This window comes from Scardinius erythrophthalmus, assembly GCF_964197995.2.
Source record: "Scardinius erythrophthalmus genome assembly, chromosome: 22".
In the NCBI taxonomy this organism is placed as follows: Eukaryota; Metazoa; Chordata; class Actinopteri; order Cypriniformes; family Leuciscidae; genus Scardinius; species Scardinius erythrophthalmus.
The window spans coordinates 18,249,724-18,321,812 of NC_138242.1; the positions used below are offsets into that span (position 1 = coordinate 18,249,724).

A 72,089-nucleotide genomic window follows, 5' to 3' on the forward strand; every position below is an offset into this window, starting at 1 on the left:
ATTAGGAAACCAGTCCCCTCTAGGCAGGCACACTGTGAGCCGCCCTTCTGATGAAACTGAGACAGTGTCACCATCTCAGCATGCTGAATGAGAATTAGTGAAGCACAGCCTGAAGGATTGATTGAACTGTAACCTCTGGAGGACGATTTGCAAGAAAAACAGAGTACAGTGATCCAATGAAGGGAATTAAGTGATCAGAGTCTATTTGTAAGAGCTGCTATGCTATTGTTATCATCAAATTATTCAGAAGTCAGTTTTTTTATCGCTTCACTTGAAATACTTAAATTAACGTGTTATAATGGTGGATCTATGAGGCAGCAATTTCGAACTCTGGTGCGGTACGAATGAAATATAAATGCAACACGGACCAAAGACAGGACATGATGTCACAAGATATGATCTTAAAAAGGACATACAGTAATGCTTGAGCATGCCTGTTTTTTCATGTCATAGTTGCGATGTTGCCAATCAGAGTTTGATACAGGCATCAGTACCGCGTCTCCTCATTGCAGATCTTCATTTGTGTGTGTGTGACAGAGGGATTTGTGCCACTGTTCCTCCTTTAAACATTTTATAATCTCTTCACAAGTGAAGTGAAGAAAACTAAATGTTTTGTTTTCTTTTTTTGGTCCGGACCAAAAGAACCAAGGGAACCGAACTACAACTGCACATCCTTAACGAGCAGACTCATTATTTAAAAATCATTTTGAAAATTATTTTTCTATCTTCTTGGTACAAGGAGTTAGTCTGCTCGTAATGATGTCAGACTAGAGGAAAGTCATCTTATTTAGCCAAACTTCTAACCCTGAGAGTACATGACTGTTTTACAGACTAGCTGGATCACTGACTGCAGGCACCTCTGTCAAGTTATAAGCCAAACTTCACAGAAAGCCCTTCCAAGGTGCTGGTACCTCTTGTACTTGCACCGTTAAAGGCTAACTAAAGATAATTGCATCTGTATACTGCGAAAGTTTTCCATTTATCACTGAAACGAATGTGGTCTTGATTGCTAGGCTAATCTGCTGTAGTATCACAACATTCCTTGGCATCAATATGTAGGTCAGGCTAAATGCATTACAGAATCATTTGGGCGATATGGAAATGAGATACCGCACAAAGTTGTGCTGTAGTACAAATTCAGTCAAATTATGAGAAAATACTTCCGTTTTTGTGTGAAATAAGAGGAGAATTAATAAATAAAAAAAGTGCTTGTGTTGCTTTAATATTTACTGTGCGAATGTACCATTCCTTATCTGATGGGATGAGAGAAAGGGAGGTACCGGAGGAGGAAATAGAGTGGCCCGTCATGCCACCCTCCCAAAAAAGACCCCCCACCTACATCCCCCACCCTCAATAAATAAAAACAGACTAAACCGCATTTGCGGCATAATAAGATGCAGTAATTAATGCCATCGATTCACATCCGTAAGGATCCCAACGCGGGGAATCCGATTACTTTTTATCACATTTCAAAACTCCAAGTTAGTTTCAGGAGCCTGTAACTTGGTTAGTGTTGGGCTGGAGCGGGAATGAGACGGCTGCTGAGCTTGATTGATGAGAATGCAGCAGGCAAGCTATTAAAAAACCAGTAGCTTTCATATCCCAGACAATGGCTATAAACATATTCTGAGAGCTGCATCCAAAATGACTCCTTTAGAGATAGAAAACACTTCATCGCCGTAAACCCGCGGTTTATAGGATGTTCAATACATGAGTTCACAATATACCCGTCTTTGCTGTCACTCATGTCAATGACAAATAGATATGGTGTACATATAAAGTAATCCTGTTGGCTTCTATTATTATTTAAAGATTGGATATACTGAGTTCAACGTAAAAGAAGCATTATGAAGAGGCTAGTGATATTTTAATTATTCAGCAATCAAATAAGATTCACATTTAGCCACTTGACGATGATATAGGTTTGTTAGAAGCATTATGGGCTTTTTGTAAACAGTGTGATTGCATAATTATTGGGATGATGTGTAAACTTTAGATGTAATGTACCGTGGACATAATTGTAAACTCTTGGACAGAATGAAAAGGTGCATGGAAAAACATGTTAATGAGAGAGATGATGAAGCAATGAAATAAAAAAAATGGAAGGGGAAGATAGAATAGCTCAGTTATTGTTTTTATTCCAGATGTTATTCCAAGCCCACATGTTCTGTTTGAGGTCTACAAGAACCCAAGTCCCTTTTTTAACAAATTTGACTTGGTCAGAGGAACATTAAAAAGAATTTGAGGAGAAAAAAGGTACATTTTAAAGTCAGTCTCAGTAAAACCTGAGGTTTAAAGGTGAGGTCACATTAGTGAAATTTTACAGATAAAATTTGTCCATTGTCTATTGTCAATAGTTTGGCGATGTAAGAAGTATCGTGTGAAGCCACTTTCAAACCAAGCAGCTTTCATTTGGTCAACGTGGCGAATACCTGTGACCAACTTTGCGAAATCTGCGAAATCACCCTCACGTGAAATTCCCGATCGCATGGATTCATATTGAAACAACACAATGGTATTACGGCAGTCACCACACCATACGTAGCCAAAATATATTACATTGATTTTACTGAAGAAGAAAAAAATGTCACTTGTTCTGTCAGTTTTGACCAAGAACAACACAAGTGTGACTCCCAAATTATCAATACCAGAGGGTTAAATAATATACATTGCATAAACTCAATGTAACTAAACATAAATATATATATAGCCTACTGCATAAAACGACCAAAAATGGAGGTCACACATAAGAAACTCTGAAGTTGTTCCTAAACCAGGTTTTTCTTACTCTAATACACTAGTAAAAAAGTCAAGTCATCTTCATTTATATAGCGCTTTTAACAATGTAGATTGTTTCAAAGCAGCTTTACAGAGATAAACGTATAATTTATGGTAACAGAGATTGTTTTGGCTTTATAGCGGTTCTTTAGTAAAGTTATTTTCCAGCTAAGGTTAGTTATGATTGATTCGCTTCCGTCGCAACAATCATTTGTTATTAAATTAGGGGCCGCTAAGACGACCCAATTCTCTCTACATAGACTTTAAACGCGAACCTGTGAGAAACGCTGATGGCGTTCACATGCGCATTAAGAATTGGTTCTATAGTTATGTGCGTTTGAATATATGTACGCAGGTTTGTAATTCCCTACAAACCAAGCCTAAACAAAGTACTGGTGTTTCCTTGTAATTTTTGATACAGAATTTTTTTTATTTTATCAATTTGGGTTAGATAAGCGAATTGAGTTTCCCGACAACGCTTTATCTGTAGAGTGGTAAAGGGATCCTCCATAGGGAGAGACTAGTTGGCACTTCAGCACTGCGTTGTCATCGGGTCCAGGCGCAGGTCCTTCATCAGATCTGGATACGGCCTGGATCCGGCAGGCTGCGGGAAAACCTCGGGATAAACAAAGACACTAAAATTAGCGTAGATGCCATTCTTCTTATGATGTAACGAGTACATCAGGATTTATGGGAAGTGTTCCCGGTTCCAGCTGACCTAATCTATGCAGCCTAATATTGAATCTAAAGTCTATAATATATTATGTGAAAGCTAGGTCAAAGAGATGTGTTTTTAGTCTAGCTTTGAACTGACAGAGTGTGTCTGCTTCCCGGACAATGGTAGGAAGGCTGTTCCAAAGTTTTGGTGCTAAATAGGAGAAGGATCTACCGCCAGCAGTCGATTTTGATATTCTAGGTATTATCAACTGGCCGGAATTTTGAGATCGCAATAGACGGGAAGGACTATAATGTGTTAAGAGCTCGCTCAAGTACTGCGGAGCTAAACCATTTAGTGCTTTGTACATGATCAGCAATATTTTAAAATTGATACGATGTTTAATAGGGAGCCAGTACAGTTTTGACAGAACCGGGCTAATATGGTCATACTTCCTGGTTCTGGTAAGAACTCGAGCTGCTGCGTTTTGAACCAGCTGTAGTTTGTTTATTAAGCGTGCAGGGCAACCACCCAGTAGAGCATTACAATAATCTAGCCTTGAGGTCATGAACGCATGAACTAATTGTTCCGCATTTGTCAATGAGAGCATATGACGTAATTTAGATATATTTTTAAGATGGAAAAATGCAGTTTTACAGATACTAGACACGTGACTTTCAAATGAAAAATTGGTATCAAAGAGCACACCCAGGTTCCTAACCGACGATGAAGACTTAACAGAGCAGCCATCAAGTGTTAGACAGTATTCTAGGTTATTACGTGAGGAAGTTTTTTGTCCAATAATTAGAAACTCTGTTTTTTCAGAATTTAGAAGTAGGAAATTACGAGTCATCCAATTTTTTATATCCGCTATGCATTCCGTTAATTTTGTGAATTGGTAAGTTTCGTTAGGTTTTGAAGAAATATAGAGCTGAGTATCGTCGGCATAACAGTGAAAGCTAATTCCATGTTTCCTAATGATATCTCCTAATGGTAGCATGTACAGAGTGAACAGCAGCGGTCCTAGTACTGAGCCTTGTGGTACGCCATACTGAACTTGTGATCGATGAGACATCTCTTCATTTACTGCTACAAACTGATACCGGTCAGATAAGTATGATTTAAACCATGCTAGTGCAATTCCACTAATGCCAACATAATTTTCGAGTCGAAAAGAATAGTATGGATATGTAGTCATATTTTATGAAACTTAAGCTGGACGGGGAGCACGCGGTGCATAAATGAAGGTCAGAAACAGAAGCGAGACACTGCCATCCATTGCCCCAGACATTCCAGAGTTTAACATACTTAAACTCTTTCTCGTGCTGAATAACATTAAGTGCTGTCTATTTCTGTTTTAGAATTTCAGACTTTCTAAGGATTCTACTCCCCTCTTCTTTATTGACACGTTTTGACAGTGAACAACTAAAGATCCTCCCTACTGTCCTGCTTCCTGGAACTTCCTCCACAAAATATTATCCCAGCCTCTCCAGGGAGGCGTGCAGAAAACGTGCTTCGGAAAATAGTGAATACTCATCCAGCAACAGCAGCTGTTTGCAAATGATCAAGTCCTAGGGAAAGGATGGGTATACTATTTAATGGGTCGAATGGGATTGTTGGCTCTTACCTCTCCCTACTCCTTTATTTCATTAGCTTCCTTCAAGCTTCTTTTCAATTCTACCCCCTTCTGTATCTTCCTATGTTCCTTCTTGTTAGTCCATCGAAATAGTTCCAGAAGAGTTAATACACTGAGTTTATTCAGCACTAAAAACATTTAGAAAGATGTGCCAGATTTTCCACACGGTGTGCAATGCAACAGTTTAATTAAGCTGAAAGCTATGTCATTTTTCAAGTATATGCAAATACATAAAGCATGTTGTTACAAACTCTCCATTTAGAGGAATATATTCTAGGTGATAAATCATGTGAGTGATGTTGAAATGCTGAGGGAGCAAGTCTATAAAAGACGTCCACAAATATGCTTTTTTGTCAAAACTATTATGTTATACAGTATAAACTGTTTTCAAAAAAAAAAAAAAAAAAAATATATATATATATGTATATATATATATATGAAAAAAATAGCATAACAAGTAACTACTTTTCCCACCTCAGAGGTCAACATCCAGCAATTAAAATCATTCAAGAATGTTTTAATTTGGACATAATCTGTTATTATTCCATTCATAGCAGTAAAAACTATTATTATTAACTATTTTTTATGACCATGTAATGTTCAGCTGTGTTCAACTATAAGTTTATGAATTTCTGCATTTGGTCCCTCACTGACTGAGTAAATTTGAGTAAACACCATTCTGGTAGATGTTTATATCATAAACATTTTATTGAATTTGTATGCATATTTAATGGTTATTGCTAGAAAATATCACAGAAACACACATTTTGGTTACAGTGCTGCAAAAGTTGCATAAAAATTAATATAAAATAAAACATTTCATGTAATATTTAGGAGTTTGAGCTCCTGAGGTCGGCAATAAAAACTTTCACAATTTAAAAAAAAACAAAAAAAAAAACTCACTATTGAAAGAGTTTTTTTTTTAAAAAGAGTTAGGCACTATTTCCTACCGTATTTGTGGGAAATGCTGTAAGGTCAACATTACTGGAATGGCTTTCTTCAAGTATGAAACTGCATACTGTGTATCTGAACTATTTACCAGGTCATGCTAACCTGGTTTGATATTTTGATACACAATAACACTGTGCCAAACTCTCCAGTCCCCCCAAACCAAAATACATTATATATGATATTCATTGTCTGTGTCAGTTAAGGTTATTAGTGAAATTGTGTCTTTTGGTGTGATCTTATCGGCAAATATGTCATGTGCTATTGTGAAAATCACTTGTGATCCCCAGTGTTTAGTGGAGATATTGTTCTCGTAATGCAATGCAATAGGAAGCCGCTGTTTGTGGAGTCAAATTATAAAGGAGCGTCAATCTTTTCAAAGTTAATATACGACAAAGTGTGTTCCTCAAACTTTTGAAAGACCTCTCTGCCTGCAAGAGAACTTCTGATTAAATTAGACACTGTTGATAGAAAAAGTGAGACCAGGGTGACTCTTTTTGTAGAGTCTCCTGAGATTTTCGTTTTCAGCTATCAACACTGTGTCAGTGGACCTTATGTGATGATTGTGCCACAAAATCATTTATTTTAGGTTGAGGGGATCAACTATGGCAGCATTAAGAGTGTGTTTTTCAGGTGTGCATTGAAGACAAGGCACAAGCAGATGGCACCTGTGAATATGCCCTGGACTTGGCAAACAGAGCCACCTTCAGAGTGCGCACTGCCAGACACTGGTTCCAAGTATTAATTTAAGCTATGGCTGTTAAATGATTATTATATTCACATATACATACATTTACATCTACTATATATTTTAGTGCTGGGCAACGAACAATTGCTTCCAAAATAAAAGTTTGTGTTTACATAATTTATGTGTGTGTACTGTGTATAATTATTTTGTATATACAGTATAAATACACACATATGCATGTTTATAATTAAGAAATATTTGCATGTATACACTGTATATAATATTTATACATTAAAATATAAAATATATATATATACTGTATATATATATATAAATATACAGTATATACTGTATATATATATATATATATATATATATATATATATATATATGCATTTGTGTGTATTTATATATACAAAGTAATTATACACATTGCACACATATACTATGTAAACTAAACGTTTATTTTGGATGCGATTAATCGTTGCCCAGTACTAACACACACACACACACACACACACACATATATATATATTGATAGGATAAATGGCAGCAACAATGAAACAATGAACGTCTCTGAAAGGATACAATTTAACTAAGACCATAAATTTATGAAGTATGAAGGATTTTTGGAGGTGATTTCTCATCTCTTAACCCACTACATGTTTAGTGACCTGGCAACTTGTCGTGTTATGTCAGGTCTTCCTTCTCAAGAGGGTTTGCTGAAAAGAAAGGTCAGGAAAAGAGAGATGTGGACAGCTTCTAGCCTTCGGCTTGGCTTTAATTCCCACCAAACACACAGTCAGAGTCAGACAACACTTCTGATTTACTTCAGCAAGACTGAGCACTAGGTCTGAGTAAGATCTACGTGATTTGCTCAGTGGAGGGCTCTGACTAACCCAAGACCTGAACAGTGCCTCGGGTAAGCTCACAGGCTCTGCTCGTGCACGGAACTGTAGATCCTTCATTTGTATGCGTTTAAAGTTCACATGACAACACTTTTAAGTCTTGCTAGTTTTCTCTTTTTACTCCATTCCATAATATGAATGTGTCTGTGCATTATTCAAACATCACTTATCAACCCTCATATAGTGCCAACCTTATGATAAAGGGTCTAAAGTGCAAAGATCTTTAAAGTACTACTGACCCCAATTTTCGAAATAAAATGACTTTGAAAGAATCTCACAATATGGTCTTTTATACAGCACATGTAATATGTAATCTTTTTTGATTCAAAATTGGTTGAAGTAATTATTCAGAGGAGTCTTAACAATGAAAATAATTAGTTTAAGCTATAAATAGAGTCTCTGATTGCAAACAGAATGGAGATGAAATTCTTGTCTGATTTTCTGAAATCTTGAGCTGCTTAATTAACAAACAGACTTAAATGTACATTTGCCAACTATTTTTCTGCCATCACTGGGTTTCTGCGTATCACGGTTATCTTAATTAACCGGATAGATAACACTCTATTATGAAAACATGCATCCACTTCTCATCTTCTTTACGTTTCGCAATAACACGACCTACTCGACGTCCAGTAAGCGTTCATGTTTTGACCTGCAAATAGCCCCCATTTCATCTTTAGATCAGCCCTTCTCCTTTCTTATCCGTAAAGGTCTCACAGGTAATTACGCCTCCCTTTCCAAATAGCCCTGTTAATACTTATTTAGCACACATATTCTGTAATTAACAACACCCCCGCCTACTCAGTATCTTACTCAATTTGCAATCAAAGGCTGCCGTCTGCAAAGTTTTTAATTGTGCCCATGGCGATGATTTACGGTTGGTAATTACATTCCGCTTTACCCTCTATAATACCGCCAATATTCCCAGGTGCGCTCGAAGTTAGCGGTGCAAGTTAATTCGCCTCGTCCCATATATGAAATGAACAACACCCCGATAGCCCATGTGCACGTTTCTCCTGCACGACAGCGGGCTGGCTAATATGCTCACCAATTATTTCCACTTTGAGCTTTTATAGCCCTCCAGTGGGGAGTTGGAAGACAGAATGTGTGCCTTGCTATTGTAATACAGTACAATCAGATTACGTGGAACATCCTTAACACAGGGAAACACTGAAAGTATCTCATAACCAATAAATTGCTTCATTTTGAGATGAAGCCGCACAGATGCTGACTGGAGGTACTTGCCTCGACACCGGTGATGTTAGCCACGCTAATGCCTCAGCGGAAAAGGCTTATATATGCTATGACTAATAAGCATTATAGACGAAATGGCTTTGGATCTATGAATCAGTCCTCAACTGCCAATTTAATATTCAGAAGACAGGAAGGCAAATTATAGGTGACTTAGTGTTCTCTCTTTTGGAGACCTGCCAGAGCATGTACTTAACTGACAACCATAAATAGAGGCAGTGGGATTTTTTTTAGTCGCTATTAAGTGTGAGTCTTCCACTAACGCAGCACAGCAGTGAGTGGCGCTGATTTCTTTTATTTTTTTTGGATGCTTCACTTTGTAGAAGGCTTTGAAAAATGTCTTTAATATATCCCCAGCACACTGTTTGATACCTCTTCCAACCAAATATGAAAGAAAGAAAAAAATCCCACATATAAATAAATCTTATATCTAGGTCACCTTTATGTTTTTTGTATGGAAATGAGGCTGAGTTGCTGCAATATGAGCGTATTTTGGCCCACTCTAACCAATTAGGAAGAGCTCCGAGGAGAAGTGCGCTCATGCTCCTGATACCTAATATCAGCTTTTGGAACAGAGTTTGTGAGACACTGTGTAACTGTTAGAAAGCACAAGCCAAAGTAACAACTGTGCTCTATGATCTCACAAAGAAGAAATAGGCCTAATTAAAAAATATAGGTATATATATATATGTATATATTTACATTTTCTTATTTTATTTTGAATCTCATGTTCAGATTGATTCTCATGTTTCAGAGACCCCAGTGATGCATGCGTACAATAATAATAGTAACTTTATGACTAAATTAGGGTTGCAACTAATGATTATTTTGATAATCGTTTAATCTATCGTTTTTTTTTCTTCGATTAGTCGATTAATCTATAAATTTTTTATTCAGATTTTACTTCAGCGATTATTACGATTATTCTATTGCTTGTTTTCTAATTAGTCAATTAATCCTTAAGTTAACTATTTACTGTAGCTTTATGTATGTATCAACCTGATACTTCAACCTTCCTATAAAGGGGTTTTTAGGGGCTCTCAGACCCCAAACAGAGCAGTTGACTTTGATTTAAGACTAGATGTTTGAGGCACGAAAGACGCGGCAGCATTTTACTTACAAAAGGGGTAAAATCCTTCCAAAAAGCATTGCACTTGTAAAAGAGCAGGCAAGGCAGCCTCATCATTTTTCCTTTTTTTTTTGTTTAACACACCATCGCTATTGTTGTCATTAAATCGCTGATCGTTTATCATAATAAAAAAAGAGTATGAGATGAAGAAAAAGGGAGAGAGAGAAACTCGGAAGAGAATGCGTGGAATGAGCAGATTAGCAGAGATATTTTTCAAGATTACGTGCCCCTTCTGTGGAGCTCTCAGATTTGTCAGCAGAAGAACAGATACAGCTCTATCAATAATCCATGGCATTGTGTATTTCCCAACTGATGCTATTATACCGCTCTGGATGACAGCCTGCCTCAACTCCATCTTCCTCTCCACCGGGACCAGAATCTCATAAACTGCTTTCAACACAGACATCTCATATAAAGGGTAATAACTCTAGCCAGTTAATACCACAGAATTATCCGAAAGTAGAGCAATGAACCTGCTATAGATGCCGGGTAGGAGGTGTTCTCGCAGAATGCGGTAGGCAACTAAAAAGAAACTAGGAGAAAGGACCCCTGACAAATAATGCAGTTTGGATCGATTTAGAGTTTCTAAGGTTTCCTGTGCAGCGGGACACTGCATGTCAGAAGAAAAGATACTTTTTCTAGGATTTCCTTTAACAGCAATAGATTTTTTTGAAACATAACTGACATTAAGGCATAAATAACACTACATTTGCTTCATTGTTCTATTTTTTTTTACAACAACCAAGTGCCAGAATAACCATTTGATGCATTATTTGCATTTCAAAATAAAAGAAACAATTGAGCTTACAGAGATAGTCCACCATAAAATGAAATATCTGGTATCATGTAATCACCCCCATGCCATATCAAACCAGTATGCATGTCTTTCTTCTGCTGAACACAAAATAAGATATTTTGAAGAATGTTGACACAGTCACAGTTTCGGTTCCCATTGACTTCCATTGTACAACCAAACAACCAAAATTGTTAAGTTTTTTGTTTTGTTTATTATACAATTAAATAGATAGTCCACCCAATAATGAAAATCCCTCATTTCGTTCCAAACCTGTATGACATACTTTCTTCTGTGAATCACAAAAGAAGATATTTTGATAACTAAACAGTTTTGGTTCCACAATGACTTCAATTGTAGACAAAACATACAATGAAAACACAAAATCTTCTTTTGTGTTCCACAGATGAAAGAAAGCCATACAGATTTGGAACAAATTCAGTGTGCATAAATGATGAAAGAATTTACATTTTTGGGTGAACTATCTTAACTATCTTAACCTATTATGCACCATTTTACAAGATGTACAGTAATAGAAGTCTTTGGTGTCCCCAGAATGTGTCTTTGAAGTTTCAGCTCAAAATACACCAAAAATCTATTATTATACCATGGCCTAAATGCCCCTTTTTGGGTGGAAGCAAAAACACGCTGTTTTCGTGTCTGTATCTTTAAATTAAAATGAGCTGCTGCTCCCCACCCCCCTTTCCAGAAGAGGGCTGTGCCTTTACAGCTCGTACCTCAGAGATCAACAACAAAACAGAAACAGTATGCTTTTCCATTATTTTCTAAGTAAACGTGCTAGACAGACCTTGCGTCATTTACTCGCAAAGTCGCGGGTAGTGGAAACCGCAAGGTAAACATAATTCATGTTTACATGAATACTTGCCAAGACTGGCGTTTTGACATTATTTTCCATGTACTTGACTGTTTAAACGAGCCCGATCTCATGAAAGTGCGTGTCTATAGCACGAATGATATTTCTCGTATCATTTATACGCCAAAACGAGTTTTTGCGTACATATGATACGCAGTTTTCGCGTGCATATGATACGCACATTATGGCCTCCTCACCCCTAATCCTACCCAAGGGCGTATCATTTGAACGCAAAAACTCGTTTTGGCGTATAAATGATACGAGAAATATCATTTGTGCTATAGATACGCACTTTCATGAGATCGTGTTGGTTTAAACACAATAAGCAGTGTAAAAAAGTTCAATATAGTACTGAGAGGCAGCTTTATGTGCGCGCGAAAAATCTGCGAAAATTAGTACAATTGTGCGTATTTCGCGCAAACCCATGCCGAAATTCAATTAAAATCTGCTTAAACACCAACAATATTCATCCAAAGCAAATGAAACGAGTGAGTGAGGGGAGGTGGGTTTGTTTATCAACTCGCTGTCAGAGAGATTAGAGCGAGAAAGCGCAGCTGCTATCTTGTGTGGAAAATTTGTATTGGAACCATTTCAAATATTTCAGTATCGATATGTATCGAAAACCTATATTTTTGACAACACTAAATTGCACAGTTTATTACTTCAGATGCCTGCTAGTTGGAGTGACTGCGTTACACGCCACTGCTGAAATTCACCGGCATTTTGTGGGTTGGTGGATGTGGAATGGAAGAACGTTTTCTGTGCGCATAGATACAGAACATTGTTTATCATGTAGCTGAGACATTCTTGTGTTTCCACTAGCTGCTCTAGCGAGGAGATAAACATGGTGGGCTGTGTACAGCTCACTCAGGGGAGGAGCTAAGCAACAGTGCAGAGTCTCCAGTCGTGGGCGGGGCCTGTTACATTGTGACATCACAATGTATAGAAAACACGAACGACTCATTTTGAGACACTGTTTATGATTTATCTGGAATATAAAAAAGGAGAGGGTGGATTTTTACCATTATAGGGTGGTTGTGTACACACACTGCCGAGTGCCGACACACATTTATGTTCAAACACCATGTAGAAGTGAATTTAATTGCAGTATCATAAACATGCACAATCAGTTTGAGATAAATTAATCAGAATTTCCCTACACAAAATTACTCTGGTCAATGGGCAAAGAAAGAATGTACTTAATAACCTTCCATCTTTTGCTCTTGGTCGTCACTGTTAAATTCTTGCGGCAGGTGTTTGCCGATAGCGGATCATAACTGGGGAAGGCCGAATGATGAACCCATCCTGTAAAGATATTCAGTGTTTGCATTTCAGGGCACAATAAGAAAGACCATCTGTTCATGTCATTTGTGCTTTATTGTCTTCCTGCGTCTGCAGTGGAGTGTGCGTTCAGAGCGTTGTGTGCTTTGATGGCGGTAGGATTGGGGCTCATTACGGGTCTCAGCCTTCAGCACATCACAGCGGTGAGCAGAAATGAGAGTAAAGGAGGTTTTGCGATAACTACAGGTCTGAGACCGCAGTGATGGCCACAGATGGAGGATGGAGGAGAGGAGAGCGGGGATGAAGTTTCCACGGATGGGGCCCAGGGAGCAAACATGCATGTTGGCAGAGAAAGAGAGGAGCTCCCTGGAGCCGGATCTGCCAAGTCTCTTACATGGGAATGGGCCTGGCAGCAGAAAGCCTCTGAGGAAGGGCCTATGAGCGCTGAGCGAGCCAGTCTGTGTCATACGCTTTCTATTAGCATTGGAGGGACCGAAGACATTTACACGATTGATATAAAGAATGCACTAAAGAGAATATGAAAAGTAATATGTGTGCTGGATGGAACTGATTTGGGACCTTCTTCCACATACAACATAAAACAGTGTTTCAGTACACACTTTTCAACCTTGAAGTAGTATTAAATTGACACGGCATCTAAAAAAACAGCATCTAAATTGATTGATTTATTTATTTTACGCAACACCCTGTAAAGTAGCAAGATGTAATGGAAATAAATGGAAATGGAAATACAACAAACTAAATATATATTTTCAAACTGTTTTTTCTTTCTTTTTTAAATTTTTTAATTTATTTATTTTTTTGACAAAAATAATATCAAGTAATGTTGTATAATGAGTGTCATGCGAATATTGCTGTACTTTGCTGCCATAAAATGTCTCTTTATTATAAACCTCCATCATTTATAAATATTTCAGAACCTTATTAAATATCTGAGAGACTAATGCAGAATTATTAGTGGTGCTTTGAGGGAACCTGTAACTTATTTTCAAATAATGCTCCATTTAATCCAGCCTCCCTAGTGCAAATTTAAATTCAAATTATGTAAAGGAAATAAATCTCAGCCAAATGACAACAGTTACTTGTTAAGATTACACACTAATATTTCAGCTCATCCAATGAAATGAATGAAGTTTGTCTTTGGCCAACCATTGTTGTAAGATAGACTTAAACTCTTGAGAAATTAAACAAATTGCTCCTTTAATGCTGAATAAAACAAACTAAAGCTGCAGTGCAATAAAATACCCATGGGTTCTAATTATGGAGAACTATAGATATTGTATTCGTTACAATGTGCTGCAGGCTACAAAGGGAATTTAAGAATAAGAACAAGACAACAGCAAAAGGAAAAATGCAATCTAAAGACAAAAATAAATTTGACAGTGTGCAGTAAATAACTATATTCACACTACGCTAATGGCCATTAAATTTATCTTAAAAGGTCAGCATTTCATGTCTTATCCTAAATGGTATGTGAAAAGAAAATGTCCTTGCTCAGAAAGAGTGCATTTATTTATCTGAAGCAAAATGGCATTTTAATGTGTTAAAGCCATTAATCATGACCCAAGCTTTATGGCATGAAGAAGAAAAAAAAGAGAGAGAGAAAGCAGTAAGTTGTTTTCCTTTCCTGTTGTCTTTGTCATCTAATAGCATCATGTTTGTAGTTGTTAAATTTCAGAAGATTTGTATGGAAGCTTGTTTCCGCCACAGAATAAAATTTTTTAAAAGATAATTGCGACTTTTTATCTCACAATTGCGAGTTTACATCTCGCAATTCTGACTTTATTCTGACAGAATTGCAAGATATAAAGTCACAATTGCGTGTTATAAAGTCAGAATTGCGAGATATAAAGTCAGAATTGCGTGAAATAAAGTCGCAATTGCGTGTTATAAAGTCAGAATTGCGAGATATAAAGTCAGAATTGCGTGTTATAAAGTCAGAATTCTGACTTTTTTTCTTGCAATTGAGACTTTATATCACGCAATTCTGACATCTTTTCTCGGAATTGTGAGATATAAAGTCAAATTCTAAGGAAAAAAAAGACAGACTTTTTTTTTTTTACCACAGAATAGTTTATATCTCACAATTCTGACTTTATAACACGCAATTGCGACTTTATATCGTGCAATTCTGACTTTATATCTCCCAATTGCGACTATTTCTCAGAATTGCGACTATATATCTCGCAATTGCGACTTTATTTCTCCGAATTGCGACTTTATATCTCGCAATTGCGACTTTATCTCTCAGAATTGTGACTATATCCCGCAATTGCGACTTTATTTCTCAGAATTGCGACTTTATATCTCGCAATTTCGACTTTATTTCTCAAAATTGCGACTTTATTTCTCACAATTCTGACTTCATATCTCGCAATTCTGAGAAAAAAAGTCACAATTCTGACTTGATATATCGCAATTGTGAGAAAAAAAGTCAGAATTGTGAGATAAAAAGTCGCAATTATTATTATTTATTTATTATTCAGTGGCGGAAACAAGCTTCCATAGATTTGAGACCATGCAAATGTGTTGATTAATTACTTCTGGAAATAAAATGGACATACGAGAGAAGAAAATTCCTGGCAGCATTATGTTCCTCTTCAAAATCTAGCTTTGAGATGCTCTGCTCTCGGTCACTGAATTCTCTCTTGGAGTACAATCACAGGTTAAATACGTCCCAAGATGCTGTAGCTCAAGAAGTCGATCTTTCAGCTGAATTTACGAGTTAACAAGTGTTGTGTGTGGAAAATGTTGTTCTGCTTCACTGCCAGAGGTTGGTGGGCCAATTAGCATTGACAAAGACTCCCATGTGAATAGTCTTGTGTACAGACTGTCTGGATCTCACAGACTCTGCCTTTAAGATGTACTAATGTGCTTTCGTTGCATGATAGTTTCAACACATACTGTAACAAAACGAGGACCTCAAGACGGTTTCTATGCATACAGCACCCTACCATATATTATAGAGTGTACACTACGAGAGAGAGAGAGGAGAATTAATGAGAGACAACAAGAAAGAGAGAGACGGGGGTGGGGCTGTCATATAGCTCCCTAAGCAACATTTATTGAGGTTAATTATGCATTAATTTGAACTTTACTTTACTTTTATTTTTAATTCAATTATTACTGCTCAGAATTATGTATTGTTGTAGGGTATTGTTTTTGGTATCCTTAACTGTGACAATAAATAAATAAATAAATAAATAAATAAATAAATAAATAAATAAATAAATAAATAAATATGTATTTATTTATTTATTTATTTATTTATTTATTTATTTATTTATTTATTTATTTATTTATTTATTTATTTATTTATTTTCAGCCCTAATCTCTATGGTGCATTATTGCAACTGTGTGTTCATAATGTCACTGTACTTCACTTCATTTTTATACAGTTATTGCTGAATTATGCTATAGAATTATAATAAAATATTTGCAGGGTATTATTTATTTTATATAGGCCCTACTTCTATAATATACTATAATCTACTTTAATGGTGACAATAAATTTTTTATTATTTTATTCGCCTGCCTCAATATTGTCTTTAAATTATCTCTTTTTGGTGACTTTTTCATAACAAATTTGGACATATGTGATTATTTCGTGTGTATTTTATTTTATTATTTTATTATATTTTGTAATATTTTTATTTAGATTTTTCTCATTTAATTTAATTTCTTCATTATTTCATTTGATTTTATTTTCAATTTCATTTCATTTCTTTTCGCCCTAATATCAATGGTGCATTATGGCAAAGTGTTTCAAAAGAATGTCACCGTACTTCACTGCCACAAAACATCTCTGTTTTCTAACATGGACAAAGTCCATCCATTATAAATACCCATGTACGGTAGTATTTGGTGGGATTTGGTGTCCAGCTCTTATTCTGTTGTCATGTACAAGTTCAGGCAGTTCATAGTTGCTGGTGTAGTTGTTTGAAAGCTTTGAATCTTTCTGGACAGTGTAGCCAATTATTCTCCATCACACGGCCATCTCTCCATAGGACCAGGATGATTAGTGAGATATAGTTCTAGATCGTACAGAGTATTTCTTTTAAATCATGAAAGACAATTATTATTTAAAAAAAAAAGAATGAATGCATTTGATCTCATTTTATTAAAATTCTCCCTAGCGCCTTTTGATTAACATATTTTTTAAAGAAAGGTAACCCCAAGGCTGTGATGAGCTGTCATCTCCTCCCCAGAGGCAAAGGAGGCTCTGAACTCCCCCTAATGATGTGGCTGTCTTCTGCTCACATCAGCCCTGCCAGGCCCCATCAGTTTGCTTAACCAAGTACAGAAGAGCACCTGAGTCACAAACTTCAGAGCATATCCAAATGCTTTAAAATCCGCATTCCCTGATCTTTTCAAGATCTCTCTTGCACTGGGGTTCTCAGCTGGTTATAGGAACCGCATTTTAAAGTGGATGTTCGAGTGGAGCCCCAACATAGAACCATGTTTATTTTATGTCTCCTATACTGTTCTTAACTTTTTACATATCTCTTTTGGGAGAATTTTTCTAACTTACCAGAGATACTTACACTCAGAGAGACATATTTTGTTTCCATGCTTTATGGGGACTTTCCATAGACATAATGATGTTCACATTGTACAAACTGTACATTATAGGCTATATCCCCTTACACTAACCCTACCCATCACAGAAAACGTTCTGCATTTTTACATTTCCCAAAAAATATCACTTAGAATGATTTATAAGCTGTTTTCCGCATGCACTAAAAAAATGATTTGTTGAATTTAATAAAACATTTTAGCGTAAGTGGTTACACACAATTGATTTTAGCTACATTTAAACAAATGCATTAAGTTGAACTTAATCAATTTTAGTTCAACTTAATGCATTTGTTTAAATATAGCTAAAATCAATTGTGTGCAACCACTTACGATAATTTTTTTTTATTAAATTCAACAAATCATTTTTTTTTTCAGTGTGGACCAATACATTTCCCCACAATGACAAGGATTTCGGATATCGCCATCTTTGTGGGGACATTTTGTCACACACACACATACACACACACACACACACACACACACACACAGAGAGAGAGAGAGAGAGAGAGAGAGAGAGAGAGAGAGAGAGAGAGAGAGAGAGAGAGAGAGAGAGAGAGAGAGAGAGAGAGAGAGAGAGAGAGAGAGAGAGAGAGAGAGAGAGAGAGAGAGAGAGAGAGAGAGAGAGAGAGAGAGAGAGAGAGAGAGAGAGAGAGAGAGAAAGAAAGAAAGAAAAAAAATCTCTTTTTATCACTTCATAAATCAGGAAATACTGTCAACAGCCAAAATATTTTTTGGAATAAAAATAAGGAATAAAAGCAAATTATATATGATATGAAATTATTCGATATGAAATGGAGATTTCTGACTCAGTGCAGGAAAAAAAAAACTAATTTCTAGAAAATGTTTTTTAAAGATATGTGTAATTGAAATCTACAGACACAAGTAGATAAAGTGCTATAATTCTCTTCCACAAGTGATTGACTGACTACATTTAAATGAGCTTTCTCTGATCAATTTAAATGATCTATTGTTAACCACCTGTTGTTTTCTTGTTTTTTATGACAATCACTCAACTGTACATTGTCCTTGAGTGTTTTGAAAGGTGCCTTTGAATAAAACGTATTATTATTTATTATTATAAAAGATATACTTAAAAGTGTATTTCTTTCAAGTCTAACTTGCACTAACGCACTAACAATTTTAAGTCAAGGCTGACTAATGACACATGCCTGAAGAATATGTTGAGGGAGGGATAAGAAAAAAGAAAGAGAGACATTAAAGAGTAGTTCACCCAAAAATAAAAACTCCATTTACTCATGTCATTCCAAACCTGTATGACTTTCTTTTTTTCTTCTGCGGAACACAAAATATATTTTGAAAAATTAAAAAAAATGTGTCCATACAATGAAAGTCCACTGTTGTTTTGTGCCCCATTGACCTTTACTCCATGGACAAAACCAGTTGAAACCTTCTTCAGAATATTGTCTTTCATGTTCTGCAGAAGATAGAAAGTCATACAGGTTTGGAACAACACGAGGGTGAGTAAATGATAACAAAATTAAAAATTTGGGTGAAATATCCCTTTAAAAATTGCCGGCAAAAAAATCAAATAAATCATGAATCAGCAATACTGGTTTCTCACCTGGGGGAATATGCTCTAAACTTGGATTGACAAAACCATTCTACATAGCATTAATATTTCATTAAGTTATTTCTTAAACAGATTGTGGATGTTACGCAAATAATTGATTTAATGCAGTCGCCCGAACACACATCATGCACAAATTGATTTCTTAGCCCCGGGCAGGAGTTTGCTTGTACCTACATTTTGTTGGTTGTCAGTCACTTGGTTAGCACTGCGACACAGTGCAATGTCTCACATAACCATACGCAGCCTTGGTTTCTTCCTTTTCCAAATATCCCAAGGCATCACTGCCTGCAATTTTCAGCACAGATTGATTTTAGCACTCCTCCAAGCCAATTTGGGAATGTTTGTGTGTTCTTATATTCTACTGATTTGATCCACGAGGGAGAGTTGTTGGGAGGTAAGGAGCCAAACGCAGAGGGGGATACGGATTAAATTCCATATTAAAAAGAATGGTAATAGCTATAAAATAGCAGCTGCCTGAGGCTGTTTGGAGCAACGATGAGGCCTGTCTTTCTTGTCCTTTTTACATTATTCATTTACTTTTGAAATGGAACACCTGGGACACTACCGGAGTGAAAGAAAAAACAAGAATGAAGAAGATCTTCGAAATATGTAAATGTTTGAACAGGGCTGCTCATATTCGTTTTTATGGAAACTAAGCTCTCTTAACTTGTGGTGCGAGATCTTCCGGTTTAAAAACAGTAGGAAGTTAAACGCATGGGGACGGAAGGGGTACATGCAGGGCAGCGAATGTATTGACAGGCAGGGACTCTGGGAGGTTGCATAGACGCTAGTGAAGCGAAACACAGAAGAACTGGAAATTGCTTCAACACATGCTCTCTCCTGTTCACTTTGCAAGCAGATGAAAGTGCTGAGAAAAATCTCCCCACTTTCCCTAAACTTCTCTGAAGTGAAGTCAGGAAAAAAAAAACAGGGCGGGAGAAAAACGAGGGGAAAAAAAGGGAAGTTAAAACAATCGTTGAGAGAGACAGAAACATAGAGTGGATGCTGCCATTCTCTCAGTGGGGAGAAATACTCCACCACGCCAGCTTTTTGCTCTTTAAAAAAAGTCTTCGGCTTTGTGATTTAAAAGAGGGAGTTGCAAACAGCGAACACAAAAGAATATTCAAAAATGCTCGAGCAAAACAACCCTCTGTCTCTTCTCGCCCGCTCCGTCAGGGGAGATCTGCGTGGGGTGGTGGAGGGGGGGATTGAACATCTGAGAGGAGTGTCAGGAGTTGCTGACAGAACGCATGCAGACAGCCACTCTTATTCCGCAGAGGGCGTTGAGGTGAACTTCTCCAACATCTCTGCTCTCTGAGACACATTTACACAAGGTAAATTATTTGCTCGAGGTTTCCAGCACAAAAAGGATTCCAGGGATTCCGACCTTGGGAAAAGTGTGTCCTCATTGGATAATCGTGTCATTGGCTTGCGCGGGCTTTGCGTGGTTTGGCTTTCAAATGCTTTGAACGGATGACCTAAACATATTTTGGAGCAGAATATGACAATGAACCCTCATATTGACATTCTTTTGCTATTTTAGATAAAGGAAACAGTTTGTATGCCATTATAGTACAATTTTTTTATTTTTAAGTACAATCCACTTAGTGGTTTAAGTCAGTTAAACTTAAATTACATTAAACTGACTTAAACAAATAAGGTGGATCTTGTATAACTTACAAAAAAAGTTGCAAATTGCTTAACTTATTTTGATGAGTTAAAGCAGTGTAAAAACATATGTTGTCAATAAGCATGAGTTTGTACATTTAAAAAGAGAAATGAATGCTTTAATTTAGCTAGGGTGCATTCATTTGATTAAAAGTGACAGTAAACTAAAGAGATTTACAGGCATGATGTTACAAAAGATTTCAAATAAATTCTTTTGAACTTTCTGTTGTGACAAGTTTCCACACAAAAATATTAAGCAGCACAACAGTTATTGATAATACAAAGAAATGTTTCTTGAGCAGAACTAACATAAAAATGTTAGTTAAAATGTAATAACGATATTACAGTTTTTACTGTATTTTGATTGAATAAATGCAGCCTTGGTGAGCAAAAGAGACTTGTTTCATCAGAACATCCCAAAATGAGAATGTATTTATTTCAACAGCATTTTCAGACAATCTTTTAGTACCCACAAAAGTTATAAAAGTCCACCCATCTGATTGCACTTCATCAGAGAACACTAAATAGACACTTCTTTTTGCCTGGGGCGGTAACCATAGCAACAGTACATTGCTCGAGCTGTTTGCTTTAGGATAAGCATCGCACAGTATAGCAACAAAACAACACACAAGTCCTGTCTCAATACAGATTACCGACATATCACAAGTAAATAACAAAAATAACTAAAAGACAGTCAGTTAGCTAGCGTGTGGCAATTTGGTTATTCATAGAAAAACTGTAAAGAGGCTGTTATTTTGTTTTGGAGTACAAAACCTTTTTCAGTCACACTTTAGATTATGGTTCAATTCTCACGATTAACTAACAATTAACTATGAATTTTGTCTCAGTAAACTCCTAATTACCGCTTATTAGTTAGCAAGGGTGTTAAGTTTAGGTATTGGGTAGGATTAAGTGATGTAGAATATGGTCATGCATTAATATGTGCTTTACAAGTACCAATTAACCGCCAATATTCTAGTAATATGCATGCTAATAAGAAACTAGTTAATAGTGAGTACTGGACCCTAAACTAAAGTGTTACCAAGAAAGTAATTGCCGTCAAATTTGATTTCATGCGGCATCCCTGAGTAATTCATGGTTAAATAACTTTTAAATAACCAACAAACGAATTCAACAGTTCCTCTTTTTGTTGTAAATCTTCATTGAACACAGAAGGCCACATTCTCTCAGACATGACGCTGATCTATTGATATTCAGAACTGTGATCCCGCCTAAGTTTTATATCGTGCTTTAAAGTAGAAAACTCTGAAACATCAAGCAGTGGCGCGCTGCTAAGATGAGAGCGGAACAAAAACAACTGAATTTCATCAAAACAGATTGTCAAACCAGATGGGAAGCTCCGGAGAACTGGGCCAGGATGTGTGTGGTGCAGACTTTGAATAGGCAAACATTGTAGGATTCACAAATAGTGAACAGAGCTGCCGAAAGACAGTTAGCTCAATACTCTCTGTAATCAGATTATCATTAAACCACACCTAAAATGGCTTCAGATCGCACCAATTATCCTCGCTGACATGTATCACAATAGCAATTAAAAACCAATGTGGTGGGCTGAAGTACAATTTAGATTATGTGTCAAACTGTATTTTTCTCCACAGGTCGAGAAAGTGGGTGATCTTTAAGTGGACTGGGTAAAACTTACACAAACAGCTACTGTATAATTGGCCTCTGGTCTCACAGCCAAAAGAGATCTGATGTTTTACGCTACGCTGTAAAAAAAAAAAAAAAAAAGGCCAGGCAAAGTTCTCATTTTTAATACATGACAGACAACTCAAGCATCTTTTTTCTATTGCTTACCATACCAACAACCCGATGCTGACGAAAAGGCAACTTTATTCAAAGGTTGAGACGTGGATCAATGAACTTCAACATGTCTAATGAATTCCAGTCACCATTTTAGGCTGTATAGTAATTTAGGATTTAAAGGAATACTTCAGTTAAGCTCAATTGCCTGCACTTGTTTCATAATGTTGATTGGCACGAAAAAATTTATTCCCACTTATCTTAAAAAAACAACACACTAAAATGCACACCATTTCAATAGTATAGCCACAAAAATGTAAATAATATGCCTGTTACCATGATTTTAGTGTGAACAAAGTCTTACTAACCTTTTCTGTGTAAAAGTACATCCAATTTTGTGTTGTTGTTATGACAACATAATGCCTAAAACCCTAAAATATCCAGAAAAATTATGAGAATAACTTTATAGAATACAAGTTTGATCAAGAAAAAAGTTATGTTGTTTATAAATATAATGCTTTTTTAAAATCACATTTCTGTATTTAATCCTCAAAAAATTAGCCCCATTTCCATTGTTAGTGTTTCACTGGCACCGCAACCTCGATTTTAGCTGCTGCTTTGCTTCTTTTAAAAAGAAAGAAAGAAAGAAAGAAAGAAAGAAAGAAAGAAAGAAAGAAAGAAAGAAAGAAAGAAAGAAAGAAAGAAAGAAAGAAAGAAAGAAAGAAAGAAAGATTTGTATGCACTGGGAACGTCTCGCTTGCGAATGCAACCCTCATTCACTGAAGGAAGGAACAGAGACGTAGTCAACGTCGACTGAATTGGATCACGCTGGAGTGGAATTGGAATTGTGTGATTGTCACACAATTGGAATTGTGTGATTCGCATCACACACTCCGCCCCCGCGGCGCGGGTATAAATACGGAAGTGGATGCACACACTAGTTGCTTTTCACTGAGGAGCCGAGAGTAACTCAGAGTCAGCGGTTGTCCATCTATAGGAGGGTTGCATACGCAACCGAGACGTTCCCATTCAGTCATTCAGTCGACCTCAACTACGTCAAACGTGAATGACTGAATGGGAACGTCTCGGTTGCGTATGCAACCCTCCTATAGATGGACAACCGCTGACTCAGAGTTACTCTCGGATCTAATGGAAAGCGCCACTAGAGCTGCCACCTTCCAGTGCCTGGACGAAAGCCTCCTGACCCCCCGCAATTTTGAGGCAAGGCTTAGGCCAGGGAAGTCAACTGCTGTTCCACAGGACCACTGGGAAGCGTACCCTATCAAGGAAGGAAGGGACGCTGCGGAAACCACATGCGGTAACATGTGGAGAATACACATATGGACTGGGCGGATGACCGGGCAGTACAACATATGGAATGTCACTGGGATGACTCCAGCCTAACCAGAGGGGAGGATCAACCGAGGGAAGACATGGGCTCGCCGCAGGGATCCGTACCGTGGAAGAATACACATATGGGATCGCCGTAGGGATCACAACATATGGACCCAGCCTAACACAGGTTCCACCAGTGCAGACGAGTGATAGGCCTGGCTTCGGACGTTCTGCCACGTCCGTTGCTGAAGGGTATGGAGGAACTCGACAGGGTTTGGCTAATAAGGGGAACTCTACTGGAGCAAGAATTGCGCACGTATCCAGTTCATAGGAGGGGAATGGCGCAGCAAGCCGACACTTCGAACCATGCTTACAGTGAAACTGGCTTCATGTGAAGGGAGCCCATGGAAAGCAGCGGTTTCGACACATAGGCTAGTTCTCTAGCGAACGTGTATAGGTGTCGCCCAGCCCCCAACTCTATTTAATATCTGTTCAGCGAGGCACTCTGTGTCAACCGCCCAGGTGGGTATGTGCATCTTGGGAAATTTTCTCATCAAGATGAAGGCAACCACATGTAGTGGGCCAACCTCTGCTTGGAAACAGCCTTCCCTTCTGCTGGTTTCCGTAACAAAGAGCTGGTCTAAGGTGTAGGCTTTGCCTTCTGTATCACGTATAACCGCACTGGAGCGGACAGACAGAGAAAAGCCAGGGCTGGGTCTGCCTCCTCCAGGGCAGCGCTTGCAGGCTCACCGCCTGGTCCCGACTTAAGGGAGAGGTAGGAACCTTGGGCACATATCCAGGCGGGGGTCTCAGGAGTCATGAGAGTTAGCCGGCCCAAATTCCAGGCACGATTCGTTGACTGAAAGAGGGGAGGAGAGGAGCTGAAAACAGTGAAGCACTCACTTTTCCACCATCAACCAACCGTCAACACACAGACAAAAAGAGAAATTTGTTTGCTGTTAAAACAGCAGTTAAGAGCTCAAAGCTTGCGACCACCACTGCACTGCGCTGTAGAAATCACCAGCAACTGGGAGAGTCTTTTCAGAAGAACACCGACATACTCGCTCGTTGTATACAACAATACTCTTCAGAGACATCAATGACGAACGGCTCCGAAGCAAAAAGCAACTAGTGCGTGCATCCACTTCCGTATTCATACCCATGTCGCGGGGGCGGAGTGTATGATGCGAATCACGCACACCAGTTCTATTGGCTCGTTCAATAGTATTCGAAGAAGACAGGCTCCCTAGCGTGATCCCATTCAGTCGACGTCAACTACATCGAACGTGAACGACTGAAAGGGAACATGTTTACGGTATGTTTACTATATACTGCATACCACAATATATACTGTAAAAAATTATAATTAATAAGTTATGACAACATATGTTTTTACATTGCTTTAACTCATCAAAACTTTAAGTATAAAGTAATATTCTTTATAAAGTAACTTTTTTTATAAAGTTCTAAAAGATTCAAATCATATTTTAATTCAGTTTAAAGTAATTTAAGCTGAAATGACTTAAACATCCAAGTTGATTGTACTTTCAAATTTAAGGCAGCAACTTCTTTTTTTTTTACTGTGGTGTGTGTGTGTGTGTGTGTGTGTGTGTGATCTGTGATGTGACAAAATGTCCCCACAAAGATGGCGAAATCCTTGTAAACAGCTTATAAATCACACTAAGTGATATTTTTTGGGAAATGTAAAAATGCAGAAAGTTTTCTGTGATGGGTAGGGTTAGTTTAAGGGGATAGAATATACAGATTGTACAGTATAAAAATCACAATATGTGCGAGTGTGTGTGTGTGTGTGTGTGTGTGTGTGTGTGTGTGTGTGTGTGTGTGTGTGTGTGTGTGTGTGTGTGTGTGTGTGTGTGTGTGTGTGTGTGTGTGTGTGTGTGTGTGTTTGTGTGTTAAAGTACTTCCCATGTCCTTTAAAGAGACTCGGATCACATGACTAACAAACACTAAAACTTGAAAATGTCAAGCACTCGAGTCTCCTGTTTCAGCAGGGCTTGTGTTAATGTTTAAGTGGTGTTTCATTAGTGTTCATTGAGGCCCTGAAGAGCAGACAGACTCAGCATAGGCTTACTATTAATACATTGCCTCTGGCTACACATGATTTATGCTTATTCGCATTCAACTGCTTATTTGTTAGGACATAAAAAAGTGTCCTAATGCATTCCTGAATAAAGTGAATGTATACGTGGTACAACTGAGTAGACCAACGTGCTGAAACTGCAGGTGAATCGCCTGTGTACTATGCCGAATTGATTGCGGTTGAACTTTAATTCTCCTCTGAAGATTTTGATTTTGTTCTTTTGCCTTTAAACACGCCTGAAGCCCTCCTTACGTTCCTTCTTTTCGCTGCAGGCGAGAATGACTTCAGTGGCTCGTGGCCTGATTTAATGTTTCCACTCTACCTTTTATCTGCAGGTCTATGATGAGATGAACAAGTTCTTATTTATTGAGAGTGACCACTGTGATCCCACACTAGCTTTCCAGTTTGGTCTGTCTGTCCCTTTCAGCATTTTTCTCTCATGGTGCAGAACCAAGAGATGCATCACACGATCTTTAATTGGGTCTTATGTGAAGGTGATGGTTTGTTGCCGTCAGAGGTATCTGCGGTTGATCTCTTTAGCATTTATATATTCTCTGCGCATATAAAAACTCCTCATCTAGTCAGCACATCCCTGAGCTAATTAGGGACAGCATCTCACATGTCTTATCAAATCAAATAGTTTGCACAATTTTTATTCCATCTCAAATGAATTTCGATACTTTCAGCAATAACTGTACTGTAAGACAGGGGTTCCCAAGCATTTTTATCAGCCAAACCCCTTAGTCGTAAAATATTTACTTGAAGTTCCACCTGAGATTTTAAGTTAATATTTCAGTAATTTAACGACACATTTGCATATTTACATTTCTCAGATGTCTCTGATGAATGGTCATATAATATGCAAGAAAACAGATAAAATATCAAATAGTTTTTGATTGCTTTTATTTTATTATACAATAATTCATTATTAAATTGTATATAATTATACAATACAATTATATATATATATAATTTAGTTGACGTAATGTAATTTACTCCAGGCAACTAGACTGTAAAAAAAGTATATGATCAATAAGTAAACAACCTTTGTTTTTACTTTGCTTTAACTCATCAAAATAAGTTAAGCAATTTTTTGTTATACAAGATTAAACTCATTTTTTAAAGGAACATGGCAACTTTTTGGGACTTTAGCTTATTCACCGTATCCCCCAGAGTTAGATAAATCCATACATACCCTTTTCATCTCTATATTAACTATATTCTCAGAAGGCGAAGCACTATACTTCTGTGGAGTGATTTGCTCCAGCTCTGAGCGAACTCTCTGCTCCTCACCACGGGGCTTCTCAGGTGCTGCGAGCAAATCACTCCACAGAAGTAACAGGGCTTCGCCTTCTGAGAATATAGTTCCCAGTATGTATAGGCTTAGAAGATGGCAGTGTCTCATGTGACCTTGTTATTTGTACACGCTGTGACTATACAAACCACAACATGAAAATAGGAAAATGTTGGCGTTATTTTGTCACTTATTGGGAGCAGTATGCTAGCTGGAGCCATTTACCTCCAGTCTTTGTGCTAAGCTAGGCTAGCGGTGGGTGCGGCAGACAGAGTTACGGCACGCAAGGAGATGAAAACGGTATGTATGGACTTATCTAACTCTGGAGGATATGATGAATAAGCTAAAGTCCCAAAAAGTCAGCATGTTCCTTTAAAAGTCAGTTTAATGTAATTTAAGTTTAAATGACTTAAACATCCAAGTTGAGTGTACTTAAAAATGTAAGGCAGCAACTTTTTTTTACAGTTATCAAAAATTAAATCAAATGTTTTATAATAATACATAATTTTAGAACTATTACCATCGCACACCTACAGGTAATGTGTAGGAGAGAAGACCAAAAAAAGTCAAAAATCTAAAAAAGAAATCCTGTTCACTATCAATACTTGCAATATATATATATATATATATATATATATATATATATATATATATATATATATATATATATATATATATATAAAATTATTAGCAACGTTTCAGTCCCATGACCTTTATCAGGCATATAATAATATTTGAATTAAATGTCAAGATGTGAATTTTCCTATTGACCGGACATCGCTTTTGGCCACTACTATATATATAGGGCTGCACGACTCTGCATTATAGCAATTATTTTGTAAAATATTGCAATTTGAACTGCGATGTGACATTTAATTTCATATAAGAATGTCTGTTTTCTGTTGAGAAATCCAGACAAACAAGAACAAAGACTACTGCTAATAAATGGTAACTTATAAGAGGGTTCACACTTGGGTTCACTCTTTAAGAACCAACAAATATTTATATTCAAAATGTTTCACTTTTAAACATTCAAACCTGTACGCACTTTTAACATGTCAAATGCTGAAGCTTTTATTTTGGGTAAATATTGGTGAAATGCAGTTAACTTCTGTTCTCATAATTATTGTTAATAAAATAATAACTTCCCCAATCATAATTGGAAATTATGTTAATGTGAATGCAATATTATCTTACAAAACAGCTGGCCGAGCAACAAAATGGACACTGCATTATATTATAGTAATATAGAGTGCAAGAGTCGAGCAAGTAAGGATACAGTAACATTCATTTTCTCCATTGGGAAATTAATTTTTTAATGATAACTCATAAAACCCTTTAAAGACAGATCTACTGTGAGCTCTGAGGCTGTTAATCAATTGTATATGCTTTTGCTGAAGCCATCTGTTTGTATTATTTTAATAGCCTGGCAAACACCTACATTATAATGTTTAATGCCAAAAAATCGCCAACAATCAAACAATTGCAATGAGCAAATTGCACCAAAAGAACTCTTTAGCTTCTGCCCACTCCCATGAAGCATCACGAATGAGGTAATTGAGCCAGCCTCTCGATGCTTTCAAATATATATTTTGCAATAAACTTACAATTTATTGTTACTGTCCACATAACACAACTTTAATCATTAGTTTTAAATATCTCCATTTTTTATTTAATTGTCATTTGCAGTGTTTCATGGGATTGAAGTTCTTTCTCTCATTAAAGCTGTAACATATACAGTCTTGTACCTTTGTCTTTTTGTCTGTTTTCAAATACTTGTTGTTTTGCTTCAAATAGTTTGTAATGTTGTGAATCACCTCATAGCTGGTTGCTTTGGTTTATGGCCGCAGACAAAATGGATGGGCACTGTTGCACCCTATTAATTCTGAAGTCAGGTACACTTAATGCTGAGGAAAGTTACTTTTAAAAGTAATGTGTTAAACAGCAAAATAAAAAATAAAGCAAAACTGAAATGAGAAAGCCTCAGGCTGAAGAAAATGCAGATTCACGTATGTACAGTAGAGGGCGCAGCTCAAACAAACCTTTCAGCTGTGCTGCCTTTCTGGATTGCAGAAGAATAGGATGCAGAAGAGGACAGTTCAACAACTAGCCTATATAGTCGGTGAAAAAACAAGCGGGAAGGAAGTCGACCGGAAGTTGAAGCCGGCCGCGTGCCACCATATTGTAGCAGAACTTCACCTGCTGTTAGCATTCCATTGACTCCCATTCATTTTGGCGTCACTTTGACAGCGAATAACTTTACATCTGAGGCGTTTGAAGACTCCATTTGTCCATTATTTATTTCTAAAGAAACACGACAATGTATAAAATGCTCCATTACCTTGTAGCTTATGTTATGGCCCCGTAGAAGCAGTTTTTTGTAAAAGTAGGCTAACGATTGCGTCATAACCACGCGACTCTCTGTCGCACAGTAGAGAGATTACCGTAGGGACGGGAGGAGAAGCTTGCGGGCAATCGGGGGACGTGTAGGCAAAATGACAATATAATTAATCAGAATACCTAGCAAAAGTTTCTCCTGCTCCAGGCTCATGGACACCTCCTACTCACACTCTCCGTCTCTGCAAGTTTCGGAAGGAAATGATTCAGAATTCTCTTGCCACAGCCACTAGAAGACAGACGGGTTGCTCACGTCACATCTACGTCGTCAAGCTCGGTTTGAGTCTGCGCGTCAGGAACGGAAGTCCTAAAAAATCGCTAAAAATGGGCTTCACTTGTCTCAATTGAGTTCCAATGAGATGGCTCTGTCCACTTCTTATACTGTCTATGTGAAAAACAGGTTGTGACAAAATAAGTATGTCCGAAATCACAGTACAAACTACTTCCGCCAAGATTTTGAAGTGCACATGGACACTTTACTATCCCATGAGGCCACGGGAGAGGATTTGTGAATGGCAGTGAAGCGACACAACTGCGCTGGTAGGTCACATGATAATGACAACATGGCGAATGTAGTGCGTCCAGATTAGCGGTTAACTACTTTTTTTAGCGGTCGTGAATTAATTACTTATTCAAAATAAGTAGGCTACCTACTCAAGAGAGATTGATTTCGGGCTATTATTTCAGTAATAAAACAACAACAACATAAAAAGTCAAAAACACAAATCTGAAATAATTTTTGCTTATGTTTGAATTGTGTTTTCGAAGGACGGCAGCAAACACACTGGTTAATAATGTGAGATTAAATACATAAAGTAGGCTAGATTTGTATTATTTAATGGATTTAATTGCAGGTTTGCATACAATTCTGAGTTTGTATGTCAGTTTTTATTCATTTGGAGGAATACTGAATTTGTTTTTGTGAAAGTGAGATGAGTAAATGCTTGCTCATATTTAGTCCAGAACTATAATAACCATCATCTTCACACGGTGTGTGTCCATTACTTTTGGAGAGGAGAGGCGTCAGGAGACAAGTAACTTGTGTCACTTATTTGAAAAAAATAACTATTTTCTATTTTGTTGTGAATCAAAAAGTACTGTTTTACTTTACTTGTTAAAAAAGTTTTACTTTACATTACTTTACTTGAAAAAAGTCAGAGGTGGACAGTAACAAAGTACATTTACTTGCACTGTACTTAAGTACACTTTTTGAGTATCTGTAGCCTACTCCACTACAATTATGTCAAGGTCCTTGAGTAGAATGTAGTAACGTCAGTCAGGGGATGATCTTGGTTGCAGGGGTTGCATTTTGGTTGGAAATGAAAGTCGGGTTGACGTCAGAACCCCATGTCAGATTGACGTCAACATCCAACGTTAGACAGACGTTAAATTTTGGTTGGAAAATAAAGTCGGGTTGATGTCAGAACCTGACGTCAGATTGACATCAGAACCCGGCATCGGATTGACATCAACATCCAACATAGGACAGACGTTGGATTTTGCTTGGAAAATGAAGTCGGTTTGATGTAATAAACATTTTCAACATTGGGTTTGGTCTTCTAAATGTGAATTTTGTCATTGTTTTGGAGCACACTAGCTTATAGATAACAGTAAGTCAAACATATTCATACTGAAAGCCAAAAAACTTTAAATAGGGCACTATTTGAGGGAACCATTGTGGACATTATTAAGTGCACTTATTCAATCTCTCATTCAATCCCACTATACTGGAACTGTGTTCTAGAAATAAATTTGATATTGATATGAGGGGTAGGCAGGCAGGCATAGATTCAGAGGCATAAGGTACTGTAAGTATTACATACAACAATGCAACATTAATAAAACAATGCATTGACTTTTACTTTTTATACTTAAGTACTTTTAAAAACAAGTACTTCTGTACTTTTACTTAAAGGAATAGTTCACACAAAATGAAAATTTTGTCATCATTTACTCTCCCTCAAGTTGTTCCAAACCTGTATGATTTCCTTTCTTCTGCTAAACACAAAAGAAGATATTTTAAAGAAGGTTGGTAATTAAACAGTTGCTGGTCCCCATTGACATCCATAGTATTTTTTTTCCTACTATGGAAGTCAATGGTGTCCATCAGTCGTTTGGTTACCGACTTTCTTCAAAATATCTTCTTTTGTGTTCAGCAGAAGAAAGAAAGTCATACAGGTTTGGAACAACTTGAGGGAGAGTAAATGATGACAGAATTTAAATTTTTCATGAACTATCCCTTTAAGTAAAAATCGGTCTTTACAACTTTTACTTGTAACGGAGTAATATTTGACCAGTAGTATCTGTACTTTCACTCAAGTATAAGGACGTTGTGTACTTTGTCCACCTCTGAAAAAAGTAATCTGATTACGTAACTCACAGTACTTTATAATGTATTACCCCAACACTGATGTTCACTACAATTGATAACAATATGGCACCTGTTGCGTTTTTACCAAACGAGAGATAGAGACTGGTATGAGAGTCAAGTAAGTAGCAGCAGTTTGATTTACCTAGAGCTCTGATATACAGCATTGCCATTGACAACGGTGAATATTATGAAACATGTGACCAACTAGAATCAGGTATTCGGGAACTGTCTAATAAAGCACCTATTGTAATTTACTATATAATGTAGCCTAACATCTAACAAATTATCAAGCTGTGTTTTTCCAAATAAATATTTTCATGAATTTGGAAAATAATGTTTGATTTCATACCATTTATATTTCTCCAGCAGTTCATATGAGATTTGTATAACTGCTGACTGCAGTCAGTTTGGTTCTGAGAGAATATTCTCTGTAAATCACTGTACCAGGCAGGGAATTCCCTGCATTCCCAGCAAACTGAATATACATATTAATATTTCTGATTTTCCAGCCCAAAATTAAATAGGCTGTAGAATACATATGAACATCACAATTTATGTGAAATGCAATGCATGTGCACTCACATTGTAATGCTGCTTATGCATTAATGTTGCACTGTTTACTTACTGAGCATATTGCAGATGCAGAAGCAGGCTCATTTTCTTATGTTTTGTGTATTAAAAAAAAAAACTCCTTTTTAGGGATCATCTCGGTGCAGAATCTCCTGACAGTGTTTTTCCCCACTAGCTACTGTTTGTTTTGGACTCTTTTTTTCTATAATAGCTGCCACATGATGCACTGCCTTTTTATTCGGATTCCTTTTTAATATAGTTTCTTTGACTAGTCCTCCCCGTCATCTCCTTCATTTTTTATTATGAATTCTCTCACATGCCATACAGTATTGCTAGTGCACATTCAAGAGGAAACATGCTAAAATGACATGCACAGCTGAAGACTGAGTTAAAATGAGCACGCATATGAATATAAATGTTCGAGAACGAGGATGAAACATCTTTATGGAGGTGCCATTTCCCTGGAGCAAAGCTTTAATCTATATGAAAAGTATGGCACCGGTGGTTAATATCACCTTATCCCTTATGCAAAGACAACAGACAATTAAAGTGGGCTTTGATAATTAAGGAGAGTCATTTATCAAGGAAATCTGCATTAAACAGGTAGATAAATCCATTAGGAATGGCAATAAATTGCATTCAATGTGTTTGTCTTGGTAAAATTGGTCTGAATGAAGTGATAAAAGGGGTTTGTTTAACAGACGCCATTAAACCGGGATGTTTTTTTAACATATACAGCCACACAGTCATTTATGCTTTTTAATTCAACAATTTCTCATTTATAATGCATTATTATTATTTGTTACATCAAGAAAAATAGCTCTTTGGCAGAAACCCAAAAGTAAAACCCAATATAATAAACCATGTATAACTAACTGGAATCAGTGGTGTTCTTTTAACTTGAATAAATGGTTTTAGTTTAACTTAGATAAAATATTATCATTTTAATTGAATTATAACTTTAAATATAACTTTTCTTTACACATATGATGTTCAGCGTTGGCAGTTTAGAAGTGATACTGGATACACCCAGAGTTCTACCATACACTGTAAACCCGAATAAGTTAGCAGAACTCAAAAAATTTAAGGCAATCGATTGCCTCAATTTTTTAAGTTTTGAAATTCAAAGATTAAGTAAGCAGAACTGGCAGATTTTAAGTTTGTACTTAAACATTTCAAGTTAAGAACAATTAAATATTTCAAGTTAAGAACAATTAAACATTTCAAGTTAAGAACAATTAGTGAACAAACTCCATCGCACACCTGCAGGTGATAGGTGCGTAGGATAACAAGACCAATTAGGTAGGTCGTTTCAGTAGATAAGGAACTGATGAAGGTCGTGTGACCGAAACGTTGTGTTAATAAATATTCATTTTAATTGCAAGTTAAGAACAATTAAAATCAGATTTCATACATTTAACTTAAAACCTTCACGTAATCTCAATGTGAACACTTTCATCAGTGTTAACTTATAGTTTTAACAAGCTAGTTTGCTAACATACTATTATGTTATCATGCTAACAATAGTATGTTATACAGCACTTGCTGTATGAGTGCAACAATATAAAGATTTTATTTGCTCTCAAATCAAGCCGCATGCACCACTTGTCACCATGATGGAACATTAACAGAAATTCTTCCAAATTAGCATAACAAAACATTAATCAATACTCAATATCCCACTTAACATTAATCTTGCAAAAAAAATAAAAAAACTTTATATTACACTTAATTTTAGCATTTACTCTCCCATTCAAGTGCCATCGGCAAAGCATGCTGGGAAATAGACATCCCAGCCATTTCAGTTAAACTTAAGTTTGTTTAAATTAAAATAAATAATTTCATAAAACTCAATGAAACAGTTCAGTTTACTAAAATATATCAGTTCTGTGAACTTACTCATAAAAGTTAATTTGACTGAACTAATTAGTTACTAATTAACCCATTAATTATTTTGAGCGTTAGGGTTTATTACTTTATTATTAGAGCAATTTGAATTCTTGTTAAACCCAAGCAAAAGCTCAACACAAACATAACAGCAACTTTTAAATACCAACATAATAGAACATTAAACATGAACAAGTCTCTCAATTTTCTCATCTTGCTTAAAAAATGCATGAAATAACCCTTTATTTCAACATTTACTCTCCCAATTCAGCCCCGTACAAAAAGTCTCATTGTACTTGGGTTACTTGATTGAAACATGTTATTTAAAAATTAAAATATAAAGGGTAAAAAGAGTAACCGTTGCAAGTCAATTAAACATAAAGCAATAACATTTGAACCAGAAACCTGATACAATGGTGTTAAATTAAAATTGATTGTTTAAATAAATTGAACAGCATAAAACGATTTTTTTTAGTGTGTAATAACATTTAAGTTTGTTTTGTTTCCTCTGTGTCTCAAAGAGTCCAACTGATCTCTGTGCATCCCTCTGGAATGTCAAGGTGGACATTTCCTCAAGATGAAGGTCTCTTATCAGTGCTCAAAAGCTGTACACAATGATGTTCGCCATTTTGATTGTCCAGGCCAATCTCAGAGGGAGCATATTGGTTTGAGCCATTTCCTGAGCTAGATTACCTTCCTCTGGACTCTTGAGATGCAGTTATGAGCCTCTAAATTGTTAGACTGCTAATGGTTAATCACATCATCCGCAGAAGGGACACAAGAATGTAAAGTTTTGGGATGAAAGTGAAAGCATTTTCCAGATTATTATTTATGCCTGTGAGTACACTAATTTACTGCGCTAGGTGTTTTATAATCTTACTTTAATGGGTTGCGTATATGTCTACGTCAAACAACAGACTGCTCATCTTACCATTAATTTTAACATATAATCACATCTGCAGATGAAACACAAGAATGTAAAGTTTTGGGATGAAAGTGAAAGTATTTTCCAAATTATTATTTATAGTTCTTAGTATTTTCATATTTTGCATAACAATGGTATATTGCAGTGAGAACAAAATGAGGTTTTATAAATATCATTTAAGGAATTTCATTTAGATTTGTAATTATTTACAAACAAAATTACCTAGTGACTACAGTAAGCGTATAATCAAGTATATTCAGTATTCAAATTGTTCCCTTTATAGTATTTATTTTATTTTTTTATTTAGTTTAATTTAATGTTTTATAAATGTAAATGTCATAAAGAGCAAAGTGCTTGTTTTCCTAAACTATTGATAAAATCACACGAACACACACAACGGAAACCTCAATAGTTTGGTACATGAAACACGAGGCATCAATAGGTATCAATTAAATTTCTGATCAATTTTAGTAGAGGAATAAATGCATTATGATGTCACATGACAATAAGTTACTAAGCATGACAACAAAATTAAGAAAAACCTGTGTAACTAAAACGGTCAACCTTAATAATTATTCATGCCCTGGTGCATGCTGGGAAGAAGGTGAATGGGACTGAAGCACAAAACCATTCATAAAGCAACTCACCTGCTAAGCTTGTTGTTTCGACATAATGGAGTAATGGATAAACTTGTATTCCTGAAAGTTGAAAAATGGAAGAAATAAATAAATAAAAGATATAGTTATTAATAATAATTTCATTTTCAGCATTACTTCCTTAAAAAATTATATTTCTCAGTGTATTTCAGTATTAAATGGCTGGAACTGACATGAACTTTAGAGTCACCTTGAAATCAGTATTGACAATTCTTGTTTTTATTATATATGATTTAACCTTGCGCATAATTTTTTAAAAATGAATGTGCCCTCATTATGTTTAATCAAAATAACTTCCCTCCCTCTTGCAGAGACATCTCTTCTCTGATGACGAGTTTACTGTCACTCACATGACATCACAGCAATAGCAAACCACAACAATCCAATCAATTCCCAATGGATAAAATCAAGCCCCGCCCTATTTTGTCTTGTTCAAGAAGCAGTTTCTCTCGGATTTACGTCACTATAGGGAAGAAAAGACTATTGCAACTTCCTGTTCATGCCAACTTTAAAACCCTAAAACAAACTGTTAATATCCTTTAGTATGCAGTTCCAGAACCTAAATGACTCAAATGTGTGTCTTGCTGAGAGATAACTGAGGTGGATGATCCTGCTGGGTCTACTGCATGAAATATGAGGTCTGAAACCAGCCCACAATGGAAGTCTTCCTGGAGAAAAACCACAAAAATTTAGAAAGTATTTTAAGGTGCCCTCATAATTAAAAACACACAGTGTTTGGCCATCTGTGCACGCATAAAAATGCCTGTGAGTACACTAATTTACTGCTCTGGGTGTTTTATGATCTTACTTTAATGGGCTGTGTATATGTCTAAGTCAAACAACAGGCTGCTCATCTTACCATTAATTTTAACAGAAGAGGACTATCTCCAGTGCCCTCATTTATCTTTACATTTGAAACCAATACAACATAATGAGGCCTGCCAATAATATTTACTGGTGACATTATGCACTGTCAGAGAACCAATAGCAGAGCAGAGATCGGAGCTATATGAGGTCATCAGCTGCCTTTCGTGATTAGGGGGGTTAGGACCTTATATTGCTATCATAAATAAACACTATGACAACCACAATATAAATTCTGTATATGAGTAATTCAGTTGTACTTAGGGAAACTGTTGATTATTTATCAAAAAATAAGAATGTGCATATAAAGGGACCTAATTTAATTTATTTAGAATTCATTTCAATTTTATATATTTCATTAGATTATGCTGACAAAAACAAAAGGCTGTCATTTTTAAGAAATAAAGAAGCCAGCTCATTTTTGTAAATTATTCTCTCACACTCTGAGAGTGAATGGATGTCGCATTGAAAACGCAGACACTTGAAGGATATTTTGCTAAAAAAATAAAGTTAATTTTTAAAGGAAGTAAAAAACAGTAACTTTAAAAAAAAGAAAAAGAAAAAAAAGCTTTGTTCCAAATGCTTTTAGTGATTTAAAAAAAAAAAAAACAAATCTAATTAAGACTGTGTGTCTGTGCAAACAACTCTCAGATTGCAGAATGCTTGACAAAGGTAAACATTAATGATTCATTAATTTTTAAATATATTATAATATTTGTTCTATTATATTCACATACACTGGGTTTAAAACTAAGTGGATCTGAAAGAGACACAGTCTTCAGTACACTTATGGCTTATGACAGGCGTTATTACAATACTGACACCTCAAATTATCCTTCATGATACAGTCCAGTAGACGTGCACATTCAGTTCAGCACTCTCAAAGTTCAGTGGCTTGATTAAAAGCATACGAGCCATGCCTTGCAACTGCTTACGCTTTAAAAATGTTTAAGATCTGTGATCTAACATATAGACATTTTGTATCTAGTCTGTTGAGCAGAGCTGGAGACCTTCATGTGCATCATTTGCATGCGTGAATTTTAACCTACATTTGCGCACCAGCTTCCCTTTATGAATAAACCGAATTTCTGATGAACCACTTGACCTGTGAATGTTTTGACACCACTGTAACATAACCAGATATGTGTATGTATAGGAGAGCAAGATGGAAAAATCTAAAACGAATGAAAGCCTGTGTATATGAAACAATCACAGAGAGTGTGTTCATATGCATAAACATATGTATGTTTATTGTGTGTGTGTGTGTGTGTGTGTGTGTGTGTGTGTGTGTGTGTGTGTGTGTGTGTGTGTGTGTGTGTGTGTGTGTGCGTGTGTGTGTGTGTGTGTGTGTGTGTTTCTACGGGTGGAACCATGGCTAATTTAACATCATATTGCTAAAGTATTGCTGAACAGACCAATAGACTATGAGTCTAATGATTAAAGGTTGCAGAAACATTATTAATGCATTTATAACAGCATACGTAATTGTTTATCATTCAGTCTTGAGACATCTGAGAAGATTTCTGCAGGCCGAGTGTTGCTTCAGCACCATGGACAGCGCCGTTTTATTGTAAATCTTTTTTCATCATAAAGCAAAGAAAAATAAGCCTTTGCGCATGCGCGATTCATTAATACGAATTTTATCATTCATTAAAAATATAATCAACGTTAATAATAAAAAAGATTGAGTAAATATGTGTACAATACAATATTTTATTAGGCGGAACATTATATAGGGACTTTTCTTTTTCCACAACTTACATCTGTGAGCATTGTCACTGAACACTAATCAAAGCTACTTATTATCCGGAATGTAGAACACACCATAATGTAAATATGTATTTTATAAATTAGATAGATGTCTAGCAAAAAGTTTTAAGATGTCTCCATTGGCTGATATATGATTTTTTTTTCTTCTTCTCATTAATAATCACTGTATAGCAGGTGGCCTACATTTGGCATATTTTCAGTATGTTCAGCATCCAGACGACACATCATTGACAGCACAAAACAGGAATCTTCCATTCGTGCAAAAAATGCTTTGGGGCCATAAAGCACTTCCGCCGCTCCACACCACACACCTCACTGGACGGAAGCCGAATCATTAAGGCTATACAAACACAAAATAAAGCACTGATAAATACACCTAGTTTGGGATTTGAAGTTCGTCTTCGTCTTAAATATCTTCTCATTTATATAGTGGTCCAGGTAATTGTCAGTTGCGATTTGTTTCCCATCGATAAAATCCAAGAACAATCGCGACTGAAAATCGCTGTGGCCAAAAAAGGCGGGAACTCCCTGTGACCGCGTCCATATGCAGTTTTGTAATGTTTCAGTTTTGTTCAAAGAACTGATACTCATTTTTCCTCGGTTTCTTGAAAGTATCACTCACAGGCACACTTTTGCGAGTCAGTTATACAGGAAAGACTAAAAATCCAGAGAACGTTGAGTATTTCCATCCGCCCATTAGATTCCCTCGTTCCAACTTGAGATGGATTCGATCCTCGCGCTCCACCATCAGTAGAACTCCGTTACTCGCCGCCTCCCGCGTGACATCCTGATCCCCAGCGAAAGCAGATATGACCGGGTACTCATTCTGCATCAGGTTAACCTAAATAACAGAACACAGCACACTTTAGTCCTTTGAAAGCAGAGAATCGGCTTTCCATTAGGGTTCATGAATAACGCACAGTATGAGAGGTGACTGCATAGTAATTTGTGCAAACGAATATGCTGCTCCGCTCACCTGTATGGTTTGTCTGTTGTAAACCTTGACCACATGAAAGCTGAAACTGTATATTCCTCTGCGTGGCGCGGTAAACACACTCGCTTTTAGGTCGAAGTGATTGCCAATGTTTACTAAGACCTGGAACAAAAGCAACATGACGCGTTACAAATCCACTAGCAAATGAAAATGTGTGAATCTACATAGGCTATTACATTTAACCTATGTTTAGCACTGAAATTTTACACGGACACATGCCGATCTTCGAGCGCAGTGTGGCAAGCTGCTTTAACATATTTACATACAACTATAAATATATAGGTTTTGTTTAAAAAAATTGTTGTTTTTTTTCTAGTGAAAAATCCAATAGTGACTTCTGTCTTTTCAGTTTCAGGCTAACTTTATTTATTTATTTTTTATTTTTAGATATTCCAATTGCGAGAAATAACATGCCATTGTTTGCCAACATGCCATGGCGATCTGTGATCCAGATATCAATCAATTTTCCAACTAGCCTATGCAATACAATTGTTGCTGGTCGATATTTCAGTTTTACAAGTATTCATTTGGTAGGTTACTATTACTTGGTTATTTATAACTAGTCAGCTACTTGTATCAGTTCCAGTTGTACCAGTTTTTCATTTATTTGTTTATCAGATGTAAGCACTTATTTATGAGACACTAGTATCTATCAGAATGGTTACAAATACATTTCTTATCTCAATCTCATATGTTCACATGTTAACAAGGCTTGCCATAAGCGCATTCGAAACCTGCACAGTCGGGTCAGTTGTAATTACTAGAGGTCTATTTTAATGACCGCGGGTCAGTTATTGTTAATCTAAACATTCGCTTGTTGGTAACCTTTGGGGTTAAGTTTAAAAATTTTGACAGTACGGGCGTTTTTTTTTTCGTTTTTTTTTTTTGCAACTGAGCAACTGGGGGATTTACGCAACTTATTGGTTGAAAACGTACATCGTCCAACATAATAGAAACAATTGTCACTTCGTGAAGTTTCTGCTTGAAATTCCTGAGCACAGCCCTACAAATGCGGTTCCTGTGATTACAAAGTCGCCAACGGGACACCTGACCTGGTCAAAATAGATGGTCGTGGATGTGTTGCTCATCTCCGAAGGTTCGTGGTTTGTCCCTCTGACGGCCGAAAAAGCCACTTTGGCGCTGCCGGAGCGCACAGATATCCCAAGCGAAGAGGTGACTCCTCCGTCAGAAGAAGGGTTGGAGTCGCACACCACCAGACACTTTCCCTCCAGAACGATGGGCTCCGTGTCATTCTGGCCCATACATAGCCCTATGCCACATCCCAGGAGAAAGGCGAGAGCCAGCATGGCTAAGGGTCCGGGACAGGCTGCTGGCACCATGATCGGAACAAGAATCCTGTGCAAACTGATCTTAGCCCCTTGGAGGTTTGATGTGGCTCTGTCACCTGGTCCAGACTAACCTCTCTCTCTCTCTTTCTCGTTCTCTCTCACTTACTCTCTTACTCACCGTCACACACACTCCTTTTCTTCTCGTCTATGCGCATCAGTTTGAGGTGCTCAGAGTATTTGCTCAATGTTTCCTGAATGATAAACAAACGAAAAATCAGAACAAAAATATTTCCAAAGCAATAATAGTGCACGAATAACAATTTCTCAGTAAATCACATGGGCTATCAATATCAGGCTTGACGAGATTAAATTGCGCAACGATACGCAACATATAATCTCGATTGAAAATACAAGGTCAAACAGCGTTTAGCTCACTTTACTGATATTAACAAACAAAAAAGTTTTTCAGTTATTTTTTCCCCTGTAGTAAATATCACTTCTCTACTCATTGCATGCCTTTCCGATTAAATGCATAGATCAATAAAAACAACAGCAGCATGAAATTGTATATCTTAATATGTTTTCTTTTGCCTCTTTTCTACTTCATGCTGACATTATGTTACCTGTTAAATCCATAGTTGTGTGTGATCTGTGTGGCCGCTCCTTCAGCTGTCTTGAGAAGGAGTGAAGCGCGCACCCAATAAGAGTGGAGAAAAGCAATTGCTCCTTCATCCTTTTTAGAGGGCGCTTCACGCCCATCCCTTCTTTTTCAAGTAGCCTACAGTAATAATTCTGGAGCGGACGTTTCTGGACATAAAACCCAGGCATGTCCAGAAAATTGCAATTAAGAGTTTGTTTGCAATATATATTTGCACTACCACAGCCAAATTTGTTTAGGTGACATCTGTATTATTTTACATAGCAATACAAATAGCAAACACGCCGTTTTGCATACGGGATTAGTAGAGATGTTTTAAATTTGAAGCTGATGTTATTTAGCTTAATATCAGGAAATAAATGGACATGCACGTTAGAAATCTCAGCATCCAGGTGGAATGCCTTGGAAGTCAGACAAACATCTTGTGCTCCACCCTGTGGAGAAGAAGTGCTATGATCCTCAGTCTGACATCAACACTATTTCAGAGTTAGATAATCTCTATAACCTGTCTGTTACATAATTAAATATAATTAGTCTATTTGAAATATATAAAATATAAATAAATTGATTGTTTTAAAGTTCTAAAAGGGGTTTGTAGCAGCGATGCCATAGAATAACCATTTTTGGTTCCCCATAGACCCTTACAGTAAACAGTTCTTACATTGTTTTTGTTTGTTTTTTTATTAGTGAGAAGAACATTTAATAAATTCTAAAGAACTTTTTGTGGCATGGGAAGGTTCTGTGGATGTTAAAGATTATTCATGGAACCATAGATACCAATAAAGAACCTTTTTATGGCATCTTTTTGTATTAAAAGACATCTCTAAAGTAAAAAAAAAAAAAAAAAAAAGTATAAAAACAAAATTTAAATGTAAAAGTTTAGTTGTTGCCTTAAATGTAAAAATCGGTAACACTTTACAATAAGGGTTCATTAGTTAACATTAACTAATAATGAACTGCACTTCTACAGCATTTATTAATATTTCTATTTGTTAATTTCAACATTTACTAATACGTTAATAAAATCAAAAGTTGTATTTGTTAAGATTAGTTAATTCACTGTGAACTCACATGAATAAACAACGTATTTTTATTAACTAGCGTTAACAAATATTTACAAATACAGTAACAAATGTGTTGCTCGTGTTAATTAATATGTTAACAAATGAAACCTTATTGTAAAGTGTTACCATAAAAACAAAGTGATACCAAAGCTATAAACTGCATTTGCACTTCTTCAGTAACTTTGAATTTCATTACTGAAAATTGGAAAACTGAAACTCTTAAAATCAAGCAGAAATGATATTGAAAAGTTAAATGGATGGAAACGAAGCTGTTAAAACGTGTGGTTTCATGCATGCACTGTATGCCTAATTGTCATTCTCATTATGAAAAAACAAAACAAAAAAAAAACATTGTAATAAGCTCTCAGTTCTCTGGTTTCTATCGTTTTAAAGCTTTTCAGTGAAGCTCTGGAGTTGCTGTAGAGTGGATAAAGTGTAATGTTGGGTTTGACAGGTCTACTCAGTATGCTATGTCCACTGAACCCATTCTTTACCTCCCTAATTAATACTTTCCCTCACTCTTCAAAGTTTCTAATTGGAACTATTATGTAAGATGATCATGGCTGACGGCTTCTAAAGAGTGAAATGTGGATATTGCTTTAATTCATAATGGAATGACTCAGCATCTTTATATCTTAAGTAATAGGCACTTCACAATATAGTATTCTTGTCTTTTAGGATACTTGGGAGACTTACCCTGTCAGTTTAAAACAATCATTGCCATCCCAACCATATTTTATTAACAGCTCTTGCATAAATAGCTAGAACAATGGTTTTGAAATAAACTTCAAACTTCAAACTTTAGTGTCCATTTATAAGCTGTTAAGTGAACTACTGAGACATCATGCATGTTCACTAGGCCGGTCATAGTCAACATCATCCTTCCTCACAGACTGTCCATGCACCTTTTTTGACAAGCATCACACTTTGGGTGCAGAGTGACAGGCTCTGTGGGGGTTGACGCTGAGTATCCGAGAGCCGTGGCTGACCTGGGGCCTGCAGAAGGGCGAGTAAAAGAAAGAAAACATCAAATGTCAAGCTGGATGGGCACTGGGCCTATGTATCACGGGGCCCAGAGCTGTTCATGCCCACAGAGAACAGCTCTCCCCAACCACGCGAAACGGTGAATTATTGTGAATGCTCTATGACTATTTAATCTGACAGGCAGCAGACCACCATCACTCTTGAGATAGCCTAGACCGCCATACACAAACATTCCTTTAGATATTTTCTGCTTTATTAAAATGTCAAGCAAAATATTTTACAACCATAAACTAATAAGAAAAAGTAATTGTTCTTGATCTATCTATCTATCTATCTATCTATCTATCTATCTATCTATCTATCTATCTATCTATCTATCTATCTATCTATCTATCTATCTATCTATCTATCTAATTGTTCTTGATCTATCTATCTATCTATCTATCTCTATCTATCTATCTATCTATCTGTCTGTCTGTCTGTCTGTCTGTCTGACTGTCTGTCTGTCTGTCTGTCTGTCTGTCTGTCCGTCCGTCCGTCCGTCCGTCCGTCCGTCCGTCTGTCTGTCGGTTCTGTCTGTCGGTCGGTTCTGACTATTTAATCTGACAGGCAGCAGACCACCATCACTCTTGAGATCACCTAGACCGCCATACACCAACATTCCTTTAAAATTTTCTGTTTTATTCAAATGTCAAATTCTGTCTGTCGGTTCTGTCTGTCTGTCAGTCGGTTCTGTCTGTCTGTCGGTTCTGTCTGTCTGTCGGATCTGTCTGTCTATCAGTCGGTTCTGTCTGTCTGTCGGATCTGTCTGTCTGTCTGTCGGTTCTGTCTGTCTGTCGGATCTGTCTGTCTATCAGTCGGTTCTGTCTGTCTGTCGGTTCTGTCTGTCTGTCGGATCTGTCTGTCTGTCTGTCGGATCTGTCAGTCGGTTCTGTCTGTCTGTCGGATCTGTCTGTCTGTCTGTCTGTCAGTTCTGTCTGTCTGTCGGATCTGTCTGTCTGTCTGTCTGTCGGTTCTGTCTGTCTGTCAGTCGGTTCTGTCTGTCTGTCGGATCTGTCTGTCTGTCTGTCTGTCAGTTCTGTCTGTCTGTCGGATCTGTCTGTCTGTCTGTCTGTCGGTTCTGTCTGTCTGTCAGTCGGTTCTGTCTGTCTGTCTGTCTGTCGGATCTGTCTGTCTGTCTGTCGGTCGGTTCTGTCTGTCTGTCTGTCTGTCGGATCTGTCTGTCTGTCTGTCGGATCTGTCTGTCTGTCGGTCGGTTCTGTCTGTCTGTCTGTCTGTCGGTTCTGTCTGTCTGTCGGATCTGTCTGTCTGTCGGTCGGTTCTGTCTGTCTGTCGGTTCTGTCTGTCTGTCGGTCGGTCGGTTCTGTCTGTATGTCTGTTGGTTGGTTGGTCTTTCTGTAGGTTTTGTCTGTCTGTCAGTCAGTTCTGTCTGTCGGTCGGTTCTGTCTGTCTGTCAGTCGGTTCTGTCTGTCGGTTCTGTCTGTCTGTCTGTCGGATCTGTCTGTCTGTCGGTTCTGTCTGTCTGTCAGATCTGTCTGTCTGTCGGATCTGTCTGTCTGTCTGTCGGATCTGTCTGTCTGTCGGTCGGTTCTGTCTGTCTTTCGGATCTGTCTGTCTGTCTGTCTGTCGGATCTGTCTGTCTGTCGGTCGGTTCTGTCTGTCTGTCGGATCTGTCTGTCTGTCTGTCGGTTCTGTCTGTCTGTCGGTCGGTCGGTTCTGTCTGTTGGTTGGTTGGTCTTTCTGTAGGTTTTGTCTGTCTGTCAGTCAGTTCTGTCTGTCTGTCGGTTCTGTCTGTCTTTCTGTCGGTCAGTTCTGTCTGTCTGTCTGTCTGTCGGTCGGTTCTGTCTGTATGTCTGTTGGTCGGTTGGTCTTTCTGTAGTTTCTGTCTGTCTGTCTGTTGGTTCTGTCTGTCTGTCGGTCGGTCGTTTCTGTCTGTCTGTCTGTCGGTCGGTCGTTTCTGTCTGTCTGTCAGTTGGTTCTTACTGTCTGTCGGTTCTGTCTGTTGGTCGGTTGGTCTTTAGGTAGGTTCTGTCTGTCTGTAATTCTGTTGGTCGGTTCTGTCAGTTTGTCAGTCGGTTCTGTCTGTCGATCAGTTCAAAAAATCCTTCAGATATTTTCTGCTTTATTCATATGTCAATTCTGTCTGTCTGTCTATTGGTCGGTCGGGTCTGTCTGTCAGTCGGTTCTGTCTGTCGATCGGTTCTGTCTGTCTGTCGGTTCTGTCTGTCTGACGGTTGATTCTGTCTGTTGGTCGGTTGGTCTTTAGGTCGGTTCTGTCTGTCGGTCGGTTCTGTCTGTCTGTCGGTTGGTTCTGTCTGTTGGTCGGTTGGTCTTTTGGTATGTTCTGTCTGTCGGTCGGTTCTGTCTGTCTGTCGGTTCTGTCTGTCTGTCGGTTGGTTCTGTCTGTTGGTCGGTTGGTCTTTAGGTCGGTTCTGTCTGTCTGTCGGTCGGTTCTGTCTTTATTTCTGTTGGTCGGTTCTGTCTGTCAGTCGGTAGGTTCTGTCTGTATTTCTGTTGGTCTGTTCTGTCTGTCTGTTGGTTCTTTCTGTCTGTCTGTCAGTCAGTTTTGTCTGTCTGTTGGTCGGTCGGTTCTGTCTATCTGTCTGCCTGTCTATCTATTTAGGTTTTAGGTTCTGTTGCATAAATTAGGCCAGAAAGTTTTTAACTTTTTAATGTCAAGGTATTCGATGCTTTCATATTTTGATTACTCTACTACATATTAAACATGATTGATTGTTTTATTGATTTAAATCTCAACCTATATATTTCACATCTATTAATGAATGGAAAATGTATTGTTTTGTAAATTCTGTTGAGTAGATTAGGACAAAGGTTTTCAAACTTTTTAATGTTAAAGACATATAATGATTTTATACCACACTTCCTAACATATAAAGACATCTGTAAACATCCAAAGCAGCTTTACAAATTAGTGCAATACAACTAGTGATCCAGCAACAGTAAGCAAAAACTCCATAAAAGACACAAAACAAATGAAACTATATTCTAATCTAATAAGCCTATATTTATGTTGCAAGGAATGAGAGAATTAACAATTAGAAAAAATATATATATATAAAGCTCATGTAGCATTTATTTAAACTGTCAAATTGTTTACGTACGATAAGCACCTCCATTCGCATCTCACGGATCCTAGTTTGAATTTGAAAAGCTCTCTCAACTACATTTCCGCTCCTGGCCTGTTGGGGGCAGTAAATCTCCAGATTGTCACGCCACCTGTTAGTAGACTAGTTAGTAGTTGTAGCAACAATGTTTTTTTCTTTACTTTTTTCTTTTGTGGAGTTTTTCTCTGGGATAAAATGTTATAATTATATGCTGAACTGTTTAATGTCCTACCCAGTGTGTCGGACTGTACCTATTAAAATAAACCAGATGAGAATGTGTCCTGTGTAACGTAGTGCGATTAATGCGCGGCTGGTTACCTTGACAGCGAGATGCCGGAAGAGAAAGACTGAACGGATAACAACTTGAGAAGCACTTAAACACGTTTCTGAAGAGATACGAATTATGTCTTCGCAATCCGTGAAGCAAGATGCTGAGAAACACTCAATTATTACATCAAAATCCATGTCCAGGTTGTTTGTTACTTTTCTTGGTTATTTCGCACAATTAATGCCTCTGCACTAACGTTACAGAACTCTGCTAGATCGTTTCAGTGTGTTTGTGTTTCATATTCTCAGCAGACAAACAAAAATGGCTGTACAGCACCCATCAGTCCACAGAATGGCATCCAAACGCAGAGTAAAGGCTTGTGGAAACTCCTTAGAAAGGCAAGTTTTGCGAGTAGGTAACTTTATGATTTTTAGCTTCACTGTGAGTGTGACTAATGAAAGTATTTGTTGTATGTTTAAAAAAGCTGTTTAATTAGGTAAATGTTTTTTTTTAATGGGTATTTGCTTGTTTTGTTTGTTGTTAAAAAAGTTGCCACTGAACCATTGCTTTTATGATTAAACTGCTTTTAGGCCTATTTTATCTATCTATCTATCTATCTATCTATCTATCTATCTATCTATCTATCTATCTATCTATCTATCTATCTATCTATCATTTGTTTAATCTGACTTAAATTAGGATGCCGCCAGAGATCATTCTCAGGATTCTCTCATACTTGGATGCCGAGTCTGTTTTCTGCATTAGTTTTGTCAACAAGTTCTTCCATGAACTGTCAAACAACAAGTGAGTGATTTTGTTTTTCTTCAGACCATTTAATTCATTTATGTTTCTTTTTTTGTCTCTTTTAAAGATTAAAATCATTTCCTTTTCATTCTGATGTCCCTGCAGTTCTATGTGGTATCAGTTTTACATTCGTGACCATGCCAAAAAGAAGAAAGCCAAGCAAGAAGATCGTATGATACGTGATCTTGGCCTGGTAGGTGTGCAGGAGAGGCCAAAGGGATACTGGAGAAACACATTCTTCAAAGAAATTGCCAGCCTGAATGTGAACAAGTGGAGAAAAAAACTTCAACGCATCGACCCTTATTCAGGACTGCCGCGTCACACAGAGGAAGTCCTAAGGTTAGAGACTGTGGCTTTTATGTTTAGTTTATATGATCATTCACAAATGTGTTGACTAATTAAATGTGTTCTTAATCCCTTTAAAAAAAATGTTTGGCTATTTTATCCTTCATTTAATACAACAATATCATTGCTTTGGCATGGTGACACGTAATCTGAATGTTTCTATATATACATTTGTACATATAAACTAAGTTTAGTTGCAGTTTTCTAGTTTCTGCATTTCTAGTTGTTTTTCTTTCTTTCTTTCAACTGCCTTTCTGTATATCCCTAATATGCAACAAGACTTTGTAGTCAAAATAACGTCTTTGTTGTGACCTGATCTGTTGAAGATGGCATATTCCCCATCAAATATATGTCAAGGTGTGTTTTTCCCTCCTGCAGTGTCTGGGCTTATTAAAGGTGAGTGTGAGAGTCAGCGTCTTAGATTTGCTCTGTGCTCCTGGGCGATGGGATACGGAAACACGCTTGATGATCTGCAGGCCACGGCATGCTGTTGTCTTAACCTCTGATTAGAGCTGCCGGGCCACTCAATTTTTCGACTCAAAGAGTGTGCGGCGTACAGGGGGAATGAAAATAATTGTGGTCCCCTCAGAAGGCTGGGTGAATTGTAAAAAATAAATTGCTTGGCCTCTACCTCTTGCCCAGACAAATCCCCATAGGTTCCTCAGTTACAAAGACACTGGAGGATGAGATTTACTTCGGTAATAATCATCTCCACTGACTTTCAGACACAAACAACAGCTATTAATCTCTCTGGGACTCTGCTTGTATCTTGTTTTACAGCATTAATTGATATCATATGGTGCCAGTGCCCACACATGGTGCATCATATTAAGTATTTCCCCAATCTAATTCCCTGTTTCTTTCAGAATTAATGTCATTCATTGCTTGTATACTGCCAAACAAATATTTCCCCACTCTTAATTCTTTCTCACTCTTTATTATTAGGTTAATAATAAAACAAACAAATAATCAGTATTTTTGTTTGTTTCCCAACTAACCGAACTATCCTTTAACTTTCATGTTTCAGTATTATCACGGTTTGGATTATCAAGTAAATGTATATTATTTTAAGGATCCTCAGGATATGTTTACAGGAAAACTAGATACAGCTTAATTATTATTACTTAAGCAGCCTTGGATTCTCCACCTTCTCCACCTTCTCTCAATGTATTTTTATTTTCTATTTAAATTTAACATCTTTATAATTAGTAAAATTGACTTAAACTTGTAAAATAATAATAATAATTAACATTTTTTATATTAAAAGTAAGAATTTTAACCATTGGCAACATTTTATTCACTAAAACCTATTAGGTTTTTGTACTTCTTTATACTTGCTTAATAAATGCACTTAATAATAAACAATTTAAAAAGTATAATCTCAAATTATGGATGAATTGAGACTCATGATTTTTTTTTAGCACAATTCTCCCACTTGTCTGAATATACAACTAAACGAAATAACGTGTAATTAGAGGTTCTGAAAAACGTTAATTGCTGCAGTCTGTTTAAAAATGTTTAAAGGGGTCATCGGATGCCCATTTTCCACAAGTTGGTATGATTCTTTAGGGTCTTCATGAAAAGTTTGTAACATACTTTAGTTAAAATTCCTCAATGGTTATGTAAAACAACACCCTTTTTACCTCCTCAAAAACAGCTCTGTTCACAGCGACCTGTTTCGGTGCATGTCTCTTTAAATGATAATGAGCAACTGCTCACCCCACCCCTCTCTTCCAAGGGGGTTGTGACCATAGACTGTAAAAAATATGGACAAAGCGTCTGTGACATCACCCATAGACTTTCTGAAGAACGGGTTTGAAGCCGTTTATGGGGGGTATGGGCTGCGCCATCTTGGAAAATCTTGGGAAACCCTAACCCCGCCCACCTTCTGATGCAGCGCGCGTCACTCAGCTCGCTCTGCTACTCCGGTTATCTCTGTGTATATTTTAGGCATTGAAATATGTTATAAAACACCATACTAACTCTTTTCGTTTTCATTTAAAGAAATCTTAAACATTATAGCCACACAAATGTGGTTCAGGCAACGCGTATTGATTATATTCACTGCACATGACGTTTGCCTATTTATAAAAAACAAAACAAAATATAAAACACAAACCTGCCTCTTTTCGTTTTAAATATAATATAAAAATATTAAACATTTTAATATGGTCCAGGCAATATGTGCATTTGTACTAAACAACAGATTTTGCAGTAAACAACATTACAGATCATATTTGTTGTATTAAAATTTAAAATGACAAAACTCAACCCAGTCTCTTTTTGTTAAATTTCAGTTTTATCAATATTAGCCATTATAAAAGTACAGTATAAGTAAAAGGTACAAGAAGCTATACAAATAAAGCAAACAATTCAGTCAAACATACAAAGTCAGCGCTCTAGTCTAACCATACAACGGTAAAGTTAAATAGCTTATAAAGTTATGAAACTTACCCTCAGCCAAAACGATTGGCCAGGGAACAAATTATAGATTCACGAAACCAAAAATCGCCCGTTAGATATACACAAGACGAATTATATCTCATGTTTAACCACTACAGAGACGCCAGAGACAGCGGCAAACCTCAGAATGACTAGCCGAGGAAAGGCTGTTCCAGGCGGGGTACATGAGCGCCGAGCGCCCGGTCATCGCTGGATCTCACAACTGGATACAATTTTCATAAATCTTTATAAATAAACCACAGATTTGAGCTTTAAACAACTACATTCTCGCCTGAAAAACTCTTAAAACTACATTTCATGATACAGAAACAGTAGTATTATATGTCAACTGTATTAAAAAATGGCGCTTCTTATGTTATCATTCTCCGTGGCGCTGCCTTGTCAGCTGTCAATCAAGCTGTCAATCAAAGTTAACCACGCCCTTATTGTCATACATTTTATATCTAAATACGATCTAAACTAACGAGTTAGAAAAGAATTCACAGCCCTCATGGTTGTCAGGCACTCGGAACCTATCGAAAAATACACTAAAAGTCCATGGGACCAACCTGTAAAAACATGAATTTATGCTGTGAAAACGGACATTTTAACATGGGGGCTATGGACATTTGTACTACTCCCTTTTGTGACCTCGCCCTAGCGGATTTTCGATGTATTGCAGTTTTTCGCACTTCCGGGTAGGCTTCATTTTTCAGAATGTTGCCGCTTGGTTGTGACACAAAACTGCCTTGGCGGACAGTATGGCTGAGGGCGGAAATATGCTAATACGGGACAGTCTGTCAGCGGTTGTGGGCGGAGCATGAGCAATATTACATAATATTGCTCAGAAAATCTAAACGACTTGACGACTTTTTTAAAGGATAAAAAAAAAGATTTTTCTTCATTGTAAGGTGGTTGTGTCCACACACTGCAAAGACACATTTATATGCAAACACCATATAAAAGTGAATTTTGCATCCGATGACCCCTTTAATTAATTTGAATGAATAATAATAAAAAAACGGTTTAAATGAATGATTCAGTGACTCACTGAAAAAGACGCCACAGGATTTTTTTGAACAAATTTCTTAAGAGAATGATTCAATGACAAATATTTTTCTAAACTGTCACTTTGTAACAGTCGATGTAATGGATACAATCTTTATTTGAAGCCTTAAGTTACTTTAAATGGTGATCTACTCCATTTTGATCGCTACCATAGACACATCAGTGTTTATATCCGAACTCTAAACTTTTATCCCAGTACTTCTGTGATCATTAATTTGAATTAATCACAAGAAAAATACACAGATTAAGCATTTGTCAGTTTAGCGCTCTCTTTTATTGAGACGTTTTATGTATTTTATGAGTTTTTATCTTGTATTGTTCCCCACTTCTACTTCAAAGAAGGCACTGCCCTTAAATGCTCTGAGAACAGAGGTGTCAGATGGGGTTTGTGTCATGTGTGTCTGGCAGGAGTATGTGCATTACATGGGAGATCACAGTGACTGATGGGAGTGGACGGCGGAGCACCTTTGAGCAGTCTCATGCCTCCTTCAGCAGTACGGCTGTTTTTGTGTTCTGGGGCGCTGTCAGTTGGCCTTCTTTCAACCAGCTCACCTCACTTGAGCTTTGTGGAGTGTCGCGGGTGCCCCTCCATTGTCCTGCTCCCTACAGGTGTGGTAGATGCCAAGAATACAACGATACACCTTTTTCCCAACCTAAGTGAGTGATGTAGTTGCTTCCATCTTGTGTCTTTCAGGCCGGCCTGGAAATCGGTTATGTCCAAAATAAAGCTTCAAGGAGAACACAGCGAGTTGTGTGTTGCAGACAAGATTGTCAAGATGCTGTATGTTGGACAGGGCGTCACTTTGGGATTCTGGCAGGTATTTTCCATTTCTATAATTGACACTGTACATTGTGGAACAAACACTTGATAATTTGACGTTTTGGATGATCTCTTTATAATACTTTTAATCTATGAATTGATTAAAAGGGATAGATTAAAAGGTTTTTGCATTTTTACATTTTTATTTCTAATAAATGCTGTTTTTTCTAATAATTTCTAATAATTAAACAATCTTGAGAATTTTTTTTTCATGATTTACACAATTTAAACATTTAGAATAAGAAGAAGTGTTTCCTAAACATCAGGTGAGCATATTAAAATGATTTCTGAAGAAACGTGACACTGAAGACTAGAGTGATGATGCTGAAAATTCAGGATTTCCATCACAGAAAAAAATAAATAAAAAAATTGTATTTTAAAAATAGAAAACATATTTTGAATTGTAATAATATTTCACAATATTACTGTTTTTACTGTATTTTCGATCGAATACATTGCCCAAATGGGATCAATAAAGTACTACTACTACTACATAAATTAAGCCTTGGTGAGTATAAGAGATTTCTTTCAAAAAGATTTAAAAATCTTACCAACGCTACACTTACGCTTTAAGTATATGTCATTATTATTATTATTATGATTATTATTAATATTATTAGCAGCAGCAGTAGTAGTAGTAGTAACTAGATGTACCGCATCGCGGTACAAAATATGACCGCCGCTCAGGCCTGCACTGGCTTTCCACAAAAATAAATGACGTGGAGTAATTTGGCTCTATTGTGTGTTTATGTATATACCTAAAAAAAGTAATAGTATGTGCTTGTCTGTCTGTGTGTGTGTGTGTGTGTGTATGTGTGTGTGTTTGTGTATGTGTGTGTCTGTGTGTGTGTGTGTGTGTGTGTGTGTGTGTGTGTGTGTCTGTGCGTGTATGTATGTGTGCGTACATGTGTGCGCGTGTGTGTGTGTGTCTGTGCATGTGGATTTGTATGTGTGTGTATGGGTGTGTGTCTGTGCGTGTTGATGTCAGTGTGTGTGCATGCTTGTGTTTGTTTGTATTCCTGCATGTGTGTGTGTGACAGTATCATCCTAAACCAGCAACCCTTCGCTTAACAGCACCATCTACAGGCCGATGAGTGTACAGTCACTAAATGTGCACATAAATGAATTTATTTTATACCCCCCCATGGATGAAAATCTACAAAACTTAGCAGAGGATACCCCCAGAGGATGTCAAGTTAATCATACACATGAAATATGGTGCAGTTCTGAACATCTCCACTGAAGATAGGGGTGATAAAAGCAGAATAATATTGCATTTTCATTTTTTATGTGAGGGCGCAAATCACAAATGAGTGATTATGGGCTAGGTTGATGTGGGCCCTTAAGAACTACATACCATAAAAATTTCTTCATCCTCGGTGCCACGGTTCAGGTAGTTATTTAGGAAAAACTGCATTTTTTTGGGTTTGGGAGGGGGACCAAACGAAATTTTTCCGTAGAAGTCTAGTGGGGCTACATGCCCACCAAATTTCATGTTCCCCGGTGTTTCGGTGTCCCTGGTATCGTTGACGAAAAATTTACGGGGGCCCCAGCGCAGGGGGGGGAAGTGGCCCCCGGGGACCAAACGAAATTTTTCCGTAAAAGTCTAGTAGACCAACATACCATAAAAATTTCTTCATCCTCGGTGCCACGGTTCAGGTAGTTATTTAGGAAAAAATGCATTTTTTTGGGTTTGGGGGGGCCCAGCGCGGGGGGGGAGTGGCCCCCGGGGACCAAACGAAATTTTTCCGTAGAAGTGTAGTGGGGCTACATGCCCACCAAATTTCATGTTCCCCGGTGCTTCGGTGTCCCTGGTATCGTTGACGAAAAATTTACGGGGGCCCCAGCGCGGGGGGGGGGGGGGAGTGGCCCCCGGGGACCAAACGAAATTTTTCCGTAAAAGTCTAGTAGACCAACATACCATAAAAAATTCTTCATCCTCGGTGCCACGGTTCAGGTAGTTATTTAGGAAAAAATGCATTTTTTGGGGTTTGGGGGGGCCCAGCGCGGGGGGGGAGTGGCCCCCGGGGACCAAACGAAATTTTTCCGTAGAAGTGTAGTGGGGCTACATGCCCACCAAATTTCATGTTCCCCGGTGCTTCGGTGTCCCTGGTATCGTTGACGAAAAATTTACGGGGGCCCCAGCGCGGGGGGGGAAGTGGCCCCCGGGGACCAAACGAAATTTTTCCGTAAAAGTCTAGTAGACCAACATACCATAAAAAATTATTCATCCTCGGTGCCACGGTTCAGGTAGTTATTTAGGAAAAACTGCATTTTTTTGGGTACGGGGGCCCCAGCGCGGGGGGGGGGAGTGGCCCCCGGGGACCAAACGAAATTTTTCCGTAAAAGTCTAGTAGACCAACATACCATAAAAATTTCTTCATCCTCGGTGCCACGGTTCAGGTAGTTATTTAGGAAAAACTGCATTTTTTTGGGTTTGGGAGGGGGACCAAACGAAATTTTTCCGTAGAAGTCTAGTGGGGCTACATGCCCACCAAATTTCATGTTCCCCGGTGTTTCGGTGTCCCTGGTATCGTTGACGAAAAATTTACGGGGGCCCCAGCGCAGGGGGGAAAAGTGGCCCCCGGGGACCAAACGAAATTTTTCCGTAAAAGTCTAGTAGACCAACATACCATAAAAATTTCTTCATCCTCGGTGCCACGGTTCAGGTAGTTATTTAGGAAAAACTGCATTTTTTTGGGTTTGGGGGGGCCCAGCGCGGGGGGGGAGTGGCCCCCGGGGACCAAACGAAATTTTTCCTTAGAAGTCTAGTGGGGCTACATGCCCACCAAATTTCATGTTCCTCGGTGCTTCGGTGTCCCTGGTATCGTTGACGAAAAATTTACGGGGGCCCCAGCGCGGGGGGGGAAGTGGCCCCCGGGGACCAAACGAAATTTTTCTGTAAAAGTCTAGTAGACCAACATACCATAAAAATTTCTTCATCCTCGGTGCCACGGTTCAGGTAGTTATTTAGGAAAAACTGCATTTTTTGGGTTTGGGGGGGCCCAGCGCGGGGGGGGGAGTGGCCCCCGGGGACCAAACGAAATTTTTCCTTAGAAGTCTAGTGGGGCTACATGCCCACCAAATTTCATGTTCCCAGGTGCTTCGGTGTCCCTGGTATCGTTGACGGAAAATTTACGGGGGCCCCAGCGCGGGGGGGGGAAGTGGCCCCCGGGGACCAAATGAAATTTTTCCGTAAAAGTCTAGTAGACCAACATACCATAAAAATTTCTTCATCCTCGGTGCCACGGTTCAGGTAGTTATTTAGGAAAAACTGCATTTTTTGGGGTTTGGGGGGGCCCAGCGCGGGGGGGGAGTGGCCCCCGGGGACCAAACGAAATTTTTCCTTAGAAGTCTAGTGGGGCTACATGCCCACCAAATTTCATGTTCCTCGGTGCTTCGGTGTCCCTGGTATCGTTGACGAAAAATTTACGGGGGCCCCAGCGCGGGGGGGGAAGTGGCCCCCGGGGACCAAACGAAATTTTTCTGTAAAAGTCTAGTAGACCAACATACCATAAAAATTTCTTCATCCTCGGTGCCACGGTTCAGGTAGTTATTTAGGAAAAACTGCATTTTTTGGGTTTGGGGGGGCCCAGCGCGGGGGGGGAGTGGCCCCCGGGGACCAAACGAAATTTTTCCTTAGAAGTCTAGTGGGGCTACATGCCCACCAAATTTCATGTTCCCAGGTGCTTCGGTGTCCCTGGTATCGTTGACGAAAAATTTACGGGGGCCCCAGCGCGGGGGGGGGGGAAGTGGCCCCCGGGGACCAAATGAAATTTTTCCGTAAAAGTCTAGTAGACCAACATACCATAAAAATTTCTTCATCCTCGGTGCCACGGTTCAGGTAGTTATTTAGGAAAAACTGCATTTTTTGGGGTTTGGGGGGGCCCAGCGCGGGGGGGGAGTGGCCCCCGGGGACCAAACGAAATTTTTCCTTAGAAGTCTAGTGGGGCTACATGCCCACCAAATTTCATGTTCCTCGGTGCTTCGGTGTCCCTGGTATCGTTGACGAAAAATTTACGGGGGCCCCAGCGCGGGGGGGGAAGTGGCCCCCGGGGACCAAACGAAATTTTTCTGTAAAAGTCTAGTAGACCAACATACCATAAAAATTTCTTCATCCTCGGTGCCACGGTTCAGGTAGTTATTTAGGAAAAACTGCATTTTTTGGGTTTGGGGGGGCCCAGCGCGGGGGGGAGTGGCCCCCGGGGACCAAACGAAATTTTTCCTTAGAAGTCTAGTGGGGCTACATGCCCACCAAATTTCATGTTCCCAGGTGCTTCGGTGTCCCTGGTATCGTTGACGAAAAATTTACGGGGGCCCCAGCGCGGGGGGGGGGGAAGTGGCCCCCGGGGACCAAATGAAATTTTTCCGTAAAAGTCTAGTAGACCAACATACCATAAAAATTTCTTCATCCTCGGTGCCACGGTTCAGGTAGTTATTTAGGAAAAACTGCATTTTTTGGGGTTTGGGGGGGCCCAGCGCGGGGGGGGAGTGGCCCCCGGGGACCAAACGAAATTTTTCCTTAGAAGTCTAGTGGGGCTACATGCCCACCAAATTTCATGTTCCTCGGTGCTTCGGTGTCCCTGGTATCGTTGACGAAAAATTTACGGGGGCCCCAGCGCGGGGGGGGAAGTGGCCCCCGGGGACCAAACGAAATTTTTCTGTAAAAGTCTAGTAGACCAACATACCATAAAAATTTCTTCATCCTCGGTGCCACGGTTCAGGTAGTTATTTAGGAAAAACTGCATTTTTTGGGTTTGGGGGGGCCCAGCGCGGGGGGGGAGTGGCCCCCGGGGACCAAACGAAATTTTTCCTTAGAAGTCTAGTGGGGCTACATGCCCACCAAATTTCATGTTCCCAGGTGCTTCGGTGTCCCTGGTATCGTTGACGAAAAATTTACGGGGGCCCCAGCGCGGGGGGGGGGGGGGAAGTGGCCCCCGGGGACCAAATGAAATTTTTCCGTAAAAGTCTAGTAGACCAACATACCATAAAAATTTCTTCATCCTCGGTGCCACGGTTCAGGTAGTTATTTAGGAAAAACTGCATTTTTTGGGGTTTGGGGGGGCCCAGCGCGGGGGGGGAGTGGCCCCCGGGGACCAAACGAAATTTTTCCTTAGAAGTCTAGTGGGGCTACATGCCCACCAAATTTCATGTTCCTCGGTGCTTCGGTGTCCCTGGTATCGTTGACGAAAAATTTACGGGGGCCCCAGCGCGGGGGGGGGAAGTGGCCCCCGGGGACCAAACGAAATTTTTCTGTAAAAGTCTAGTAGACCAACATACCATAAAAATTTCTTCATCCTCGGTGCCACGGTTCAGGTAGTTATTTAGGAAAAACTGCATTTTTTGGGTTTGGGGGGGCCCAGCGCGGGGGGGGAGTGGCCCCCGGGGACCAAACGAAATTTTTCCTTAGAAGTCTAGTGGGGCTACATGCCCACCAAATTTCATGTTCCCAGGTGCTTCGGTGTCCCTGGTATCGTTGACGAAAAATTTACGGGGGCCCCAGCGCGGGGGGGGGAAGTGGCCCCCGGGGACCAAATGAAATTTTTCCGTAAAAGTCTAGTAGACCAACATACCATAAAAATTTCTTCATCCTCGGTGCCACGGTTCAGGTAGTTATTTAGGAAAAACTGCATTTTTTGGGGTTTGGGGGGGCCCAGCGCGGGGGGGGAGTGGCCCCCGGGGACCAAACGAAATTTTTCCTTAGAAGTCTAGTGGGGCTACATGCTCACCAAATTTCATGTTCCCCGGTGTTTCGGTGTCCCTGGTATCGTTGACGAAAAATTCAGTAAGGTGACGGGAAAAAAAAAAAAAAAAACTTTGACAATCCCTATATGACCGCTTTCGCTAGCTACGCTAGCGGCGGTCATAACAATAATGTTTTTTCTGTAATAATAATAATATTTCATTGAGAATGCAACAACTCTGTGCTTCTTATGCAGGACCAATGTGGAATTGCTTTTGTCATAGTGAACTTGCACAATCACAGACTTGTGGAAAGAAGTCTTCATGCGTCTATTAGGTATGCCTTTATTTCCTCTTATCAGTTTTCTCATTTGCAATTTTTTTTCCTGTGTTTTCAAAAGACTATTTGCATTGTCAAACCAGATACTTAAAAAAAATATTCTCAGACTTTGGTGTGTATTTCAATTTGCTGAATTCCTGTGGTCAAATTTTATTTTCTCTCCTTTTTTTTAATCGCAGATGTGTTTGTGCAAGTCAGAACCTAAATGCCAGTTATGTATCACCGTCAGTATAGTTTGGTGGTGTAATAACTCCATCTTCTGGTGAATTTGGGCACTGTGTTCAGCTCTGACTCATCAGTTCTGAGACTGTCTCTATTACTGCCATTCTGTCGCTACAGTCCTTAGTGTGAAAAGATGCACTGACACCCACTTTGTAGTTAATGTTCTTCTTTTCCTTTCTTATCTCTCTTTCATACCGCTAGTCCATGTGCAGAAACCAGAGTCCGTGCTTTGTTTGATGATGTGGACCCGGAGTATGGTCTCCATGGATACTCTGCTTACATTGAACTGCACAATACAGCGAGAGTCGTCATGTCTGGCCGCTTTTCCCAGCTGTTTTGCAGGAGAGGTAAATTGTGCACTGTATAATAAGAAAAAAAGAGATCAAAGTCCAATTGTGACCCTGGATCACAAAACCAGTCTTATGTTGCACGGGTATATTTGTGGCAATAGCTAACAAAATATTGTATGGGTCAAAATTATAGATTTTTCTTTTATGCCAAAAATCATTAGGATATTAAGTAAAGATCATGTTCCATGAAGATATTTTGTAAATTTCCCACCTTAAATATATAAAACATTTATTTTTGTGAATGGATGTAGCACTATCGCCAATAGAAATGGACAACTTTAAAGGCGATTTTCTCAATATTTTGATTTTTCTGTACCCTCAGATTCCAGATTTTCAATAGTTGTATCTCGGCCAGATATTGTCCTATCCTAACAAACCATACATCAATGGAAAGATTATGTATTCAGCTTTCAGATGATGTATAAATGTCAATTTTAAAAAAATTACACATAAGACTGGTTTTGTGGTCCAGGGTCACAATTGATGATAAAAATGAATGATAACCTTATAAACACAGTTTGCAGTTGGCAAATTCTACACTGAGATGACTTGACAAGTTGATGGTACTTTATGCTTGACAGTAGATGGCGCTAGATTCTCAAAAATATCTTACAGTGTATATCACATATCTATCTAATATATCATTCATTGATATATATTCATCCTAAAAGGTATACGGAAAGTTGAAATACTCAGGATTCTTTGAAAGCAAAGAAATCAAAGAATCCTGAAAAAACACAAATATTAAGCAGCACAATTGTCTCGCACTAATTTGCTCTGTTTTGTAAATCTGGTCTTATGTGTCTTAATTATTTTTGAGGTCACTGTAAATCTTATCTTTGGTAACGAAGTACCATAGTCTATAATACCTCTTTTTTACTCTCCAGATCAGATTTCTGATGGTTATCTACCACTGGAATTGATCAGTGAGAATAACAGATCCTTAAATACTCATCTGGTTGAAGATGTCAGCTTGCCTTGGAGGACTGAAGCTTTACATGGAACTATCAAGGTATCGCCACACTTTTTTTATTCACAGTACTTTATTTCAAAACTTATGTAAGGATTTTCATGGTCTAATTGGTGTCTCCAGGACTGTTGCATGATCAACCTCACTCTATGGGATGAAGCCAAGCAGCCTTTTTGGTGTGTGAGTGCTCCTGTTGTCATGACAAAAGCAAATCAGGACACGGTATCATACGATTATGATGGCGAGGGATTCTCCATCCTATACCAAGACTCAGAGGGGAGGGTGGAGATGAGGCTGAAGCAGATGGAGTATAAGGAACAGTATTTTTTGGTTAATCTAATGATTTACATTTCTGTCGCCAAAGTGAATAAGCACTTTGGGAGAGATTATTGAAGCCATTTCTCGTCGTATGAAGACCGTTGTACTATATTTGACTTAAGGACAAGCAGGGCAGCTGCAAACTAGTCAATAATTTAAGTCAGTAAAAAAAAAATTTTGACTAAATGTTTCTATACACTATCACCAAACATTTTAATCCACATTTTCACAGATCATTTACATTTTAAGGATATAAAAATCAGCCTGTCACAAAAAGAGAGGTTTTCATGTCAAGTCAGATACAATTTAGATAATAGAAAGAAAAAAAAATCTTGCATGGAATCAAGAGCTAAAGAATAAAAACGGACCTTTAAGCTGGATTTAAAAGTGCCAGTGGAGGAGGAGGAGGATCTGATGTGAGCAGGGAAGCCGTTCCAGAACTTGGGGGCAGCAACTGAGAAATCTCCTTTACAACATGAGTGGGACAGAAGGAAGTTGATTGCATGACCTGGGGGCAGAGTATTATGGAAGCTTGTTTTAACCACAGAATAAAACATAAATAAAGGTAATAGTGACTTTTTTATCTCACTTTTCTCTTGCAATTGCAAGTTTATTTCTTGCAATTCTGACTTTTTCTCTTTCACAACTGCGAGGTTTGTCTCAATTCTGAGAAAAAAAGTGAGAATTGTGAGGTTAAAATTCAGAATTGCAAGAAATAAACTCGTAATTGCAAAAAAAAAATCTGAATTGTGATATATAAACTTGTAAGGTCAAGAAAGAAAATCAGATTTGTGAGATATAAACTTGTAATTGCGAGATAAAAATGTCAGAATTGTGAGATATAAACCTGCAATATAATACCCGAGATATAAAATCTCGCTTTTTTTTTCCTCGCAATTATGAGTTTATTTCTTGCAATTCTGACTTTATAACTCGAAATTGTGTTTAATTCTGACTTTTTAAACTCGCAATTGTTTTTTTTTTTTCAGAATTGTGAGATATGTATATATATGTATATATATATATAAACTTTTTTCTTGCAACTGGGTTTATTTCTCGCAATTCTTACTTTTTTTCTCGCAATTGTGAGTTTATATCTCACAATTCGGACTTTATAACTTGCAATTGCAAGTTTATGTTTCACAATTTGGAGAAAAAAGTGAGAACTACAAGGTCAAAAAGTCAGAATAAAACTCAGTTGCGAGTTATAAAGTCAGAATTGCAAGACACAAACTCATAATTGCGAGAAAAAAGCGAGAATTGTGATACTTTTTTTTGCGATTGTGAAATTATATCTCACAATACTTGTCTCGCTATGGTGAGATATAAACTAAAAAAGTCTCAATTACTTTTTTATTGTTTATAGATATAAACTCATACTTGTGAGTTATAAAATATATAAAAAATATATATTATAAAAATTCGTCGCAATTCAGTTTTTCGCAATTGCGAGTTAGAAAGTCAGAATGGCGAGATATAAACACAATACTGAGAAGAAAATCATAATTGTGAGATAAAAAGGTCACAATTACTTTTTTATTGTTTAATGCGTGGCGGAAACAAGTTTTTATAGAGTATGGATGAAGGAGTTTACAAATATATTGTGGAGAAAGACCGGCCATTCTTTATAACTAAAGCAAAATCTTGATTCTATTTGTAATATGTAATTGGATTCTAATAGAGGAGATGTATAAATCTCACTGGCATGTTCTGAACCATCTGGAGATGAGATTGAGACAGGCGTGCATACATATAATTACAGTAATCTAGGCCAAGTCCTTTCGTCAAATAAAACTCTTTTAGCTGCAGATATGAGCTGCAAGATTAATGATGAAAACTAATGTGCTTGTCAAAATTCATTGATGATCAAAAATGACAAATTGGTGGATAATTGGTTACAGAAACTAATGATGGAAGCCAGAGAACCAAAAATAGCAAATTTAGTTATTTTAAATGGTAAAAAGTAAAACGCATGAACAATTAAACAGGTTTCCTAATTCTAATTGAACAATAAACTGTATATAGAGTTACTGTCCTTGTCACCTAGTCATAAGTGGATGTATCTTATTAAAACTTTTTGTATTGACATTGTAAATTTGTTTTATTATAGTGATGTTGATCAGTGTTGTTTATTCATGAGCATGTCAAAACCAAAGGCACTGAATCCATTTCATTTGATTTTCCATTTAATCTTCATCAGGAATGACATGTTTTTTCCCCATTACACTTATTTCTAAATTACATAATGGATACTTATGTTCGGTCCTGCATTAGTCTACAGGCAGAGTGTTTCTTACCGTGGAGCATAACAGAATTCTTGTACGCCAGGCAATTGATTTCACTATATTATTCATAGGCAATAGACATTTCTATGCCCTAGAGGTAGATTATGTTCTTTTGTCAGCATCAAGTTACACTTTAAATCTCCGCTGCATTGTTTATGCAAATTTAATAGTCCATAAAATGTCTGTTGAAGTGCTTGACTTGAAGATGTATCATTCCATAACACCGAGGACAGTAAGTGCACGTAATGGAATTTTAGTGTGCGACTCCGTGAACAATATTTTGACTTCATCAGATGAAAACGGCAGCAAAAGTCCCTGGAAATGATTGTAAACTGCATAATGTTGTTATTGTGCAGTCTCAGCGTTCCTAGCATAAGACGGTTGCATTCGAGTGAGGTATATAATCATGACATTGCTCTTTATTGCAGGCATTTGACACAATTCCAGAGTCAGAATAAAGTTTCGCTTAGGTCAGTAACCAGAGGTGCCGATGTTATATGGTTGGCAGAAGAGACTGATGTAAAAAAACTGGATAGTGCCTTAATAAGATTGCCTAGCACTGTATTTTTTCCCCCTCAGAGGTCAAGCTAACCTTGAAAACTACTTTTTCCCCCCAACATATTTTCTGTCGTGACTCTGATCCAAATCCATTCCCTCTAGGCTCAAATGAATTGGCTTCTTGTCATGACTGAGGCTGTATTAAAGGTTTGCCTGAAGGTTAATACCCCTTATGTTGCCCCAATATTTCAATGGTTTATTGTACCGCAGCAAATGAACAACAGTGCAATGCAGCGATTATAAGGCCGACCGGAGGCACATTTGAGTGTAGTAAAAACACTTTATTCATCTGGTAATATAGTTTTTAAAAGTCATAAAACACCTGCTAGATCTGTTAATCCATAAATGAGGCACAAACAATAACGTCATGTAATAATGAAAAAGGCAAGTGGAAGCTATACTGTAGAAATGCCCTACAACACAATATTAATGGACTGTATTTCATTTACAGAGACCACGATGGGTAATATTGAGTAAATAATTGTTGTGGTTGCTTTTTTTTTTTTTTTTGTTTAGAGATTATCTTATAGTTGATCATTGCACAACTGAATTAGAAATAATTTAAAATAATTTAAAAGTCCCATTAAATGGCTGGCTGTTCAGCTCATCAGTACTGCAGTATGACATGTACTGTGCACAGTATTCAAAATTTCTGCAAAAATATGCAGTATAACTATTTCAGCCACATGTGAAGACATTTTTACACAAAATTGGTATCAAAATTCAAAACCGTTTTTAGTACCAAGATTATAACCACTAACTAGTTATGCATCTTTCCAGTAGATGGCAGACTAGTGAAATGAATTTCTGCTCTCAATTCATAGACATTGAAACACATCCGTATTAATTAACAAATACAATTTTTAGATATTGGTGATCTGAGACTAGAAGACTGATGAAGTATTACTTATTAATTTTTGTGCATTAAGAGACTCTTCTGGGGACTTATAAAAAGAGGTGTGAAGATGTATGATTATAAAATTGTCTGAGATGCAAAACGGATAAAGTATAAATGATTAAAATGTGGTAAGAAAGCCATTTGTGACATTTACAGATAAAATGATACTTCCTGTTATTGTGTGCACAAAGGAAGCAGATTACTAACTGAACTTTTGTGATCTTTGGAATTAAAACTGCTGCCATTTTAGCGTTTAATGGCGTCTCTAATGACTGACCAGCTGAGATGAAATCAGCCCCCCCCCCCCCCCAAAAAAAGACGAATACATAAATAGTTATGCTTGAAATGAATTTGTGCAGCCTTTTTAGCCCACACAGTGTGATTTTTTTTTTATTTATTTTTTTTTTTTTTCACGTCATTTTATTAACATGCAGCTGAAAACTCCCAGTGGCATTTTGTAGCAACTTGGCGGTGTTCTCGCCCCCCGATTAACATTTAACTCCGATCTGGCGGGACCTTGTTGCTACAATTAATTCTCTGTCATCCCAAACCGGGGTCACATGCTAACGAGGCCGCAGCCTTCACTGTGTGACACAGCTCTGCACTGCCATTTAAACTAAGACACATCCTTATACTGCTCATTTAGTAACACAATAATACTGAAATATATCTATAAATAACTCAATAGTTATGTAAGCCCCTCAGTGCATTGCTATATGTAGTTTTGACCAGAGTTTGGACCTTGCATGCTAGCAAGACTGGAACTGGTTTGTTTTTTAACATCTGTACTGACTACATTGTAGAGCTGCGTGATTAATCATTAAAAGACGATCTCTATTCAAACAACCACGTGGCCTTATTCTAGGGCTGAACGATATATCGTTATCGTATCTATATCGAGATATGAACTTTCAAGATATTAATATCGAAAAAAGCAACGATATAGACGATATAGATTTTCCCCAGGCATGAAAACAGGTCAGGGGTAAAAAAGGTGAGAAGGCGGCATACCCAGCCCCCCCCCCAAATAAATGTAATGAGTGAGTAACGCGTGACAGTTAACACGAACAGATGAAATTAGTACAAATTTGTCATTTATTAATAGAATTGAACTATACTCCACAGTGATGAACACCCCCCCAAAAAACATGTAAGCTGCATTGACATAGTATTAGGCTACCAGTGTTTCTCACAGGATTTTTGGATCACTGTGATGAGTGGACCTCTGCCACTCTAGGGGGGTTCGGGGGCATGCTCCCCCGTAAGAAAATTTTGTGCTTTTTAAATGTTAAATTCATCAATCTGGTGCAAATTAAACAAAGAAAAATTCAAAACTCTTTTAGTTACAGTGTCTGTCTACATTACTACTACAATAATAGTTATAATATTAAAGCTGCAAGCAGCATTTATCGGGGTTCAAGCAGTTAAGGCCGTTAAGGACTTTAAGCACAAAAGCATCAAAAGTTATAAAGTTTTATTTAGCAAGCATGTAACCACTGACATCATAGATGGAAAAGACCATGTTCTAGCATCATTTACCATGATATACCACATTCTAGCATGATTTACCATAGTATATCATGATATACCATGGTTTACCATGATTTACCATGAATTTATCTCAGTTTATCTTGATTTACCATGTTCTAGCATGATTTACCATGATATGCCACATTCTAGCATGATTTACCATAGTTTATCATGATTTACCATGGTTTACCATGATTTACCCTGTTCTAGCATAGTTTACCATGAATTTATCTTAGTTTACCTTGATTTACCATGTTCTAGCATGATTTACCATGATATAACACATTCTAGCATGATTTGCCATAGTTTATCATGATTTACCATGGTTTACCATGATTTAACATGGTCTAGCATGATTTACCATGATATATCATGTTCTAGAATGATTTACCAAAATTCTAGCATGATTTACCTTGATACACCACATTCTAGTATTATTTATTATGATTTACCATGGTTCTAGCGTGATTTACCATGATTTACCACATTACTAGCAATTATGTGAAGTGTCAGTGCAAATGAAGTGATAAACACTGACAAAATATGATTTTGTTATAATAGTTATTGTTATATAAGTGATTTGCACAAAGCACATGTGAAAAGACTTCATAAATAGAATGGCCAGCAGAGGGCACTAGAAGACCACTTATTGGCTCAGTTTCACTTTAAATTTCATTATTTTTACCAGTTTTCTGCACTAAATCAAACCAGTTTTTCCATGTTAACTCAATAATGCATGCTTACACACACACACACACACACACACAAAGACAAATGTTGTTGTTTTTTCAATGTAATTGTAAATGTTAAAAAAGGGATTTTATAAAGTCTAAATATAAATTATAGAACAATATGACAAAATGACTATTTTAAACAGCAGGGGGCAGTAAAATACCACTTATTGGCTTAATATGCCATTATATCCATATCATTTTCACCTTTTTAACTGTTATAGAGGCAAATTTTGTCTAATCTGTCTGAAAATTTTCATGCATGTTCAGAGTGATATTTCACATGTTCTGACTTGTTTTTAAGAAGGTTTGAACATTCATTAAAGAGATATAGGCTTTCGGGGACACTTGGTAAAGGCCACATTTTGAAGTGAACCTAATATAGCTTTCCAAATGAAGTAGTTCAACTTTTTCTGACAATTATTGTTCTAGTGAGTCCAGAGAATTGTATTGCACTAGTTTTTAACATTATGATATGAAAATTATATGATCAGAGATGGAAAAGACCATTTATAGCCAATACAGGCAGTTTACCATAGGAAATATATGGTTTTAAAGCCTTTTAACAGTTATAGCGCCAACTATTGTCCGATCTCCATAAAATTTGGCATGCTTGTTAATGATGTTATGTCACATATGCTCACCAATTTTTGTGAAGTTCTGAGTTTTCATTTAGGATTTATAGTCTTTTTAGTGTATTTTGCCACGCCCATTTTATAAATGACCCTATTACAGCCATCCAAATGCAAAAGTTCAACTTTTTTTTGATAGTTTTTGATCTAGAGAGTCCATAGAATTGTCCTAGACTGGTCTGGTTCCAATCATGCGAAAAACCTAGGACTAGTTCGCAAAAGTAGGTTTTTAACATGTTTGCGAATATTTAATGAACGGTTTGATTGACAGCAATGGTCCTTGAGGCAAAGTTGTTCAGGATGAGGAGATCTATCAAATGATATGCATATTGTGTGGATATTTGTAACACCACGTGATTACAGAGCTGTAAAACTCGTTAGCACCAACTAGTGGCCGATTTCTTTCAAAATTGTTACAGACCTCTATGGCCTTGAGTTGAACATGCCCATCGAGTTTCGTTCCGATCGGCCTCCGTTAACCTTGTCTAATAGGTGCTCAAACTTCATTGGCCGATGGCGGCCATGTTTTTCGAGATACGCCAATGTCCTCATACACATACATGGCACCTTGGACCAAGACACTGCATGCCAATTTTCAAGTCAATCGGACTAATGGTCAGGTGGTTATAGCCTGTTTTATGTTTTTTTCATGTTATAGCGCCACCATGTGGCCAATTGCCGCGGTTTTTTTACTGTGACCTCAGATTGACCTCTTACACATGTGTACCAAGTTTGGTGAAGATACCTCATTTACTTCTGGAGTTATAGCCATTTTAGTAAAATAGGCCCTTCCCACAACGTACGTTTTGGCGCCCCTTACCGTCCGTGAGTCGAAATTTCAACTTTTTTTCGATAGTTTTTGATAATCAGACTCTAGAGAACATTTCTGCACTGGTTTGGTTCCGATCGGGTGAAAAACCTAGGACTAGTTCGCAAAAGTATGTTTTTGACAAAATTCAAAATGGCGGAAAATCTATCATGGCGGAAATGAAATCGGAGATATACGTTTTGTTCGTCAGGCGTCCAGCTTTCCAATGATATAACACACTTGAGTCTACGTCATACGGTCTAGTAGTTATGAGCAGTTTCGCGCTTTTGGTTGCTATAGCGCCACCTATGGGCCAATCGGGGTCATACTTTGATAGGTTCTCCCCAAATTGAGGACTACCATTTGGCCAAGTTTTAAGGTTCCAGCTCTTACGGTTTGGTCTGCACGATGCGTTTTAGGGGAAAATAATAATAATAATAATAATAATAAAAATCAGTACAATTACAATAGGGTTTCAGCACTTCGTGCTTGAACCCCTAATTAATCCCATGATAGTAATAGCCATATATTGTAAAACAAATGCACTGAAAAATAAAGGAAACTTTCATAATTAGTTTTGTACTAATTTCTATACTAACTTAATCAAGAAAAGAACCAATGGGCCGCTGATCTACTCATTTCATCGGGTGTCAGAGAAAAAAAACTATTTACTACTACTATTTATCACGCATTAAAAATGCCCCAAACCAGTCGTCTGTATGATAATCTGAAACAAGGACTGTCCTGCTTCACTTCACAGATGCTGAGTGAAAGGAGAATTATAGAATGAAAGGATACTCATTTATATGACACTTTATTCATCACGAGAACAGCTCGTTCAGCTCGTCATACGTCGTCCTTTCAGTTTCGGTTTTCAATCGATCAAGTTTTTTCACGTTCTCTCGATAAACCACCCCTTTCAATCCAATCGAAATTATTTGTAATAGAGCTGACACTGTGAGTTTTTAACGGGTAATGTTAAAGCCCTACTTGTTATTAATGTTTTTATGAAATATCTCTAGTGAATGCATTATCATATCACCGTATTATTTACCGCCATGCGAGCCACAAATTAAAGCTTGGCGAGCCACTTGAGGCTCGCGAGCCGCGCAATGAATAACACTGCACTAACTGTTACTTGTTTCCTGCTCGCTCAGCGCTCACGGCGCCCGCGCCCGCTCGCGATATTATCTCGCCCACTTCTATGTCAAAATGTAAAAATAATGACATTGGCAACATCGCTGTCTGTATCTGACAGGACAGTTAACATTGTAAGCTAACTTACCTCAGGCTTGCTTTCCGACGTGCGGTTCTATGTTCGGCAGTGTGTCCAGTTGTCAGACTCGCGGTGTAAAAGACTTTGAAAACATTTCTGCCCGTTACTCTGACTCGTATTGGCTGTCATGTTTCGGCATTAGGAATGATGATTGTTTTTTAAAGCTGCGAAGTTTATGGTAACTTTATAGGGGATAAATGCTGGCCTCGACCTCGACACCCCCCCCCCCCCCCACCCCCATTCAATATTTTCTCATCGGATCTGCACAAATCACGTAGGTGACCCTTTTAGGTTTTAAAACGGCGAATTTCGCCGAAAGGTGAGGAGTTTTCATGCCTGTTCCCTCTCCGCGCTCGCCCTGCATACAACTCTGGCAGTCACAACAAACATCAGTTTTACGAGTGTCCTTGAATGCACCGCTAAAGCCAGCGCGCGCACACTACCAGGGACGTGGGAACTATATTGTGAGAGGGGGGGCGGCGTTTCCATGGTGACGCGTCATTGCTTGTCACGTGACACACCGCAGCAGCAACAGCGCTGAATGAATGATGATCTGCTTTTATGTCATTTTTCCTTTTTTATTCAGAATATTCACAAATGTGTTAGCTATGGCATGAAATATCTGATATTCCGATTGTCAAATACATGCAAGTGGAAGTATATTGTTGTTTAAACACCTTTATAACGATCGCTTTAGTTGAGCTGTATGCGCGATGGGCGCCGCCGTGTTAGTTTGTGCCGCAGACGCAGTTCAGAGAATCGGATCTGTTGGATTTACAACCTCTATGTTTACAACACGTGAATTCATCCACTTCTCCCGAAATACTGAAAAGTAAGTGGCTGGTGAACTGGGAATAGAATAGAGTAAACATTGAAGTTACTTACACAATGTGTATCTGATATGAATAAAACGTGTCGAATTATAATGGAAAGGATTATTATTACCTCTTCCATAGACATCAGTGTGTATTTTACAAACTCTAAATGTATTGTTTTTTTAGTACTTACGTAGTCATATCGTATTGTATCGATATCGAGATATCTGGCATGAAAATCGAGATATGAAATTTTGTCCATATCGTTCAGCCCTACCTTATTCCAGGGTTTCCGCGGGGTCTTAAAAAGTCTAAAATTCTGAACTTTAAATTTAAGGGCCGCAGAAAGTTATTACAAAGTAGCAAAAAAGTATCGAGTTGTAGCCTTCAAAGCGGAGCTCTAGCAGGGGTCTCCAACACGTCGCTCGCAGGCTCCAGTAGCTCGTGGCTTGATATGAGCTAGCTCGCCAGAGGCCGTTCACATATCGCGTCTTGCGCGCTCAAGTTTGTTCAAATGTAGGCGCGCAGCAAGCCCGCTCATAATTAAAGCGACGCACTAATTTTTTTACCAGACGCAACGAGATGAAAAAAATATTAACTTTTCAGAATGCCGCAAACGTGCGTCATCAGGTCATGTGACAGGAACCAACCAATCACCCCTTTTCATAGCAACATTGAAAGCTCAGTCAACATGAAGGATGGGGGTGCACCCAAACACTACTAATAAATATAAGCTAATGTATAAATGTCAGTAATTTATCTTTTTTGACTCATTCTTTTTATAAAAAAAAATTATTTAAAGGCTGAAATATGAGGTTTATCTTTGTATAAAACCTTTTTTGTCAAAACTTTATTTGAACTTGTACATGTTAGTAGATAACATGTTGCAAGACACTCTCAGAATCTGGCCATCACTTTTAATGGTATTTTAATGTTCACGTAAACAAAAAGTGCATATTGATGCTAATCAATTTGTTATTTGCTGTTTTTCGACATAAAACCTGTTGAATTGACTTAATTCTGTAGTATTAGTACTTTTTGAACAGGATTCTGTGATAACCGTGATAATTTTGGTCACTTTAAACATCTCATCATTTCCTCTCTTGTTATGATCAACTAAAATCAACAATAATTGTGTTTTTAGAGTATAATATGCAAAAGTACAATTTTCTATAAAAAAAAATCTACCTCTCCCTCTCTCTCTCACACACACACATCAGATAATCCTAGATAGATAGATAGAAAGATAGATAGATAGATAGATACTCTAATGATCCCGAGGTAACTATCTATCTAACTTGGATAATGCATCATGTAGGTCTTAAATTTAAATCTTTATGGTCTTAAAATCTCTTAAAAAGGTCTTAAATTTGACTTACTGAAACCTGCAGAAACCCTGTATTCCTAAATGACACCGATTCGGCTATGTCTAGTAAACTTTTGATAAGTACGATCACAGCGGAACTGTGGCAACAATTGACTTAAAAATATATTTGTCATTGAATCATTCAATGACAAAGATGTGTTTAAAAAAATGCAGATTCATCCAGTAATGAAATAAGTGAAATTTTTATAAGTGAGTCAATGAATCATTCATTCAAACCACAAAAAAAAAAAAAAAAAAAAAAAAAAAATCTAATTAATAAACATTTTTTTAAGTAAGTTTTTAAAATGTCTTTCAAAGATGCTCTTGAGCTCTCCAAGGCTGAATTTCTGTGGTAAAAACAGTTATTTTGTGCAAGGTTATTACAAATTAAACCAATCATTTCCTATTTAAATATAGTTTAAAATCTAATTTATTTCTGTCATGGCAAAGCTGAATTTTCAGCATCATTACTCCCTTCAGTGTCACACGATCCTTCAGAAATCATTCTAAAATGCTCATTTGGTGCTCAAAAAACATTTATTATTATTAACAATGTTTTTTTTTGTGGAAACCATGATACTTTTTTCAAAATTCTTTGATAAATAGAAAGATCAAATGAAGAGCATTTATTTGAAATAGAATGTTTTTATAACATTATTAGCTTATTACAAATAAGCGTGAGAGCACAATTCCAAAAAAGCCCCAATGGGAGTG

The 72,089-nt window shown here is 37.7% G+C and overlaps 2 protein-coding genes across 2 annotated transcripts; one reads left to right on the top strand and one right to left on the bottom strand.

Moving 5' to 3' along the window:
• Nucleotides 1-38,787: 38,787 nt before the first annotated feature.
• Nucleotides 38,788-41,082, bottom strand: cbln2b (cerebellin 2b precursor). The gene is made up of 3 exons (XM_081352084.1): nucleotides 40,780-41,082; nucleotides 39,710-39,829; nucleotides 38,788-39,574 (listed from the first exon to the last, which is right to left on the bottom strand). Exons 1-3 carry the CDS (start codon nucleotides 41,065-41,067, stop codon nucleotides 39,377-39,379), a joined length of 606 nt encoding a protein of 201 aa, XP_081208210.1. The 5' UTR covers nucleotides 41,068-41,082; the 3' UTR covers nucleotides 38,788-39,376.
• Nucleotides 41,083-47,815: 6,733 nt separating this feature from the next.
• Nucleotides 47,816-60,551, top strand: fbxo15 (F-box protein 15; the record flags this gene model as incomplete). The annotated part of the gene is made up of 8 exons (XM_081352441.1): nucleotides 47,816-47,919; nucleotides 48,025-48,258; nucleotides 52,183-52,383; nucleotides 52,469-52,592; nucleotides 58,534-58,613; nucleotides 59,040-59,185; nucleotides 60,076-60,200; nucleotides 60,282-60,551. The coding sequence occupies 8 exons, from the start codon at nucleotides 47,816-47,818 to the stop codon at nucleotides 60,549-60,551; spliced, it is 1,284 nt and encodes a 427-aa protein (XP_081208567.1).
• Between the last annotated feature and the right edge of the window lie 11,538 nt (nucleotides 60,552-72,089).

What these genes read in the sequence shown, in the direction of transcription:
- cbln2b (XM_081352084.1), bottom strand. Translation starts at nt 41,067, where the DNA reads ATGGTGCCAGCAGCCTGTCCCGGACCCTTAGCCATGCTGGCTCTCGCC. An exon ending in CGACCATCTATTTTGACCAG is followed by an intron (nt 39,830 to 40,779) that starts GTCAGGTGTCCC and finishes CTTTTGTTCCAG; the next exon opens with GTCTTAGTAAACATTGGCAA. An exon ending in ACAACAGACAAACCATACAG is followed by an intron (nt 39,575 to 39,709) that starts GTGAGCGGAGCA and finishes TCTGTTATTTAG; the next exon opens with GTTAACCTGATGCAGAATGA.